At 37.0% G+C, this 72,089-nt stretch overlaps 5 protein-coding genes across 5 annotated transcripts; 4 read left to right on the top strand and 1 right to left on the bottom strand.

Moving 5' to 3' along the window:
* Nucleotides 1-12,812: 12,812 nt before the first annotated feature.
* On the top strand, nt 12,813-16,317 carry fgf3 (fibroblast growth factor 3). Its single transcript, XM_073837515.1, has 3 exons — nt 12,813-13,478; nt 14,627-14,730; nt 15,064-16,317. Exons 1-3 carry the CDS (start codon nt 13,202-13,204, stop codon nt 15,451-15,453), a joined length of 771 nt encoding a protein of 256 aa, XP_073693616.1. The 5' UTR covers nt 12,813-13,201; the 3' UTR covers nt 15,454-16,317.
* Nucleotides 16,318-22,181: 5,864 nt separating this feature from the next.
* fgf4 (fibroblast growth factor 4) lies at nt 22,182-24,995 on the top strand. Its single transcript, XM_073837481.1, has 3 exons — nt 22,182-22,739; nt 23,905-24,008; nt 24,652-24,995. The coding sequence occupies exons 1-3, from the start codon at nt 22,445-22,447 to the stop codon at nt 24,826-24,828; spliced, it is 576 nt and encodes a 191-aa protein (XP_073693582.1). The 5' UTR covers nt 22,182-22,444; the 3' UTR covers nt 24,829-24,995.
* Nucleotides 24,996-43,915: 18,920 nt separating this feature from the next.
* Nucleotides 43,916-46,776, top strand: fgf19 (fibroblast growth factor 19). The gene is made up of 3 exons (XM_073835698.1): nt 43,916-44,117; nt 44,951-45,054; nt 46,450-46,776. The coding sequence occupies exons 1-3, from the start codon at nt 43,916-43,918 to the stop codon at nt 46,774-46,776; spliced, it is 633 nt and encodes a 210-aa protein (XP_073691799.1).
* A 5,611-nt stretch (nt 46,777-52,387) lies between these two features.
* lto1 (LTO1 maturation factor of ABCE1) lies at nt 52,388-55,809 on the top strand. The gene is made up of 5 exons (XM_073837456.1): nt 52,388-52,530; nt 52,680-52,785; nt 53,344-53,414; nt 53,504-53,621; nt 53,743-55,809. Exons 1-5 carry the CDS (start codon nt 52,472-52,474, stop codon nt 53,812-53,814), a joined length of 426 nt encoding a protein of 141 aa, XP_073693557.1. The 5' UTR covers nt 52,388-52,471; the 3' UTR covers nt 53,815-55,809.
* Nucleotides 55,810-62,412: 6,603 nt separating this feature from the next.
* On the bottom strand, nt 62,413-69,767 carry ccnd1 (cyclin D1). Its single transcript, XM_073836847.1, has 5 exons — nt 69,344-69,767; nt 67,782-67,997; nt 67,260-67,419; nt 65,761-65,909; nt 62,413-65,675 (listed from the first exon to the last, which is right to left on the bottom strand). Exons 1-5 carry the CDS (start codon nt 69,539-69,541, stop codon nt 65,520-65,522), a joined length of 879 nt encoding a protein of 292 aa, XP_073692948.1. The 5' UTR covers nt 69,542-69,767; the 3' UTR covers nt 62,413-65,519.
* Nucleotides 69,768-72,089: the final 2,322 nt, after the last annotated feature.

Genomic DNA, 72,089 nt, shown 5'->3' with positions numbered 1-72,089 from the left:
ACGGAGACAAAACCTCTGCTCTGCTGTTGCCCCTCGCTATGTGTCTGCATAGAGTGTATTTAGCATTGCAACAAGTGATTAATGGTTCACAGGGTCTAGGGGGTTTTAATATAAAATGCATTAATGTATGCAGAATGTTGAAGTAAAAAGTACTTTCTAATAATGTACTTTAAGATTTAGGCCTTTAAAAGAGACGTCATGAAAATTTACTTTCGGGTCCCCATTGCATCTACCTACTCAGAAAATGTGAAAAAGGACAACCCAGTAACTTTGTTTTAACTTTCTCTGCAAGCATGTGAAGAACTCAGCCAAACGGATTTCGTTCTCCTACATCCCCTAGATTTCACCATTTTGTTTTTTGCAATTTCTCTCCCAGCTGTTTACTTTCACAGATTTAACCAACATAAACTTGTGAGTATTTGACAGTTTAAGCGCAATAAGACATGAAAGAGAACCTACTTTTGTACTCACATGTCATGCGAAAATCGCTTTCTGTGTGCATGCTTCCGATGTGTGCGCTCACAAAAAAAAACAAAAAAAAAACGTATATCATAAATTTAAACTGATATGGCTTAAGATGCATGATTTCAGTGTGATAGACATGATAAAAAACAATCAGATGTTTTTTTAAACCGAGTATCTGATGTACAAGCTGTAAAGGCACAGCCCTATTCTGAAAAAGGGGGAGGAGAGAAGCAGCTCATTTGCATTTAAAGAGCCATGCATGAAAACAGCGTTTTTCTGCTTTCACTCAAAATAGTCATTTTCAAAATGATATAATAAATTATCTGTGGGGTATTTTGATGTAAAACTTCACAGACACTTCGAAAACCCACTTTTGAGGCCTTTAAAAGTTTTGTTATCAAATGTGTATTCATTTAGGTCAGTGGTTGTTCTTCAGGATCCAAATTATACATTGGATTCCAAACTGGAAACAAACAGTACCAAAACTATAACCATATTTAAGGTAGCTTGTAATATAGTATACACTACCAGTCAATTTTTTTGATTTTTTGAAGATTTGTAATGTTTTCTTGAAAGAAGTCTCTTCTGATAACTAAGCCTGTATTTATTGATAGCAAAAACAGTAAATTTGAATTATTTTTACTATTTAAATAACTGTTTTCTATTTGAAAACATATGAATATTTAAATAAATTACATGAAACGTAATTTACTCATGTGATTTCAAAGCTGAAATTTTAGCATCATTAGTCCAGTCACCAGAAATAATCTAATATATATATATATATATTATTGTAATTATGTTGAACACAGCTGAACAGATTTTTTTCAGGTTAATTTGATGGACAGCTCGAGAGGGACGAAGCCGCCAGAGATGCCGCCGCCCCTAGCACCCCGGTCCAGCGCGGGGAGCGCGTACGGCCGCCGGACTCCGCCCCTTACCTGGACCCTTCCCCATCGGACACTCCCCATCCTCCACGAAACCCTAGCACTCGAGGACACCAGATCCCCCTTTTATTTTGGACACTTTATTTCCCTTTTGGACACTTTTTTTTCATTTTTCTGTTTAATAAAAGCCTCTCCGAGGCCTGACGCCACACCCACTGTGTCTGTCGTATGCTCCTCCCGCCACTATATATATATATACTCCATGCTTTTGAATGGTATCGTGTATATTGTTATAAAAACTTTTTATTTCAGATAAATGCTAATCTTTGGATTGTTCTATTCATCAAAGAATCCTGAAAAAATGTACTCAGCTGTTTAATATATTGATAATAATAATAAAAAATATTTCTTGACCAGCAAATCGGCATATTAGAATAATTTCTGAAGGATCATGTGACACTAAGGACTACAATAATAATGCAAAACATTTAGCTTTGCTAAAAGGAATAAATGACACCTGGTGCCACACTCTAATCAGCTAATTAACCTGCAAAGGCCTTTAAATGGTCTCTCAGTCTAGTTCTGTAGGCTACACAATCATGGGGAAGACTGCTGATTTGACAGTTGTCCAAAAGACAACTACTGACACCTTGCACAAGGAGGGCAAGACACAAAAGGTCATTGCAAAAGAGGCTGGCTGTTCACAGAGCTCTGTGTCCAAGCACATTAATAGAGAGGGGAAGGGAAGGAAAAGATGTGGTAGAAAAAACTGTACAAGCAATAGGAATAACCACACCCTGGAGAGAATTGTGAAACAAAACCCATTCAAAAAAGTGGGGGAGATTCACAAAGAGTGGACTGCAGCTGGAATCAGTGCTTCAAGAACCACTATGCACAGACATATGCAAGACATGGGTTTCTGCTGTCGCATTCCTTGTGTCAAGCCACTCTTGAACAACAGACAGCATCAGGGGCCGGTTCCATAAAACTGTTTTAGACTGGACTTACAAGTTAGTCATCTATTTTTTTTTTTTAAGACGGGTCTTGTAAGCCAGTTGCATACAATCTTAGACTGGTCTAATTTAAGACCAAAAAGTTAGACTGATTACCCCATGGCTAACTTTTCCTTACAATCTATGTTGCCATGGAAACCAGCTGTCAGCTGTGACAGATTTTTAAACAGCGTAGACTTTTGTTTGTCTTGTGCTATGGCAAATTTTAATCTTTGGGTTTATGAACATTTTCAAAGACCGATCAAATCCACTGGAAGTTCTTTCTGAAAAGGAACTGTTTGAAAAACTGAGATTTCCAAGACATGCGATTCCTTGTGTTTTTTATTGTTTGCATTGTAATCGCTAAATTTGTTCATTAAAATCGATTTTGCAGCATTGTACTCCTCCAATATGCAAATATTTTCAGAAAAGGAAAACTGAGACGAGCGCCCACTGTCGGCCATTTTGTTTAAGCTGTTCAGCGTCTTACTTTTCCCACAATGCAGTGCAAATTAGACTGTCTTAACAAAGACAACCATGTACTTATTTTATGCAACAGTCTTTCCCCACTGACTTTAGTTGGTCAGGCTTATTCTTAGACACAGTCTTAAGATAATGGCTATGTTTATGCAACCGGCCCCAGAAGCGTCTCTCCTGGGCTAAAGACAAAAAGGACTGGACTGCTGCTGAGTGGTCCAAAGTTATGTTCTCCGATGAAAGTAAATTTTGCATTTCCTTTGGAAATCAGGGTCCCAGAGTCTGGAGGAAGAGAGTAGAGACACAAAATCCACGTTGCTTGAGGTCCAGTGTAAAGTTTCCAGTCAGTGATGGTTTGGGGTGCCATGTCATCTGCTGGTTTAGAGCACTTCATGCTTCCTGCTGCTGACCAACTTTATGGAGATGCAGATTTCATTTTCCAACAGGTCTTGGCACCTGCACACCATGCCAAAGCTACCAGTACCTGGTTTAAGGACCATGGTATCCCTGTTCTTAATCGGCCAGCAAACTCGCCTGACCTTAACCCCATAGAAAATCTATGGGGTATTATGAGGAGGAAGATGCGATATGCCAGACCCAACAATGCAGAAGAGCTGAAGGCCACTATCAGAGCAACCTGGGCTCTCATAACACCTGAGCAGTGCCACAGATTGATCGACTCCATGCCACGCCGCATTGCTGCAGTAATTCAGGCAAAAGGAGCCCCAACTAAGTATTGAGTGCTGTACATGCTTTTCATGTTCATACTTCATACAGTTGGCCAAGATTTCGAAAAATCCTTTCTTTGTATTGGTCATAAGTAATATTCTAATTTTCTGAGATACTGAATTGGGGTTTTCATTAGTTGTCAGTTATAATCATCAAAATTAAAAGAAATAAACACGAAATATATCAGTCTGTGGAATGAATGTATACATTATACAAGTTTCACTTCTTGAATGGAAGTAGTGAAATGAATCAACTTTTTGAAGATATTCTAATTTTATGACCAGCACCTGTATGTCCAAATAGAAAACAGTTATTTTAAATAATAAAAATATTGCACTGTTTTTGCTATACTTTGCATCAAATAAATCCAGGCTTGGGGAGCATAAAAGACTTTAACATTAACATTAAAAACCTTACTGTTCAAAAACTTTTGACTCATAGTATATCTTGCATACTGGTTTTCAAGGATGAGGGCCTATTTCGCAATGCTAATGCTGATGGGTGAATGTGTGCCAAAATACCATAAAGGCATGTCTATTTAGCATGCCAAGCCTATTTATTTGGCTTCTCTTGCTATACATGTTCATAGATTGCATTAAGCATTGTTTATCCACAATTTCTTCATAACCTTTTTCGAGAAGACCCATGAGTTGTGATCTACCAGTTCCACTGGTTTAGCTGTCATTAGCATGTGATTTGGCAATGCCTCCCACAGTCTATTTGTGAAATACATTTAGACCTTATGGATCAAAGGCTGCTACAACTATTTACCGGTGTCACACGCTGGAGTTTGAACGCTGTGACCGGAAGAGGCCAAGAAATGGGCCAGTGCAAGGTCACAAGTCATTGCTCCACTGCACTCAGACCTGCCAGACTCTTGAAGTCAAGATGTCTAATTACGCTATATGATTAGAGAATAAGGTAGCTTTCAACTAAGTAACATAGCTTACTGAGAGTTGAAACATGCAACATTCTACAACTACTCACAATTAAAGATTTTAATAGTATTATTATTATAGCAAATAGGCGGGGAGAGAGTGTACACCCCCCACATCTGCTGAACGTAAAGCAGTATATCCAGTTTCATGGTCATTACTGAGAGCCACATTCAGTCTGGTTTGCACTGCAGTGTTTCATGATGCCACAATGGATGGAGGAAGAGTGAACAGTCTCGTTTCTTGTTGAGGTTTAGAGGTTGTGTAAAACTGCGATTTGTCACTCATGTGTGGACAGATCTTGGAAACAGATGTGCAAAATTCAACCACCAGTCAATCATTCTTACCACCTCAATCCCCAACAAACACATTCGTCTGAATTTGACCCTTGACGACATGTTACAGTGGCCCAGATTCACTTTGCCCTCTGAGTGAACCAAAGTACTTTGCTTTTAACATCATCACACACTGTAGGCATATAGTATTCAGCTGTACATTGCATAAGCACCTTTCTATGGACATTCAGAATACAATAGCATCAGGTTACAAAAACATGTTGCTCTTCAAATAAACATAGACACTGATCCTTATTTGACAATCATTTTTGATAAATAAAAAGAAAAAAAAGTCAGAATGCGCAAAATGTTAATTATTTTATCAAAATAAGACGGATCATACAAAATGCATGTTGTTTTTAACATAAAAGACATTTACATATAGTTCACAACAGAATAGTTAAATTGATAAAAATTACTCTGTTCAAAAGTTTATATACACTTGCTTCTTAATACTGCGTTATTACCTGAATGATCCACAGCTGTGTTTTTTTTGTTTAGTGATAGTTGTTCACGAGTCCCCTTTTTTCCTCAACAGTTAAACTGCCTGTTGTTCTCCAGAAAATCCTTCAGGTCCCACAGATACTTTGGTTTTTCAGCATTTTTGTGTATTTGAACCCTTTCCAACAATGACTGTATGATTTTGAAATCCATCTTTTCACACTGAAGACAACTGAGGGATTCATATGCAACTATTACAGCAGGTTCAAATGCTACAAAAGGAAAAACAATGCATTAAGAGCCAGGGGGTGAAAACTTTTGAACAGAACAGCAACTAACATGCATGAAGACAAAACAAAACTAAAATTAAAACATTAAAAAAACTGAAGGTCAGTAAATAAAATGTCGTGTGGTGCAACTCCTCAAAAACGATTTGTAACAATTACTTTATATCTTACCTAAAATATATTTTAAAATAATGATCAAGATTTGGTTACAAGGTGCAATGTGGTTTTACGTATTATGTGTGACATGGTTGCACCACCTGACATTATTCAGAGTCATTACATTGAAACCTTTCTGTAAAATAGTATAAAAGTTTTTGAAAGCCATAGTAAAAAAAAAAAGTTTCATGAACAGCAAATTAGCATATTAGAATGATTTCTGAAGGATTATTTTATGACTCTGTTTCAAGGTCAGTATATAAAATGTCTTGTGGTGCAACTCCTCAAAAACGATTTGTAACAATTACTTTATATCTTACATAAAATATATTTTAAAATAACGATCAAGATGTTATTACTTATTACTTGTGACATGGTTACACCACCTGACATTATTCAGAGTCATTTCATCGAAACCTTTCTGTAAAATAGTATAAAAGTTTTAAAAGCCATATAAAATGATATGTTTCTAAGAATTTGGCAATTTTAAAAAAATATTTTCTTGATCTTCTTATTAAATAATACATTTGCATGTTCAAGTAGAACATTTTCGTTCATAACTGTGGGAAAAGCAGATTAACATCTGTTTCGGGTGATCCAATTACAAGTGGTCAGCCGAGACAGATTGTCATTTACACCTGGTATTAACAAGCATCCTAAATGCGTCTCCTGTGACCACTTGTGATCGGACTTCATTGAGGGTTCTCTGATTCCATAACAACATCTTACCATGTCAGTGTGTCAGTGAATGTTAATGTCAGGCATGCCAAAAATGCCCTGTGAAGTGTTGTGCATGTTAAGCCACAACTAACAAGAAGCATAAACATTATGGGGTCTTGGTGTCTTTTAGACCACTGAAAGACATCAGCAAACAATACCATGGTGTTAAGTGCTTTCAAGACAGGATTCTGTCAGCACTCCAATTTCGCACGGGGAGCATGCTCACGCTTTCTGATTAAGCTGGAAAACCACAAGAAATTAGATTAAGTGAAGAGAAATCCATTTTATATGCTTAGTGGCTGTTACTCCCTAGAAGATCTAATGGGACTGGCAACCATTATGAAAACACGGGTTGATCCTGGGGGTGACAGGCGTGTGGTGGCTGCACGTGGCCCTCTTTGGGTCACCGTGGGCTCCGTCATCACCCTTGTGAGACTGCTCACTTATGTTGAATCGTAAATCTAGGGATTGAAGCACATATTTATATCTGTCTCACCATATCAGTGTTTTTCCATGACAACATAACAGTAATCATAAAAAACAAAAAATGTTTACATATAGTCCACAAGAGAAAATAATAGTTGAATTAAAAAAATGACCCTGTTTAAAAGTTTACATACGCTTGATTCTTAATACTGTGTTGGTACTTGAATAATCCAGAGCTGTCTTTTTTTGTTTAGTGATAGTTGTTCATGAGTCCCTTGTTTTTTTCAGCATTTTGTGTATTTGAACAACAATTTCCAACAATGACTGTATGATTTTGAGATCCATCTTTTCACACTGAGGACAACTGAGGGACTCATATGCAACTATTACAGAAGGTTCAAACACTGACTGATGCTTCAGAAGAAAGCACGACGCATTAAAAGCTGGGGGTGAAAACCTTTTGAATTAGAAGATCAGGGTAAATTTAACTTATTTTGTCTCCTGGGAAACATGTAACTATCTTCTGTAACTTCTGAAGGGCAGTACTAAATTAAAAAAATATGATACATAAGCAAAATAAGAAAAATGTTCACATCTTCATTCTGTTCAAAAGTTTATACCCCCGGCTCTTAATGCATTGTGTTTCCTTCTGAAGCATCAGTGAGTGTTTGAACCTTCTGTAATAGTTGCATATGAGTCCCTCAAGTTGCCCTCAGTGTGAAAAGATGATCTCAAAACCATAGTCATACAGAAAAGGGTTAAAATACACAAAAATGCTGAAAAACCAAAGAACCAGTGGGACCTGAAGAAGAGCAGGCAGTTTAACTGCAAACAATCACTAAATTAAAAAAAACAAAAAAAAACCAAAAAACAGCGGTGGATTATTCAGGTAACAACACAGTATTAAGAATCAAGTGTATGTAAACTTTTGAACAGGGTCATTTTTATAAATTCAACTATTATTTTTTTTTGTGGACTATGTAAACGTCTTTTCTTATTCAGGTCAGTGCTAAATGAAAAATAACAAGCGTTTTGTATGATCCCTCTTATGTTGGTAAAATAATTTCAGATCAGATTCTGCAAGGTGTATGTAAACTTTTGACTTTAACTGTTAACACAGAACATTTCTGAATCTTAAATCGAACTGGATTCATTCAGATTCGGACAAAAATGAGAGCATGTAAACATATCTATTGTATGACCAAAAAACCCCACACAGGCATTTTCCAAACTATCTTCTTTTGTGTTCCACAGAATAAAGAAAGTCATACAGGTTTAGAACAGGTTTGAGTAAATGCTGACTGAATTTTCACATTTGGTTGAACTATGCCTTTAACATATATTGTGATAACAGTATGTGTGTGCGCGCGCAAGTATATTTAAGGAGGTATAGAGAAGAACAAAAGGTGTGTGAAAGTAAAAGCTCAGAGAGGGTCCATATAAATGTTGCCATGAAGTTTTGAAAAGGAGAAATGGGAACAATGCAGTTTGCAGCAAACACTCCTCTGCCATCCATCTTTTACACAATCAACATGGCCCTTTCACATGCACTGGCCCCTGCTGGGGACCCCATCCCCTCTGTCAATGGCCTTATATTTAAGGGAAATTAGGTGACATTGAGTTTCAAATGAGTCATCGACAGCTGCTTCGTCACTGTCGGTCTGAGCAGTGTGCTGTTCAGCGGTGGAGTGACATTGTTTTCCTGCTCCACTGGAGAGCGGAACAGAAAGAGAAGGAAGGGACGGTACTGTACCGGAGAGGATTCGGACAATAACTGCACACAAAATCGATCGGTTTTGCCGTTAGCCACAAAAATGTTTGGCGAACATAAAATGTGTCGACTGTTTTCATCGCTCAACGCACTCTCCCCCTCGCACCCTGAGCACTCAGTGTGACAACCATTGATGCCTTATACAGTTACAGGCCACCACAATCATTTTACTGTTGGAAGGTGCAGAGAAATCCACTGTCCTCCCAAAAGGTATTTGAGACCTGCAGCTAAGAATCAAAGGGCTGCACAGGTATAAGGAAGACCTATCTGGTTTCAAGACGAAGTGTGGGAGAGGAATAGAGAGAGAGAGAGAGTGTGAGAGAGAAATTAAAACGGAGGGAGAGGGAGAGCAGGAGAGCAGGAGAGAGAAGTGCTGCTGGCAAATCACTTTGAGCCGTCATTGAGATTTATGAAAAGTGTGTGTCATGAGGTAGATGATCTGTCCCCTGGGAAATGGAATCAGTATTAAGGGTGTTGCATTAAAATCAGTTCAAAGCAAATAAAAGTGTCCTTTGGCATGTTCAACCCTGACAGATAAATTGGGCGTGTCTTGACCACAGAAATCAATCCAACACTTCTGACAACTCGCAGGCTATGAAATGGAAAAGCTGCAATGAGCCGGTACGGCCAGCATTTATAAAACCGTCCCGTAAATCTCCCCTTCCAACGATCTGCTGAAAAGCCGATGGCTGAGGATGTGATGTGGGGTTCTGTTAAGGGCTCCCTGGCAAGAGAATAAGACAAATTCACATCGGCGAGCAGAAATGGTTAACATACTTGTGAAAACGCTTTGTATTAATAGGGTATTTAAAGGGGTTAATGTTTTTTTCCAAACCAACCTGAGGTAATGAGGTATGAGAATAAAGTGGTTGCCAATTTGTTTGCAGTGCGTTGGGACTGTACGGGAGTTCTTTCTGAGCCCCTGACAAGCAGGTGAGATCAAAGTAAACCCGGACAAAAGGGGCTCAACAGTGATTTGTCAGGGGACGAGAGGCATTCCCGTCTGGCTCTAGCCAGGCCCTCAGATCACTAGCGCAAAAAAAAAAGAAGCATGCCATGAGAAAAAGTACAGCAGAAAAGGTTCAGAGGTCAGCTTGATTTGGTCTGGATTGTGGTACCTCCTTTTCTCCAAAGGAGCCAGTATACAAAAAGACTAGTGACTAATAAGCTTCGCTAAATGTCAGGGCGAAAAAAAGAAATCTTAAAAATCAGTTATTGTGTGCAGCGCCAACTGTTCAAAAACATTTTAAACTAGTGTTCTTTTTTTATTGATTAACCAACCAAATAGTTGGTATGTTCAGTACATAGTTAATAAAACAGACAAATAAAAAGTTCAAAACATTGTTTGGAAGCTAAAAGGATTCATCTATGGCATGCTCTAAAGCCCTTTAAGCCCTTTTATGTTTTGCTTGGAAACTTTATTCACCATAAAAATCTTTAGTTATAACATGCTAATTAAATTGAAATGATTCTTTTTTTAGATTTGAAGTATTAAAAACTTAGAACAGTGTGCAGTATGTCATTTTTAAATATTTTTGTTTTTAAAAAACTGCATTTTATATACATAACTGTGCTTTGTCTTTTTAAAAGTTTAAGATTAACACTAGCCAGTGTATTTTTACAACATATGTGACCTTGGACCACAAAACCAGTTTTAAGTAGCACGGGTATATTTGTAGCAAAAGCCAAAAATACATTGTACAGGGTCAAAATTATTGATGTATGTTTTATGCCAAAAATCATTAGGACATTAAGTAAAGATCATGTTCCATGAAGATATTTTGTAAATGTCCTACCATAAATATATAAAAACTTAATTTTGATTTGTAATATGCATTGCTAAGAATTTCATTTGGACAACTTTAAAGGTGATTTTCTATGTATTTTGATTTTTTTGCACGCTCAGATTCTATATTTTCAAATAGTTATATATCGGTCAAATATTCTTATCCTAACAAACTATACAACAAGATGATGTATAAATCTTAATAAAAAAAAAAATACTCTTATGACTGGTTTTGTGGTCCAGGGTCACATATTATCACATGATCTTTAAAATCTGAATTCACATAATTTATTATATAATAATACAGAAGACTGGTGTCTAATACATTTAATTTAGCAGTGACTTGCGTTGTGTGCCATGTGTCTCAAATGTTTATGTAATATTCCCATGTCTGTCTGCAACAAATGTATGCCATAAATTGAACTTATGCCATAAATTAATGTTGAATACAAAGAGTGCCGGCTGCACTGCAGGGTGGGCTGTAACGCTAATAGAAAACACAGACATTTTAAATGTTATGCATTCACTGTGGTAATAGAATTTACTTTATAAAAAACATTATTATGACACACCCTAATTTCAAACATTTGAATTCAAAATGGTAAACATGGATTTATTTATCAGTTGTGGGTATTATTAGATTTAAGCTTATGTACATGTTAGTATCAAATAGAACAAGAGAAACCACTTATTCTGATGATACCAGTTCTATCATGTAACATCTATTTACACACCAAATCCGATTATAATTCACCCCTGTAGCTCATTTGTAATTGGTTAAACTGTTTGCGCTACATCTCATCCAATTTTCCAGCAGTCCCCAATTTCCCTTTGTTTAATTTAAAAAGCAAAGGGTCGCGAAGAAGTTAAAGTGATAAATGAGGGCGTGATAAAGAAAACTACTTTAACATGGTACGATTTAACCGTTCAGCTTCAAAATAATCGGCAACATCCTGAGTGAACTCCCCCTCCTCTCTCTCTCTCTCTCTCTCTCTCTCTCTCTCTCTCTCTCTCTCATACTGATTATTACTGCTGGGCTTTGTGGGCGGCTGTGGGCCGTAATTAAAATACTTCCAGAAAGAAACAGCCGACCACATCAGAAATGCAACCCTCTGTCAGGATCAAACCACATCAAGAGCGTCTCTCTCAGAGATGGTCACCAGAGCGGCTCGTGATGTACATCAGTAGGCTCATATACTCTCCGTCTAGTCTGACACACACCGGGTCTGCAGCGACTAATAAGTTATTAGGAGCAGCTACCTGTTTTAAAACAGTGTGACAAACAGTCGGGGACGCCAAGTGATGTATGGAAGGAGAAGATGAATGAAGGGTGCCTTCCCACGAGGTTTTCTATAGCATGCGCTGGTGTTACGCCAAAGGGCAGGGAGATTTGTAGATGATGGTGCTAATTACGAGAATGGTAACCATAATGCGACCAAGATGGAAGCAATTTAGGCAGAAGTCATTTGCGTGTTACTCTTCCACCCACTAGCAGCACACACCAGGAGCTTGAGTCTAAGTGGCTGTAGGGCTGTAGAGTCGCACTTGCAGTCTGGTTCCTGAGAGAAGATGCATGTCAGCTACCGCAGTTTTAGTTTCCATGGCCTGCTAGATTGATAAACACAAACAGAAACGGCCGTCAAATGTGTTTGAGAGGGAATGGAATATGTTTTCTTTTCTTTTTAATTTCAAAATCAAGAATTTCGGGAAAAGGCACCTGGATTTCTTCTTCTCAAATGGCAGGGAAATGTAGCTGCATGTTTTCTACGGATTGCAATGAATTGGAAAACAGGTTTTTGATCGGTTGAGCATCCTCACAACATGTGCTTTATAGCCTATAAAATATTTTGAATGAATGATTGAAATGTACTACGGAATTATAACGTCCTGTCTACAGAAAGCATTCCGCATCAATGTACTATCGCATTATAAGGGGGTTTGGACGTGCCTGAATCATGATTTGGTTCACATTTAAAAGAATAAAATCGCTGTTAATTATCTAATAAGTAAAACCCATGTTTTATCATGGACTTTTTCCGTTGCAAAAAAGTTTCCGTTCCGTCACTATTATTGATTTATCTAGACTGTTTTGTGTTGTCAGTCACTGTTTTATGAGTCAGAAACATTCCATACATAAATGTGGATCATTGAAAGCCACGTGCGTATGTCTATGAATGTTAACATCACTGTCGAAATGTGCCAACAGGCATGAAAAGAGAATCAATAGCGGCTCTCCCAGAGGCCAGTGTTCATGCTTAAATATAATTTTCGGATCTTTCAAAAGAAGCAAACTCTGCCCTTGGATGTCTCTCTCTTTGTGATGCGGTTTTCCGCTGTAAGCCACCGTGTGTAGTGCTGTGTAATTTTATCCACGCTGCAACCTCTTGGTTCACACAAGACTGATACCTTGCCTCCCCTTTTCCTTTGTATCAATTGGTCGGGGTTCGGGCTATTGTTGCAGGAGGGCTCTTTTATTTCTGTGCACACTGTCGATCAGCGAAATCTCACGATAGGCTCCCTGTGAAACCGACTGGCTGTTTTCTCCTCCTCGGTCAGATACAGTCTGCCTGGAGAGCAGAGTGGAACCCATGAGCACCAACGAAGCGAACCCATGCTGTTGCAACCGAGCCGGCTCTAACAGATGACCGCGACATATTAAAGGACAGAAGGATACAGCAAGTTGTTTTTTTAATGCTCAGTTGACTGGATCCCTCACAAATGATACTTTGATGGGACCCCGTGTGCCAGATCTTTCTATTCCAGCGAGATTTTGCCGACATCCCGCCATGCCACAATGGTTATAATTCTGCTCTTGTTGTTACTGAGCTCTTTGGATCCGAGTTTACAGGAATCTCTGGCTCCGAGGCTGAGCAGGACCCCAAGAGCGCCTTGTGCCAGGGGCCAGGCGTGTGACCCAAGGCAGCGGCGAGATGCTGGCGGACGCGGCGGGGTTTACGAACACCTCGGAGGAGCTCCAAGACGCAGGAAACTTTACTGCGCCACAAAATATCATTTGCAAATTCACCCGAACGGAAAAATAGACGGATCTCTTGATGAAAACAACCCTTTCAGTGAGTAAACCGTTCTCGCGTTTCATATTTGTGAATGTCAATTTCTGTGCAGTATGTTCAGAACTCGTAAGACTTGCGTAATTGTGCAGATGTACACTGGAAAACATGGTGCGCTGAAAATAATGCGCCTTGCGCATTAAATAATTAGCATCGAACAATAATTCATCCTGTCCGCTATTAAATAGACGAATATAAAACATTTTAAGCAGCATTCTTACCACCGTAAAATGAAGATCAAGGTAACACAATTTGTAATTAAAAGCTAAAAAATAAGTTTTAAAAATAAAGCAACGATTTTGAAAAAAATCTATATTCCATTATTTTGTGATTTGTGATTGTGAAATTCCAAATTTTACTTTTATTCTCTAACTTACATCGTAAAGACAGCTCGCTGTCAGACAGCCTACATTACAGTCCTAAATTATCGTTCTTTAAATTACAGCATTCGTTTATCTGTCTTAGTTTTCCAATTAGTCAAATCCGAGTGCCCATGCACAATTACCATATGAAAACAGGATTCAACAGACAGTTTAACATAATGACTTAGACAACGGATGTGTTTATCCAACGTAAAAGGATGATTATTCGAAACAGAAGAATGAGGAGAGCCATTAATCAGTGGAAAAAAGGGATGAATAAACATCCTCTTTAAGAGGCGTTTAGTGTCTGTATATCTAACCTGACAACGTATGTTGGGTAGATTGTGACTCAATCAACGAAAAACTTATGTAGGAATAAAATAACATTTTAAAACTGCATATGCTACAACATTTACAATTAATCTTACTGGAAAACATAAATTCATGTGCCAAATTATTTCATATTAAACGTGGGTTAGATTGTAACGTTAAAGACATAAATCAATTATTTTATTTATAGAAAATAATTTGATATTAATAAATATTTTAGTAAATGAGCTTAATTGTTTAATGTATGCAATAACATTTCCAACAGTTATGTCTTTTTATATAATTAATTAATTATACAAATAATAAAGTAAATACAGGCTATAAGTGAATAAAAATACGATCAATCATGATATGAACTCGACTGACCTTGTATTGAATCCTACAAGTTTTTACGTTATTTTGAAAAGCAATAGTAAATGATTTTCCCAATTTTTAACTAGTGCTCCACTCTTTTTCTAGGTATACTCGAGATCACAGCTGTGGATGTCGGTGTTGTGGCGATCAAGGGCCTGTTTTCGGGAAGATACCTGGCTATGAATGAGAAAGGACGTCTGTATGCTTCAGTAAGTGTTATGTCACGTCGGAAAATCAAGTAGCTGAAATTCGGCTAGCTGTGGGATCAGATAACAAGAAGGGCTATTTGAGGCTATCGCCACATGGTGGTGTTTTTCATGCGGAACGAGTATGCCCACATGCTGCTAGGTTACTGAGAGTTTGATTACTGAGTTTTGTTTCCCTCACTGGGGACCTTGTCACTGAAATTTCTAGTTAGCAGATAACCACATACAAGTTTCAAACTTTTGCCAGGTTACAGGACCAAGTCTTCTAGTTAAAGAAACATCTAAAGTTTCTAGTGTTAAGTGTCTAAGTATTAACATTTATTTTAACCCTTTCAGGAAGTCTTCAACCGAGAGTGTGAGTTTCTGGAGCGCATTCATGAGCTAGGCTACAACACCTACGCATCAAGGCACCATGCTACCACCCAGCCTCCACCAACAGGGTCCGGAGCAGGGGGCGGCAAGCGGCGTGCCAGTTCTAAGAGGCAGTGGTACGTGTCCATCAACGGGAAAGGCCGGCCCAGGAGGGGCTTTAAGACAAGGAGCACGGACAAAGCTTCTCTCTTCCTGCCCCGTGTTCTGGGCAACAAGGACCATGAGATGGTGCGCAAGCTCAGAGAGAGCCAGCGGCACCAGACGGGCTCTCACAGAGCCCCTGTCGGTCGGGCAGAACGCAGAAGGCGACGACACAGGGGCTCCAAGGGCCACAGCAGAAGGGCTGACATTTAAGACTCTCTTGACACAGATGGGAAAGAGATCCAAAGCCACTGAGAATCCAAAGGAGTCAATGGAACAATTTTCTTGGGAGAGGATGATTTTCCTTTTGGGGAACTATGTGGCAAGAAGAGCAGAGAATGAATGAATTTCACATTTAAAGCCCAGCTTCTGAAACACAAAGACAGTCCAAATAGGTTCATGTGACCAAATTTAACACTACTGAAAGTTTTGTCTTTTGCGTTTTTTTCATGTTCACACTTTTTAAAGTCTGCTAAAGACATGTAATTATTGTACATAGCTGTACAGTCATTTACTTTTTTATGTGAGCAAGATAACATAGAGTAAATGTTTGTAATCATAAATTAGGATGTTGTACAAGTGCTTGACAATGCCGACGATGTGTTATGTATTGGACTACGGCTTTATAGGTGGTGTACAGACAAGCACTTTTTCCTTATTGAAGTATAAAGTAGAAAAACAAAGATCCATACACATAAAACAGATGCTTTTTAACTTACATGTGATAGCTACTGTTCTTAAACTGCAATCAGGAGTACTTTGTATATTACTAATGTAATACATATTTATTTTGTTTATATGTTTTTAAGTTATTGATGACATAGTTTCTACACTTCCAAATATCAAAGATTTTCTTCAGAAGAGATTAATAGTTACCATTTTTAGAATAACACTGTTATCTTTGAACTATCGAACAATCCCGTAAGAGTAGACTCTTCAGTTTTCTATTTCTTAATACAAAATTGAGTCTAAATATATGTAATGGCATCAACTCTGAAGCATAGTTTTGATAAATGTCATATGTATTGAACACTGTAAGCTGAGTAATGCATTAAAACGGCATTGTTTGACACTGAAAGCTAAACATCTGGAGGAATGTCACCAATAAATTATATGAAAATATATGTTTTTTTGTTTTGTTAGAGTGGCATTTTGCACAAAGGACTAGAGTGAGTGATATTTTATTTCGTTCCCACCTTATGTATGGAGCTTAATTAAAACTTTGACAGCTAAATTAATGGCAATGGCTGCAGATATATTCACCGCCACTGTGATAGTGATCGCATAGGTATTGAAGTCTCTCAGCGGTCCAGCAAAAACGGACTCCCTCTTGGGACCATCCCCCCTTTCTCCTTAAATGCCGCAAGTGACATCATCTAGAAGAAAATAAAATAAAAAATGAAGCGAGAAAAGCAAAATACGAGCACTTTGGGAAATACCCTGATATTAAATACGATTCTTTTTTATTGTTTTAATACGCACTTACTTTAACAACGTGCTTTGGCGTTTCGCATGAAGAGCGGCTACATTCAAGAACAGAGATCTCTGCTTTTGAAATCTATAGGAGAAAAAAAAGACGTGTTATTCTATACTTCGCAGGTTCGAGAGCTTCCTGGCGGCCACAATGGCATATCTCTGGGGGAACCTGGGAAGCCGTGTCGCTTGAGACATTCTTCTTCCTTTTTCTAAACGACGAGAGCCTGTGATCTGAGAAACAAGGCAATCCCCGATGAAAAAATATAGTCTTAGAAAGTGTAACGCGTTGTATAGTTTGTTATGAATGCCAAACTCTAATATTACTTAACAGGAATGCTGCACTCTAGATAAATGGATCTGTTTGAATGAACCATTGTCTTGCCCTCCTGATAGCTTATTTTTCACAACCCATTCATATATACATAAATGCTTGAGAGGCGAGATCAAAGCAATCCGCGACGTCAAATTTTATATTCTATAATCGCTATATTAATCAGATACCGAAGAGTGCTTTCTTCCCTCACTTAGCTAATGAAAATAAATGATAGCACCAGCTTTATGGTGCGTTTTACAAATATTACAAGTACGAGGTTTGATCTTAAAATTATGGGTAACATAATTCAGATACATTTTTCTAAAAATAAAAGCTGCATTTGGATCCAAAAGTGTTGTATAAACAAACTTTTTTTGAAAAAAATAAATAAAAAGAAATTTAAGTTTCTATTTATGCATCACTGATCCAAATGACCAACTGAAACACCAACTCTACAGCCAGCTCAAGAACTTTCTACAAAGAAAAAAAAGGTTTGCTTATTTAAATATAAATCTGAGGGCCAGAAGACCTTAAGATACAAAAATGGGTTGCAGAAGCTAATGAAATTACAAAAAATCGTTGAACCTGCGTGCAAAGTTTTTCATGCTCTTTGGTCCTAGATCTAACTACCTATTCAGGCACACGACGCCCCTATTAGTTCAGTGGCATATAACAAGTAAACAGAGACCCAGGGGTTAAGGTTCAGCGTCCCGATCGAGCGACTTCTGATGACCTGCCTTCAACAATGATGCGTCTGCCGCCATGTCGAGGGCATATAAGCGCTCATTAACCCTGCTGCCAAAAAAACCATAAGGCCATAAGATCAGGCCGTAGGGTCATCTTGAGATTACACCTCACGTATATAATTTGTAAATAAATAAACAAATATTCCAAAATAATTCAAATGTTTTTAAATCTTTTGATAATTAAATTACCCAACGAGTGCTTTTTAGAAATTACTTTAAGCCGCGCACTAGTGAAAACCGCTCCAATTAAAATCACTGCGATTCAGTCTCATTCTTCTCCGGCCCGAGGGCCTCAAAGGGCTGCTCCTCGTGCCCATCTAATTGGTATCGTCAGGAATTCCTCAAGTATTGACCCAGCGGAGCCTGAGGGGTCTTTGTTCGTACAGACAGGCCTCCTACTGGCCATCTTTGTGGACCTTGTGGAGTTGCTGACCTCTGCACTAACATCACACCATATTGCTTCCAGCTTGACTGCTTTTTTAAGCGATACATTTATTAATGCTGATAGCTTATCCGATAAAATGACACAAAATTAAGAGTGTTAATCTTTAATGTTCAAAATGTTTTGTGGGATATTACTACAAATACTATTATAATAGGTTACATACAAGACTTAGAAACTGCTCTGAGCAAAGTAATGATTGATTTATAATCACAGGCTTTATAGAAGCAGTGAAAATAAATTCCACAAGCACACAGTAAACTTTTCTGTCTTTATTCAATAAAGAGATTTGTAAACTTTATAGCAGGTCCTGTTGTCTGGGGAATATAAATCCTGTTTGAATTAGCCACACTAACACGATGTTTGAAAGGTTAATGCACTGACTCCATCATCTCAGCATCGTCTCACTTAGCATTTAGAAATTCTTCTCTCACTGTATTTCCAAAAGTGTCCTATAGAGGGAAGCACTGACTTCTATCCAGTTGCTGTAAAATCACAGAACCTTATCAGAGGTTTGATAGTGTTGTCCTCGCAAAATGTCCTCTAGAATTTGAAGGGCGGGTTGTCACATGTGTTTGACAGGCCTATCAATGAGTTTTTGAGGTGTGCAGCAATTAAAAGCGATAAACCGTAAAGGTGATTAACTTGTGAAGAGATATTAGAGGAGTCACGGGCCATTTAAACACTAGCTCAGGCTCAGTAAATCCAACACACTATCTACCTTTTTCTAACCGTAAGAGTGGGCGCGGGAGTGGCTTCCGGTCTTATCTGCCAACAGCTATTTTTTTTAGCTATGATATTGCAAATTGGTGTGTCTTGCCATTATTTTAATGTATTACCCTAAATATTATCACAGTGGTTTGTTTACTGCAAGCTGTTATTCTTCTCGTTATTTCCCTATAGCGGACAATGAACCGGAAGTCTCACTCATAGGCTTACTTCCACTTACTACCTCACAGTATCACCAAAAGAACCGTGATTTTTCAAATTCTCAAGTACTGCGACTAATTCTATCTCATATATTACAAACAAGTGAGTTTCTCACGCATGTCATGACACATTTACGCTACTTTTATTTAACAAATATATCTTAAAACGATCTCTTTGATTTAACACCAAACTTTTTAAAGCATTTGACTGAACAAATCGTCTAATTTCCATACACATTTGAGAGGCGGAACTGAGGCGGTTGAGCGCGACTGCAGCACCATGGAGAGCGGCTGAGCGCCCTGTTATTATTAAATTCACTTCATTCCGCTGCTTGTATTCAGAAAGTTGATCCAGCTGTTAGAGACTAGACTAGATAACATGTTTACCATGTGTTAGATGCAGCTAGTTCTATATCAAAGGTATTATGGTCTTCCAAAAGCATGTAAGATGTAATACAATGACTTTCATTTATATAAAGCTTTCATTATGGGTCAACTGCAGACTAAATTATGACAAGCATTGTGTGTGGGTCTAAATATAACCTAAAGACCGTTTGAGGGTTTTGTCATGGTAATTCAGCAGTAGCTATAAAGCATTACACGCCTTTTCGATTTGAGTATCCAAATAGGTAAAAAAAAAAAAAAAAAAAAAACTGCCTGTTTGATCAGTGACTGTCCCGCCAACGTTTATATAAAACCAGCCACACATTCTTAGATCAAATGAACCGCTTGACAAACGACCCATTCCTGTGTGCAGAAGACCCCCCCATCAGCAAGCAACATTTAGTGAACCGTCAGAACGAGGATGGGTGGGATCGCCTAGCTACATGTTAAGCAATTTGGGTAACAGGCTCTGTGTCTAGAAGGTATTCAACTCTCCTTTTTGAAGTGAGGAGATGAGAGTGTTCTGTCTGGAGGAAACGTTGTCATGCGAAACAAAGGCGGGGCAAGCAAGAGTTATGGCAAGGGAACTTTTTGTTTGTTTGGCATAATGATTTGTATAAACAAATCAGTCCCAGAGATGTATTATATATAAACCTATGCATTTTTCAATTAATAAAAACCTTATTTAATTAATGAAGTTTAGGGCGTTTTACCACTCAAAACACAAAGTCATTGGAGTGGATATAACAAATGATCATTTTTGTAGCCTATGAAAATAATTCTATTTTATTGTAGTTTGTGCCTAAAATGGTTAAATGTTATGCAGGAACAAGTCAAAATGTGAAAAATAAAATAAAATAATTACAAATTAAGTAAAAAACTGTCTGGTGCGCCCATGTATTTAGAAATGGTAAAGCTATAACACAATATCTGCAAATAAATGATTTTAGAGCTTACTTTACTTCATGATAAACTCATTTTTAATTGAAAACGGTGGGTAAATACTTTGAACCAACTTCTGCACATGGGATTTTTAAGGGATGCACGGGTGTCCTAACAGAGTAACCACAGGTAGTTCATCAAATTAACAAACACCTGTCTTAATATTGAACATCAAATCTATTGTTTAATTATTTGGAAATGTGAACTTATTTTTGTTTTGCATGAAAATTGTGGTTATGCTTTCATTGATCATGTAACGCGAATATATTCGGTAAAAGTGTCCAAATACTTTTGTGCTGTAGTTGTACTGTCCTTGAAGAGGAACTTGTTTGTTTGTAAACAACAGAATATAAAAGAGTCCTTTTCCTATAAACGGATGTGTAATTAAAACCTCTGAGTAATTTGCTCCAATATAGTAAATACACCCTCAAGTATTCATTCAGCAGTTAAACTGCGCCTGAGCAGTCGGTGTGTTAAAAAAGAGTTCATTCTGGGCGGAATTATTTTTTTCTATCTATTTTTTTCAACTATCCTTACGAAAGCCTCTATCAATAGCAACGCAAATTACAATCTTTTGAGGTTTCAAGTAGGTGTCTTACTTTTATGTTGATAAGTGTTTTCACCATCCCCCATGGTCTTTCCGTTTCACGTCGCATCCTCTACACTAGCAGCAGGGAGCGCGCATTACCCGGGGCCGCGGAGAAAGCTTGACTCACAGTGTGATGTGTCCAGCGGTTTACACGTTCTCCCCCACAATGCTATGACGCACAACATTCACAACTAGACACTCGTAAGAGGTCAGCTACAGCATTGTCAGGCTGAATTATCTAGCAGTCTTTACGCTGTCAGAGGGATGTGCAAAGACTTCACAAATTATGTTATTTTCATAAGTTCTATGCCATTGCGCATACCATTTCGCTATTTTCTTTTTTTCCCCACAGCATTGTTCTTTCGCGGAACAGGGTTACTTTTTTCTTGAATTAGTATTTGCAATTCGTTCGAATTCGACTTTTGTTTTTTTTCCTGTTATTGTTCAGTCATAGAACGGTCTCCTGCCTGACACTGCAGTCTGTTAACGCTGTGATTTCCGATACATCCTCCCATACATAAATTATTTTATTTCTGTCCGATTTTAAAGGAAGCCTACACAAAGACAAAACAACTATATATAAAGCGTATTGTTGAGAGGTTTTGCAAAGTGAATAGTCTACACTAAGGTTTTGTTTTCAAAAAGCTATCGCACTTTCCACCTGCCGCCAAAAAACTTGGGAAAAGAAATGTGGTTGCCGAAGGTAACCATAACAACTACCAAAAAGTAGAACCATTATGTCACTTTATAACACACTCACATATTAAATTATAGGTGCGTCAAAGCTAAAATGCCCGAGATGACCATTAACAAATTAAGCTTCCAAGAATGCCCTGCTAGTCAATCGGACACAGATTTTAGGCATTATTCCCACAGACAACGGCATTACACTGTCAAAGTTAACGAATGTTATTTTATTGTAAGGGCTCGGTTATGACGTTTACCTCTCTCACCCGCACGCGCGCACACACGCGCGCGCTGTAGTCTCACTGCCCACAGCATGGACGTGCGCACATTATAAGGAATCAGTGTGCTCGGAGTGGCGCAGAAGGCTGCTCCGTCATGCACTAGGTAGTGTGTGATGTAATTTCGCTGCAGATATAAATATCGTCGGCAAGGAATAGCATGGCTGAGCGGGGCTAGAATTGACGGTCAACATTTACCAACTTTTTGTGTGTGAAAACAAAACAGCTTGAACACCAGTCTGAAGTGTAGTGTCTTGAGAGGAAACCCACTGAGCGCGACTTCATGCCGCTCACTAGGGTTGACCGTAGCTCTGTCCGTGAGTAAGCTGTTTTGTGCGTCTCTTTGGCTCAAATCTTGAGAAAGTCGGTAGTTTGGTGTCTTCAACATTTCATACGCTCACGTATACCGCTCAGAAGGATGAGTGTCCACTCGGCCCTATTACCAATACTGGTCTTAGGACTTATGACAAGCTCAGTGCGCTGCGCTCCGCTGCCCGGTGGGCAGAACGGACCCGTGGAGCGACGCTGGGAGACCCTCTACTCGCGTTCTCTAGCCCGAATCCCCGGGGAGAAAAGAGATATCAGCCGGGACAGTGATTATCTCACGGGCATTAAAAGACTGCGACGTCTCTACTGCAATGTTGGCATTGGGTTTCATCTCCAAGTATTACCGGACGGTAGAATTACCGGCGTGCACAACGAAAACCGTTACAGTAAGTTTCATCTGTTATTTGAACTTATGCATGCTGGATCGGCTGATGGATTTATATTTGAAACTGTCCACCAAATGAAAATTTGAATGACAGAAAAGAATTAGCTTATAGAATATAGAATAGACGAACACAAACAACGCGCAGTGGCTATCATTTAGCAATAATAATAGTAATAATATAATTTAAGTTTACTCGAATTTAACATCATTCCATGTTTAATAACATCAACAAAGCTTGTTGCAGCGCTTTCATTTACATTGCCCGAATCAAGTCAGGTGTAGTGGTGCACCAGCATCTGGCATCCTGCATTACGCACGCAACAGGTCTCTGTAACCAGAGCAGCACAGGAACCGGGCCAAAATCCCAAGCCTAAAGTTAGGAGCGAGATAAACTCATCCTTTACGGTACATTATCCCCTCACTCACAAAAAATAAAGGTTCTCAATTGATTTTTTTGGTTAAACTTTATCATGAAGAACCATATTGGCTGTATAGGTTCTTAAGTTGCTGCATGCTTCCTTAGAGATTAAAAAGTTATAATTTATCATTTTTTAGATCAGTTTATTTAATTTCACACCGAACTACAGATTTATTGTTTGTGTAAAAATGGTTTAAAGAATTACAAACTAATGTCTGTTCATTCCAAGTGCAATATATGACAGGCGTTCTAAACATCTGTGTTGACGCACTTTATATGTTGCTAAAAACAAACTCAAGTACTGGTTATGTTTGTCAACATTCATCACAGGCTAAACAAACGGTAGTTATTTTAATCGTTAAATGAGAAGCATTATTACAGTGTTTATTACAGTTTTCCTTAGACACTTATGTAATGGCCAAGGATCTGATTAAAAAAATTTGTTTCTAAAACTTGTTAGTTAAAGCTGACAACATTTATGGTGATTCATTGGGAAAGACGTGGTACAAAAAAGCAGAAGTCATTTAAAGAAAAATCTTAGTGGTTTTAAAGAGAAAGAATAGATGCAATACTACATTTGGGAAATCTGAAGAGGCGGAAAGTGTCATTTCCTTCTAAAAGGATGCTCTGGCAACTTAAACGTAAACACGTACAATTTTTAGAAAGGCAGTCATCGTTGGGAGTTGCCAGACAGGGCTAAAGATATAAGCCAAACAAGGTCATTTATTTTCTTTGTTGTGTGTTTCAGGTCTTCTTGAGATATCTCCGGTGGAGAGGGGAGTTGTGACACTGTTTGGCGTCCGGAGCGGGCTATTCGTGGCCATGAACAGCAAAGGGAAGCTTTTCGGATCTGTGAGTATGAAATGATTTACAGCGGGTTTCCGCCTGTGAATGTTCTTATCGGAGCTCGATGACATATCACCCTGTACTTGAGATGTATCCCCTCACCACCGACCTCCCCCCTCCCCGTCCCACAGTCTCCGACAGCGTTACATTGTTGAACTCGGTTGTGGCGTGCTTCCAGTGCCTAGTGGTGTTTTCATTGTGGGACGGACAAACCCAGGAACGGTAGCGCAGTAGATCATTCGGACTACGCATTCCATTCTTAGCATTGCCAGCCAACACATGCACCTACTGTCCTTCCCAGAGTAAAGATGAACTGGCCAAAGAGGACCACCCAAACACCCTACTGCTACCCTCTCCGATTTCTTCTTCACGTACAGATCATCAAGACCCCCCCCCCCCCCCCCCCAAAAAAAAAAAAAAAAAACACGTTTCCATGACCTAGAAATCGCGTCAAAACATTTCTAAAGGCAAAGCTGTTAAAATAAGGTCTGTTTGTTCCATAAAATACCTGTCCAGGTGTTGCACCGTAAAAGAACGTCCTAATATTCTTAAATCAAAATGCTGATGATATAATGATATACCGTATGTTATGGGACGGCCTACTGAAATGCCAATGAAAATAATAATTGCTATTTCCTTTTCATTGCAGGCGCAGTTCACAGATGAATGCAAATTCAAAGAAAACCTCCTTGCAAATAATTACAATGCGTACGAATCGCTGGCACATCCCGGGATGTACATCGGACTAAGTAAGACTGGCAAAACAAAAAAAGGAAATCGAGTATCGACATCCATGACGGTGACACATTTCTTGCCTAGAATTTGAGCTCATCTGGAGGGGCGCAAGGCGGAGAAACGACGATGCACTTTCTACAGAAGTTACATGTGAGGTTAAGTGTATCGTGTCATGTATGTATATATTAGACTATTTATATCTGTTGATTTTATATTCATCACAACGTCCTCTTTCCGAGGTGGAAGACAACAATTAATTTATTTGTTATTTGTTAATTTATCCTCATTGCTGCTACCACGTGTTCATATACAAGTGAAATTCCTACAATGTACATTTTTTGCACTGTTTGTGTTGTTCTAAAGCAACGGTTTTGGAGAGGCAGTCAACGTAGATGGCATATTTGCTTTCTCGCGAATGAAAACAAGGTCTCTAATTTTCAGTCGGTTTGGAGAAAGATATATTTTGCGTCCGCTGAAGATCAACACTGGGAAACCCTATCCCTCGCGGCCTCGTTTTCAATCGCGAAAAATTAAACATGGCGTCTACACTGACTAGAGTTCATTTGCCCTTCGTTAGAAAGAATATGTAAGTCTTAGGTCAAGCCTCCAATCGTTAAGGTGTATCAACCCCCATAGTATTAGCACTGGAGCAATTGTCCAATGTCTGAGCTCCTTTGTGCGGAGCTCGGATCTAAATGAAGCAGTATCGGCTTACTCTAGCTTACTGAAGTTCTACCCCTTCCAATCTGTTTTTAGCTCTGCCGGGGGGTTGAACTTTGAACTTATACGCAGTCAATCTTTGTCACATCTCTAAGGCTCTGGATAGAGAGAAGTAGCTTCTTTAACACACAGACATGAATTTGAAAACTCAAAGGCATTGCAATGCAGATACTGTACCTTGAGCCCCTTTGAAGAGACATATTGTACAGTGGCAAGTTCAAAGTCTTCACTGGGCGTCTGTGGGGAAAGTTAAAGATCAGTATTTTTCTATGGTGGTAACACAGAAACAGAAATTATAGTGTTGTGTGTAAGTGAACAAAGAGTTAAGATAAAAACAACTTCCACAGTGAGTTACGAGGAGGCATATTGCCCACTTTTTTGTCGTTTTTTTTCTACCTCATGCAGTTTCCGACTGACAGCTTCCTACTTTGAAAATCAGCTGACATAGAATGTTTAGTTCTAAGTTGCTCTTCTGAGTCTTCTGAGGCTACTGCTACTCTGTGAAGTTCTGGCGACCATTGCGTCCTAGTTGCGCCTTGTCACGTTTGAGCTATCTTTACCCTGTGATTTACTTTTAGAAAGGATAATCATGTTGGAAATATTTGCAGACAGCTGTTAGACTATACTATATGCTCAAGCAGTAACCCTATATTTTTCTTGATATATTTTGTAAATGTAATATGATGCAAAACTGAGAAGCTGCTTTAAACCTGGTATATGATGTTAGTAAAATAAATATTAAGATATGATGCATTCATGCAGGGATAAACAAGCTTTTCACCTTCAAAAGCATATATTCGAGAGATATTATCTTTAAAAAAGCATTCCTTGTGGCTGCAGGCCTGCAGATACACATAATTGAAAGAAACTAAAAATGTACCTACACTTCTAAAAATAAAGGTGCTTCACGATGCCATAGAAGAACCTTTTTTGTTTAAATGGCTTCATAAAGAACCTTTAACATCTGAAGAACCTTTCTGTTTCACACAAGGTCCTTAAGATTATAGACAGAGATGGTTCTTTAAAGAACCTTTGACAGAATGGTTCTTTGAAGAACCAAAAGTGGTTCCTTTTAAAACCTTTTAAAGCACCTTTATTTTTAAAAGTGTAAAATGGATAGACAGTGGGCTTCAAAAAGCTTTTAAAAACGTGAAAATTAAAGAACAATTTTGAAGCTAAACTAACCGATTGACCTCAAAAGCATGAACACATTCGCATTGTTTTATTTAGTGTAATCTCAAAGCCGTGGTATTTCGAAACTGTGTCCAAAATCTCAATTTGTTTTTTACAAAGCCCTGCCTGGATGTGCACATCAATTAGTTTCACTCGATGACTCTGAGCTACCTGAGCTAATGCTGGAGGAGGGAGGGGTTGTCCGTGTTTCTCTTTTACACAGCTGTGCCAGACCTCTTTCCAAATGGACATGATTTGCATCAGCGTGGATGTTGTTTACAATAGACCGAATGGCCACTGAAGGCAAATTGTTCCTTTGACCCTCACTGCAATGTAGAACTGACACAAAGCATTGGTCTTGATTTGTTTAACCAAAAAATGCAATATCAACAGGCATGACCTAGTAGCCTGCGATTAGCGAAAACAGAGCATCCTCCATCCCATGTCACTCCAATACAATGTATTTAAATGTGTTTATGAAGAGGGATACATGCGGTGTATTGAAATAAACTATATATATGGCTTGTCCATGAACCGCCAGTTGTGTTTGCATCCATGGCAGAGCTCTAGTAAATGGGCTGACGTCTGAGTCCTGTAGTAGTGCGCTCTGAATCCTGTTTTACCAAATATTGTCTGTAGTTTTATACAGGTCTTGTTAAATATTGTGATGTATGTGCTGTGCACATGATGATACCCTAACTTAAATGGAAGTTAATAAATATGTAAATCATACTGGTTTGAGTGTTTTTAATTCTGCCTACAAAAGCACATGAAGGTTCAATGAAGCCGACAGCTGTGATGGCACAAAACACGTAAAACTAGAATATCTCCCAGCATAACTATAGAAAGGGGCCTTTCCCTGGTGAAGCTAAAAATACGCTCACAGACTTGTGTCACTAGACTATGCGGGCCCGCCTGGAGTGCTGTGCCTGATATTTCTACAAGGACAGCGCTGCTAAGACACTCGACTGCTGTTATTTTACTTGCCAAGGCCTAGTTTACAGAATGGGTGGTTTTGCCATCCACAAAGCCAAGCGGTCACTCCTGGGAGTGGAAACCTCTCCTTCACTTCTGTGAACGTTTCCAAAAGGTTCAGAGGAGGACTCCACCGCAGCCCTTCCAGGCATGCGGTTCCATGAAAGGGGACCCCGTTTAAAGTGGTACTGGCCCTTCCTTTTTCCGTGTGCTGACTAATGAGCAGATATGTCAGACTGGCCTTTGTGACGCCACGATTGGCTTTTACACTATAGATCAACTGCCAATGCTATTGTTTTTCATTACAATCCACAAACTGACATTTTATGCAAAGAGAGTTGCATTTCCATGCTGTACTGGCAAGTGTAGGATAACAAAAGGAGACATAAATGACAAAGGACAATCCGCATCTACCCTAACATCCGCTCAGTTGTCTTTTATCTGTAATAAGAAACGTTGATCTATCCTATTATTTATTTATTTGTTTATTTATTTAAACAGTACATTTTATTTTATTTCGAACAGTTAAAAAAGATACTTGCATTCACATTCAACAGGTGAGGGTGGCAAAAAAAGAGAGAGAAAAAATAGAAAAAAAAAAGTTTCAAATGCATTCCAAATTTGGGTTGTAATTCAGGTTGGTTTCTTATAGTTTTGAAAAAAAAAACATTTCTAACATGTTTAAGACAGGTTTAAATTAGGACTGTCAAACGATTAATTGCGATTAATCACATCTGTGTGAGTACTGTGTATTTTTATAATGTATATATAAATACATACACATACACATACATGTGTATATATTTTACAAATATTATGTCTCTATATATTTATATTTATGTATAATTTAAATTATATATACATATTAATATTTTATATACAAATATACAATTTTTCTTAAATATATATTCAAGTGTGTATTAACACTATATTGCCAAAAGTATTGGGACACCCCAATCAAATGAACAGGTTTGACTACTGTAGTAATTTCCATGGGTACAAATCCTAATGTTTTAGCATATAATGATATTCTAGGGGATTTTGATCTTCTAATTTGATAGCAACAGCTTTGACAGGACCCTTTTCTATTCTAACATGAGAATGCCTCTGTGTATAAGGCAAGGTTTAAAAAGAAATGATTGATTCAGTCAGTGTGGAAGAACTTGACTGGTCTGCAGAAAGCCAAGTCCTAATCCCAGCTGAACATCTCTGGAGTGACTTTAAATGTAAACTCATCGCCAAACACCAATGAATTAACTATGGGTATTTTGACACTTCCAAAATGGTTGCAACAGAGATGGAAATACAATTTATAAATACATTGTTTCCATCTTTGTTGCCACAGTTTTGAAAGTGTCTTTCTCTGTTCTAAAGAAGGGGTGTCCCAATATTTTTGCCCATATAGTGCATGCACAAGTCATTGGTGTTTGGTGATGAGTTTTTGGCTCAAGGTCTGCATTTAAAGTCACACCAGAGGTGTTCAGCTAAGATTAGGACTTTGCCTTCTGCAGACCAGTCAAGTTATTCCAGACTGACTGAATCAAGCATTTCTTTTTTAACCTTGCCTTATAAACAAAAGCATTGTCATGTTAAAATTGATAAGGGGGTCCTGTCAAAACTGTTGCTGTAAAATTAGAAGCACCCAATCCCCTAGAATATCATTATATGCTTAAATATTAAGATTTTTACTCATGGAAATTACTAAATTAGTCAAACCTGTTCATTAGAAGGGGGTGTCCCACTACGTTTGGCAATATAGTGTAAATATACACATAATAAATATACACAGTACTCACACATATATTATGCAAACATTATGTTCATTTTTTATTGCGATTAATCACGATTAATCATTTGACAGCCCTAGTTTAAATGTAAAAAATTAAAAAATGTCCTGTGGTATAACAGCTTCCTTACATCCTATATACATGTGTATACATTTTAGTTATTATTTAAAAAAAAACTTTTTTTTTTTTTTTTTAAGTATCAGTATTTTTACAAATACAATGTATTAATTTTTAAATATCATTATCATTTTGGCAAGTCGATCCATGTGACATTTTATACCTGAATTGTGACCCTGGACCACAAAACCAGTCATAATGGTCAATTTTATAAATGAGATTTATACATATAAGCTGAATAAATAAGCTTTCCATTGATGTGTGGTTTGTTAGGATAGAAAAATATGTGACCGATATACAACTATTTGTAAATCTGCAATCGGAGGAAGCAAAAAATCTAAATATTGAGAAAATCGCCTTTAAGTTAAGTTCTAAGCAATGCATATTACCAATCAAAAATTACGTTGATACATTTACAGTAGGTAAATTTACAAAATATCTTCATGGAACATGATCTTTATGTAATATCCTAATGATTTTTGATCCTAATGGAAAAAAATTGATCATTTTGACCCATACAATGTATTTTTGGCTATCGCTACAAATATACCCGTGCTACTTAAGACTGGATTTGTGGTCCAGGGTCACATAAAAAGGTTAGATTATCTAATATTTTAACATATATTTTTCTGAAAGTTGCCTGCATTACATGACTTTGATTTTGTGCACAATTTTCTTTTTAAGTAAGCCTTTTTTATAATGATCACATAAGAACTGTTCATCTTTTTGACTCTCCAAAAATATCAAAACAATCTAATTAAAAGCAAGTTCATACTAGAAGAGGTTTATTCAACTCATTGTGTGTATGGACTACATTTGTAATGTACTTTTGAATAAATGTGACGTCATGCCATTGATCCTTACTTTACAATACACAGTCTGCACTCAGTCTATTCAAATAAACTCACTTTAAAGCAGGACAGGCGAAGTGAGACAGGTGTGGTCACTTAATACACATGTATTCCTGGCCATGAGCTGGGGCTAAATGGAGCCCTATCATTGCTCAGAAGAATGACAACTTTTTGCTCCAATAAACCTAGTCTGCCATGTATGAGGGTTGTAAAGGCCCTCCTAAAAATAGTTTCTCCTCACCGCCTATCTGCGTCAGTTTCATTGTCTGTCAAGCAAATAAACATCCATCCACCTCTCAAGTGCTTCTTCTCCATTAAGTTGTTCGGCCCCAAACCGTCTTGATATCATAACAGGCCTTTCAAGTTCTCGAGAGCACAAAGACTTCACAAGACAGGTCAACGGCTTAACAGCTCACAACAATGTGTTCGCTAACAGAAAGTATATTGAGAGTAATTCACTTGCTGATGCTCTGGCAGCCAGGTGGTGGCTTTAAGCTGAAGGGAGGAGAAGAAAGCAGAGGAGGAAGGTGGAACGAGACACTTTGGCTACTTTGCCATTGTCTGTGGTCATGCGTATGGCCCATCCTTCTGTAAGAACAGAGAGGCTGTGACACATGTAGAGCTCTTCAAGGGCAAGTCAAAACCACGTATGTTACAAATAACACATTCAGTCAATCACAGACAAATACACTAACATTACAAAGTTTGAGGTTGGAAAGATTTTTTTCAAGGTTTGTGAAAGTTTCTTTTTTTTAAAATACATTGAACATAATCTTAGCTTATGATATTAAATATTTAGTAAAAAGAGTAATATTGTAAATTATTATTACATTCTAAAATAACGGTTTTATTCTGGTTTATTTAATTTATTTCTAGATTTTCTGCAGCCATTACTTCACATGATCCTTCAGAAATCATTCTAACATGCTGTTTTAGTGCTCAGAAAAACATTTCTTATTATTATCAATGTTGAAAACAGTTGGGTTGGTAATATTTATTAGAAACTGTGATACCTATCTTTTTCTGGATTTTTTGATTAATAGAAAGTTCAAACTAAAAGCATTTATTTGAAATAGAAATCCTTTGTAACATTATTAAATGTCTCTACTGTCACTTTTGATCAGTTCAATGTGTCTTTGTTGAATAAAAGCATTAGATAGATAGATAGATAGATAGATAGATAGATAGATAGATAGAGAGATAGACAGACAGACAGATAGATAGATAGATAGATAGATAGATAGATAGATAGATAGATAGATAGATAGATAGATAGATAGATAGATAGATTATAAATGTGTTCACTGTCATTTTGATCAGTTTAATACATCTTTAAAAAAGTATTAGACAGATAGACAGACAGACAGACAGATAGATAGATAGATGTCTTCACTGTCATTTTTGATCAGTTTAATACATCTTTAAAAAAGTATTAGATAGATAGACAGATAGATAGATCTTATATCTATTTCTATTTATCTATTTATATATTCATTCATTCATTCATTCATTCATTCATTCATTCATTCATTCATTCATTCATTTATGCCATTTATTTATTTACTTGTATTTAAATTTTTGGTTTGCATATTTGCTAGTAACACATTTCAAAAGACTATTTAATAAATAGAACAGCATTTATTTAAATTAGAAATCTTTTGTAACATTATACAGTACAGACCAAAAGTTTGGACACACCTTCTCATTCAAAGAGTTTTCTTTATTTTCATGACTATGAAAATTGTAGATTCACACTGAAGGCATCAAAACTATGAATTAACACATGTGGAATTATATTTAATTCTATAAAATATTTAATTCTATATATACTATATATACTTCTGCACAACACAACTGATGGTCCCAACCCCATTTATAAGGCAAGAAATCCCACTTATTAAACCTGATAGGGCACACCTGTGAAGTGAAAACCATTTCAGGTGACTACCTCTTGAAGCTCATCAAGAGAATGCCAAAAGTGTGCAAAGCAGTAATCAAAGCAAAAGGTGGCTACTTTGAAGAACCTAGAACATGACATATTTTCAGTTGTTTCACACTTTTTTGTTCTTTCATAGTTTTGATGCCTTCAGTGTGAATCTACAATTTTCATAGTCATGAAAATAAAGAAAACTTTGGTTCAAAGGTGTGTCCAAACTTTTGGTCTGTACTGTACATGTCTTTACTGTCACTTGTGATAAATTTAATGCACCCGTGCTGAATAAAAGTATCAAGTTTCTTAAAACCAAATCTTTGAGTTCTAACTTTTCAACGGTATGGACAGATGGACAGACAGACAGATAATCAATAACAAATAGGCTACATTTCTAATTTTCACTATTTTTTCCCTTTATTTTACTAGCAACACATTTCCTATTTGATGAACAAAAGTTTAAAAGAACTGCATTTATATAGAAATCTTTTGTCTTTTGTACTAATTTTGCTGAATTATTAAGCTTTCATTGAAGTATGGTTTGAACATCTGGAATCTGAGGGTGCAAATTGCAAAAAAATCTAAATATTGAGAAAATCAAAAATAAAGTTCTTAGCAATGCATATTACTAATCAAAAATTAAGTTTTGATATATTTGTGGTAGGAAATGTAGACAATATTTTCATGGAACATGATCTTAATATCTTAATGATTTTTGGCATAAAAGAAAAATAGATCATTTTGACCTGTACAATGTATTTTTGGCTATTGCTGCAAATATACCCTTGCTACTTATGACTGTTTTTGTGGTCCAGGGTCCGATATTATAAATGTCTTTACTGTCACTTTTAAACAATTGAATGTGCCCTTGCTGAATAAAAGTATTAATTTCCTTCAAAAAAAAAAAAAAAAAAAAAATCTTTCTGACCTCAAACCTTTAAATGGTATATAGATAGATAAATGAGGAACCTTTCATACTTTCATTGCACTGTAGAGTCACTTCCAATAAAGGCATATGCCAAATGCATAAACAACACATACAAAATGGCTACAGTGAAACAAGCAACTGGAGGATGGGCTGGTTGAAGCAAATAAGTCATGAAGCAAATAAGACGAATGCAAATTCCCACACCTGGTCTGAGCCACAAGCAACCACATGAATGCATCTGCTCCAACCTCCACTGACAGCGAATCCGTAGACTCCACAATCACTGTTATACCAACACACACCTGCTACCAAACAAACATAAACACAAAGCTTTTCAAAAGTGAACCCACAGGTATACAGCACTTAATAAAAGATAAAACAGATATCTTTCCAATGAAATTTTATAATTATAAACAGAAATAATTTGTAATCGCTATCAGTGCATTTTTCTGCACATGTAAATATCAGCACTTGCGGTTTGTTTTTGCATGTTGCTACAGAGGGAGAGTACAGGGACTCGGATGCCTGAGGCAGTCTGCCTGAGAGTTGTATTTAGATAGGGTGTTTGTGCCTTGTGCCCTCTTTGTAGGGCCAGCTGTAAGTTGTCTGTTTGGGATACTCCAGATGTTTGCCCATAAAGACAAGGCACTTCAAACAGCTGCGAACAACATCCTAACCCCCTTGTACTTCCACCATGTTTAGAGGTGTATGCTGGGGCTTTAGCAGAGGGGAAATGACTCCGACTCTTACCCTGTAATCATGGGGCCGGCTGGCCAGCATGTCGAGGGGGGAGGAGGGAACCTGCCAGTCACTTTCTATTCCGCATCTTCTAGCACTGAGGGGAAGCCCTGAAACTTCATGAAACCTCCAGTTTCTCACCTTTCCCAAGGGAACTTGAACTTGAAACAAGTTGCTCCTGTCTGGGAATATACAGGTGCTTTATATGAAAGCTCAAAAATGAAGGTTCTTCATTGGATCTAAGCAGTGCCTTAGGTTTAGACCCTTTTTTTTTGCCAAGAATTTGTTGGGTAGGTCTTGTTAGAGAGTCAAAAAACAGATTTCACTCAGATATGGCTAGTAAATTTACTAGGAAATTACGAAGAAATAGCAAATACAATGGCATGCGAACGTTTGGAAACCCCTTGCAGAATCTGTGAAAATTAGAATAATTTAGGGGTGGGAAAAAAAATCGATTCACCTAACTATCGCGATTCTTTTTGAAATGATTTAAAGGGGTCATCGGATGCAAAATTAACTTTTACATGTCGTTTGCACATTAATGTGTGTTGGCAGTTTGTGTACACAACCACCCTACAATGATAAAAATCCACCCGGTAGTATTTTTTTTAATCTTTAAAAGTAATATCCCCTTTTTAAAATCAGGTCAATCTCAGCTTCTTGTCGGTGTGACGGCACACCGACAGAGGCCGCTCCCAGAGAGTAGATTGACATGAGCGCCTTACTTTAGACCCGCCCTCATAGAGTTGAAACAGTCCGACTCCGATGGCCATTGTGTGACTCAGGTGCAGACAAGAATGTCTCCGATTGAGCGATTGAGGTGTTCTGTTGTTGGATGTAATAATGAACACAGCAGTCGTCATTTACTGAAGACGCAGAGGAAAACGTTACTTTCGTTTTTAAAAGGAAAACGCCGATCCCAAACGATATGCTCTATGTTCGTGCGAATCGTTCCTGATACAGCTTCACCCACAGCACTCACAGAAGTGAGTATAAAGGTTTTTTTTATGCATCTTTGTGAATGGCCATTCTTAATAATGTGCTTGTTGGCAAGTTTTTGTGGCTAAATGCGGCTAAATGTGGCTAAAGTAAACATTATGGCCCGGTTTCACAGACAGGGTTTAGACGTAAGCCAGGATTAGGCCATAGTTCAATTAGGACATTTAAGTCATTTTTATAAACATGCTTGGAAAAAAACATTACATGTGTGCATCTTGAGACAAAACAAAGGCACTGATATATTTTAAGATCAATCAGTGCAATTTTGTTTCAGTTGAAACAGCTCAGACTTACATTTTAGTCTAGGACTAGGCTTAAAGGTCCACTGAAGTGCCTTGAAACACGCAGCGTTATTCTATGTGGTGACGTACTTTTAACTGAAACAAAAACATATCGCCCAGCCCCGCCCACTAATTTTGAATAGCCAATAGCGTTCCATTTATATCTGCTCCGGCCAGAGCCATTGAGCTCAGTAAAGCCGCATTTGTAAGCTTATGACAGCCACAGACTAATAAATCACCCACAGGTTCAATATGAAACTCTTGCTAAAACGAAATAGTGATCATAATCATGCTGAGGCTGTGTAGTTTAATACATGTCGATCGCACATATGATCTGCTCCGTGTATTGCGTCTCTGTGTAGGGGGCGGGACACTACGGACTCTAGAGAGGATTTGATTGGACAGAACGTTTGATTAGAAACTGAAGTGCACGGTGATATCATCCAAATCCTTGATTCATATTGGCGGAAGTGACGAGACTGTAAGTTTTGAATGCTCATATCTTGTAAACGCAAATTTTGTCATTGTTTTGAAGCACACTAGCTTATAGATAATCTTAAGGCTAATATATTCATACTAAAAGCCAAAAAACTTTAATTTTGATTTCAGGGGGACTTTAAGCCTTGTCTGTGAAACCGGGGGTATGTCTCATAATCCCAAAGAGAGGCGGGGCGAGCAGAGCTCGGTGGCATTTAAAGGGGCCATGTCTTAAAATTAGTTGATTTTTTTTGCAGAGCGGATTTTGACAAGGTAAAAGGCTGTTTTTTTTTTTTACACTACTATTAAGAATTTTTAACCAAAGTATATTATAGACTTTTCATTAAGACCCTAAAGAATCATATGAACTTGTGGAAAATGGGCATCCGATGACCCCTTCAAAAATCGATTGGTTTGCCTCAGAATCTATTTATATTTAATTATTTTACTTTTCCTAAAAGGTGGTGCGGACAAGTTACCGCTTTTATTCCAACAGAGGGCGAAATGCATAAATGGTTTGCACTTTAAGCAGCACCACGCAGACAATTGGCGTATGACATCAAAGTACTGTGAGAGCGATTTGAAAGCATGCAGAGCCATCTACTCTCTCAGGGCTCCAGATGTTTTGCGACCATTTTTTCTGCCGGTGGGACTCATTTTTGTGAGCGGTCGTACTGGTGTGACCACTGCGTTGTTCAAATCATAAGCACTGCCATTTCTGTTGCATATGAGAAACATCTAACGACAAACGAAACGAAAGCGGAACATTTTCGAAACAGTTTATCAGCCTGGACCGCGAAGCAAACAAACTTGTCCGAGCTCAAAACAGCTTTTTTTGGGAGCCAAGTTGATTTTGCGACACTGTTACTGCACAGTGCTGTGAGATCTAGTGAGAATCATTCGAATTCTGCCCAGAAGTCTGTTGTAAACAGTGCTGACTTATCTCAGAAAACCTGAAGTATTAGGCCTAATGCTAACTATAACCATGGTGTTGTGGTAGAAATAATAATACATTATTAATTTCAGGGTTTGTACAACCTTTGAGAGAGAAATTCAAGCACCTTTTTAATATCTTTCCAGCATTTAACATAAGTATTTCCAGCACTTTAAAGCTCTAAAATGATCAAATTTGAATGTTATTTTTAATGGGATGACCAAAATATACTTTGCAGTAAACAAAGTAAAATTTGTTTTGCCGGGAAAACATGACTAAAACGGTTTGCAAAGTAACATAGCACTTTATTTTATTTCAGAAAGTATTTTTTCTACTCTTTCGTTGAATTGCAATACTTGTAGAATTGAAATTCTTATTAAAAAAAATTGCAATACATATGGTATTGGCACCCAAGTATGGTGATAGTATTGAATCAGGAGGTACACTGCCCTCCAAAAGTTTAGAAACGCCCTAGAAAAGTGGGTTTTGGGCAATATTTGCATGAATCCTTTTTAATTTGTCATAATTTTGCACTGATAAGGGAGAACACAAACTACGAAAACATATTTTATTACATAAACAGATTATACATACAAAAAAGTTACATTTTCGATTCATTAAAATATAATCTAGGCATCCAAGCTGTCAGTTTATTCAAACATTGACTTGATATATTACTCCAAGCCTCCTGAAGGATTGCTCAAAGATGATTCACACTATGCTGATATCGTCCAAAACCACACTTTGCCAGGGGAGTTTCCCAACTTTTAGAGGGCAGTGTACTGTATCGTCCTATCCCTAGAATAACTGTAACAAAATAAGAGAGATTTTATTTAGTACTGTCCTAAGTAAGATATTTGACATAAAAGATGTTTACATACAAAAAAAAAAAAAATAGAAAATATTAAAATAACCCCCTTCAAAAGTTTGGGAACCCTTGGTTCTTAATATTGTGTGTGGTTACTTAGATGATCTACGATTGTTTTTTTTTTGTTGTTTTTTTTTTTGTGTTTTTTGGGTTTTTCATGAGTCTCTTGTTTGTTCAGAACAGTTACACTGAGCACTGTTCTTCAGAAAAATCCTCCAGGTTCTGCAGATTCTTCAGTTTTCCAGCATCTTCCGCATATTTGAACTCTTTCCATCAGTGACTGTATGATTTTTAAATACATCTTTTCACACTGAGGACATTTGAAGGACTCAAACACAACTATTAATAAAGGTTAAAATGTTCACTGATGCTCTAGAAGGAAACAAGATGCATTAAGAGCTGGGGGGTGAAACTTTTTGAATTTGAAGATCATGGTAAATTGCACTTAATTTGTCTTCCGTGAAACATGCAAGTATCTTCTGTTGCTTCCGAAGGGCGGTTCTAAATGAAAAAAAAAAAAAAAAAGATATTTCAACAAAATAGGAAAAAATTGGACACCTTCATCCTGTTCAAAAGTTTTCACCCCCTGGCTCTTAATGCATTGTGTTTTCTAGCATAAGTGAATATTTGAACCTTTTTTATTAGTTGTGTTTAAGTCCCTCAATTATTTTCATACATTTCATACATTATAAAATCATACAGTCACTGCTGGAAAGGGTTCAAAAATGCAAAAGATGCTGGAAAACTGAAGAATCTGCAGAGCCTGGAGGATTTTTCTAAAGAACAGTGCTAAGTTTAACTGTTCAGAACAAACCTGCATGAGTTTATTTCCTCTGTAGAGCACAAAATAACTATTTTGAAGATTGCAGGTAACCAAACAGTTTCTGGTCCCCATTGACTCCCATAGTATTTTTTGCATACTATGGAAGTCAATGCGGAGCAGTAACTGTTTCGTTACCAGCATTCTTCCTTCAACACAAGAAAGAAATTAATACAGATTTCGAAGAACTTATGAAAAAATAAATGATGAGAGAATTTTCATTTTTTTGGGTAAACTGTCAATTGTGAAGATTCTAAGTAGAAAGACTAAAATAGTATTTTGCAGTATATGAACCATTATTTGCAGCAAAGATCAACTGAAGAAAAAAAGCACAGTAAAGCTCCCTGAACTTTATAGCTTTAAAGGCCCAGACCTTTGTACAGAACAAGAGCGGAGGATTCCACATGGCTTTAATTAAAGTAACACCAACAAAGTGGGTCATGTTGGCACAACATGGAACAAGAGACACCTAGTCAAAACACACTTTGAGGGCTTCAAAGCGAGTAGTGACTACCTGCATGCAGCACCGGCATACAAATACTTCTAAGGTTTAATCAAACCTGTGTTTCACCAACATAAACAAAACCACCTCAACCAACCCTATATGACCATATAGAGCTCAAGCATGTAATCTAACACTGGAATTAATTGCAAAACATCCTCTGGATTATTAAGAAAACTGAGGATAGACATATAAAGGGCTGCATGAACCATGTTGATATGACTTTGTAAGTCTGTTCTGCACAATGCACTTGAAGCAAAGCATCGCGGTTTCCACAAGAGGGCAACACAAAAGTAGAAATTGTTGTGGCCTCAAAAACACAGCTGCTTTTTACAACACTGAGACTGCCATGGGATGTACATGAAACAAATATGTGACCCTGGACCACAAAACCAGTCTTAAGTCGCTGGGGTATATTTGTAGCAATAGCCAAAAATACATTGCATGGGTCAAAATTTTTGATTTTTCTTTTATGCCAAAAATCATTAGGAAATTAAGTAAAGATCATGTTCCATGAAGATATTTTGTAAAATTCCTACTGTAAATATATCAAAATGTAATTTTTGATTTGTAAAATGCATTGTTAAGAACCTAATTCGGAGAACTTTAAAGGTGATTTTCTCAGTATTTAGATTTTTTTGCACCCTCAGATTCCTGATTTTCAAATAGATGTATCTCGGTCAAATATTGTTCTATCCTAACAAACTATGCATCAATAGAAAGCTTATTTATTGAGCTTTCATATGATGTATAAATCTCAGTTTTGTAAAATTTTACCTTATGACTGGTTTTGTGGTCCAGGGTCACATATGCACTGTTCAACTAACAGATATCAATACATTTCAGATACTAAATTTTACTTGGTGTTTAGGAAGTTGTTGAGTTTATTGAGCTGAAAAGTGGCAAATCGAAATCTTTCTTGTTTTTGTGTTGTCCAGACACAAGGGTATTCATCCCATAAATCCATTACTCAAACATATGAAACTATTTAAATGAACAACTTAAAAAAAAAGTGAAACTGTGTATTTTACATATACATTGGCATCATTAGAGGGAGTTTAATTTGTGATGGCAACACAGTTTTGCTATGGTCATTGCCTCTTGATGCAAAATAATTTAATATCTACTATCATACTATCATGATAATACTACAATTTTTCCAAACTAGTATTAGAAAAGGTCAACCAGTGTACAAAGTTTATAAACATATTGCATATATTTACAGTATGTTTAATAGCACTTGACAACATTTTTCATCTACATAGATCTATGTATTGTAGTAGTGTTACAGACATTTAAACACTTGCGGTTCTTATACACTAACAGTCAAATGTTTTTGAACAGTAAGATTTTTTATGTTTTTAAAAAAAATTCTCTTCTGCTCACCAAGCCTGCATTTATTAGATCCAAAGTACAGCAAAAACAGTAAAGGTTTGAAACATTTTTACTATTTAAAATACCTGTTTTCTATTTTTTTATATTTTAAAAAGTAATTTATTCCTGTGATTTCAAAGCTGAATTTTCAGCATCATTACTCTAGTCTTCAGTGTCACATGATCTTTTAGAAATCTTTGTAATATGCTATTTGCTGTTCAAGAAACATTATTATTAATATTATTATTATTATCAAAATTTAAAACATTTGAGTTTTTTCAAGATCCTTTGATGAATAGAAAGATCTAAAGGTCAGCGTTTATCTTAAATAAAAAAGCTTTTGTAAAAGGGTGGGAACAATATGTATAGAAAATAAAGAAATTAATACTTTTATATAGCAATTAATATAACAATTCTATTCAGCTGATTTCATCATCATAATCATAATAATAATAATAATAATAATAAATGTTTTTTGAGTGGCAAATCAGAATATCAGAATGATATCTTGAAGGCTCATATGACTGGAGTAATGATGCTAAAAATTCAGTTTTGAAATCACGGGAATAAATTAAATTTTAAAATATATTAAATAGAAAACAGTTATTTTAAATAGTAAAAATGTGTAAAAGTTTTTGCTGTACTTTGGATCAAATAAATGCAGGCTTGGTAAATAGAAAAGACTTTAAAAAAAACATTAAAAATCTTGACTGGTACTGTATATTTATTAATTAGATTATTATTGTTAGATTACTTAGAAATTGTAGCTCATTACTGACACAAATTAGACTATAACAAACTAGTTTTTGATTACTTTTAGATTACTTTTGACCTATAACTCGTTTATCACTTTGATTTAAGGCAATATTGAAGCATAGTTATATAAAAATACAAAGAGAGAATAAAGCTATATAAAGTGCATTAAACATTACATTATGTCAGGGTTTATCAAACTGGTGTTTGTGAAGGAATAAATAAATCTGAATATAAAAACAAAATATTTATATAATATATTTGTTTATGCTGTTTGACCTAATTTTTCATTATAGCCACCTGACAAGACAAAACTGGATGACTTTCCAAACAAGAGGAATTAGCGAGAATCAATGATTTATAAATAATTTACTGCCATCCTGTCAATATTAAGTAATTATATAAATAAAAAAGTAGCCGTAGTCTGATTCTAAGCATTTTTAAATATATAGTAGAATCAAGTAAGAAATAAGATTTCGCTTATGTAATCCAGCTTACACAATCAGTATGTTTTGTGGGAATTTATAACAAGGTGCACATTGACTTGTCATTAGAACTGTTATATTATAGGTGAGTTTTCACTTCAATAAAGGGGGCAGTTGAAATGAAGGAGGTCAAACTGTGTTAACCACTGGCAATATGTATTTTACTCTTATGTGCGTCATAAAGCAGCATTGACCCAAAAGTAAACGCTACATGTGATTATCCTTGTTTACTTAACAGGGGATCTCCCCACGTAGCACAAAATACTCCAATGCACAACTTTGCACAAAAATAACATGTTCGCAGCCTCTATTTAAGGGTAATCATATTCTATACAATACGTCTGTCATGATTAAACATCCCTTGTTTGCTTGTTCAGAACAGAGTTGATTAAGAGGCAATGTGGAAGTATTACAAAATACATCCAGACAAGGACCTTTGATCTACTGGGTCTGCATTACATAATCAATTATACATCATTTTCTTGCACAGCTCAATGGGTTTAGTTCGAAATGGTAACTTTCATGAAAATGTGATTGTTAGACAATAGAGAGTGACCAGTGAACGACCCGGTGTGTGAATTACAGAGTTCCTCTGTTTGGGGTGCAGAGGCACCAGAATTTTCTGGAGCAATCTGAATGACAGCATAGGTCAGCATTCAGACTTACATCACTTCCTCTGCACAGTTTTGACAAAAAGCACAAAGCCAAGCTTTTCAAATGAAGTGACATCACTGAATACTTATAATAATGAATACATAAATGTCACACAAATGATGAGATAATGATGGAAATTCTATGGGTAACAAATGCATCATTCATTTATTTTTTACTTGTGAACCTTGACCACAAAACCAGGCGTAAGTAGCTCGGGTGTATTTGTAGCAATAGCCAACGATACATTGTATGGATCAAAATTACAGATTTTTCTTTAATGCCAAAAATCATTAGGATATTAAGTAAAGATCATGTTCCATGAAGATATTTTGCACATTTCCTACCGTAAATATATCAAAAACTTAATTTTTGATTAGTAATATGCATTGCGAACTGTGTTTTATTTATTTATTTATTTATTTATTTATTTTTTGCACCCTCAGGTTCCAGATTTTCAAATAGTTGTATCTCAGCCAAATATTATACCATACAATAATAGAAAGCTTATTTATTCAGCTTATTTCACTTCCTGAGCTTTGTGTGATATGAAGTAAAGGTTTGAAATAAAAGTATATTTTCTATTATTAAGAATGCCTTTTCATTCAGTACATGTCGTTTTTCGACTCTCCTGAGTCATTCAAGTCCAAAAATCTTATGGAGCAACAAAATTGGCAAAAAGCAGCGATTACACAGCGCCATCTAGCGATCAATGCAACGAAGTGGAATTGCAAAAACTCCGCCAAGGCTGTCTGGGAATTTTAAAACACCTTGCAGAGGGATAATATAAGTTATAACATATCTGCAAAGACTTCTAGGCTAAGGCCGTTGATAAAAAAAATAAATAAATAACTAATTCAACGGAAAAGCACATAGGTCATTTTTAGCATTTTCATGAATGGGAATATTTACTTAAAATTACTCTTTAACTTCTCTGTAAATCCAGCGGACTCAGTCATTCACAAAATACAGAGCAAATGTGCTATAGTAGGTTAAGCCTTTTTATTTATTTATTTATTTTTCTTTTCTTATGATCATTCAAGAATACGTTAAAAATACAACAATTATTAGCTTTTTCCCTTCCTGGCTTAAAGTCATATCCTTTGCAATTGTCAGGTGATTATAAAAAAAAAAAAAAAAAAACGCTTATTAAATTATGAAATGAAATTCCGAGAGTAAAAAAATAAAAAAATAAATAAAACGCTGGCTGGCATGAATACTTGGCATGTTGTTTTGTAATAAGCTTGTCTCTAAATAAGTATTTTAAATAAACAATTAACAATTTTAAACAATTTTATTTCAATACCTTTTAATATTTGATCCAGTTTATCATGATTTTTAAGTAACGTTTTAAATTAGTTTGACACTTCTTAAATGTTCCGAACTTACATGAATATGAAACAATGTAGCACGCTAATATAAAATGATCATTTTTCTTTACATCAAACGCAGTTCGAACGTAAGTCTAACGCAGTTTTACTGCGTGCTCCTCGGAATGTCTCTCTTGAAAGCAAGATTATTTTGATATAAAAATGGTGGTATACGCATCTCAGATGAGTTAGAATAAAACAATAACAGAATAAAGTTCGGTCATTTATTCCGTCTTCATGGTGTGTTGGATGTCCAGCGGGGTGTGTTACCCTGTTCCCAGAACTGCCAAAGAGGGGAAATGCTTATCGATTGATCTGATAAGAGGACAATTTAAAGGCCAGTTGCAGGGCTTGCGCCAAAACAGAGCAATACAAAGGCAGAGTGCGCAGGTTTCATATTAGAACAAGACAGCCTATTATTATTACATACAGACAGAATTTAATAATGCTCCTCTTACTCTTTGTCACTCTTTGTGGAAGTAGCATCGGCGTGGAGAGCCTCCCGTTGCCCGACTCTGGTCCACATTTGGCAAATGACTGGGGAGAAGCCGTCCGGCTCCGACATCTGTATGCAGCCAGACACGGTTTACATCTGCAAATAAACACAGACGGGGAAATAAGTGGATCGTACATGCAAAGTTCGGACAGTAAGTGACAGCAGTTCAAATCACTGTCATCTCAAGAGTTTCACGTATGTGAGTCATTGAGAAATGAGATGATACGTTATCAAATCTTTAAAATGCATTTTAAAACACACGTGCTGATTTATTAGAAGTGTTATTTTTATTTATTTATGTTTATTTAATTTGTTAAGCATATGCTATAAATGTCAAGTGGTGTAGGATAGCCTAACCATCAAGTAAAAAAGCACGTGTTTGCACATAATTGAGTCGTTATGTTTTTTTTTATGATTTACGGTTTTCGTTCTGAAAATATTAATAATATTGTTTACATTTTTGATATAATAATAGCCTAATAGTACACGATTGATAAAAGACTACATGTCTTGTAACTGATTCCCAGCGTTTCATTTAAACCTTTTTTTTCTTTACTACAATCTGCAGAGTTACACCACCTAGACATGTTCGACTTTAAACATGAAAAAAGTGGTAATTCCTAAGTCTTAGTCATAGAAAGGGGCTACATAAGTCACACTTTCTTCAAATCGCATTATTAATAAATAATAATAGTAATAATAATAATTAATGTCATGCATATAATGTAAATAATGTCATGCATCATTATATCATTCTGCAACATGCACTATGCTTTTCGCTACTCCGCAATTTTATGCAAATATTAGCATTGCGACTGGAAGTTAAATGTTGACAAGCATCTTCGATTCCTAGCCTATCTTATTCATGTCAAACCTGCGAGCCATTTTCTGACCAAATGCAGATTTTAGAGCTTTTAATTTCATCTCAGAACTAAATACAAGCCTTTATTGCCTTCTATAAAAACCGTGTTTTGTTTCCTAAAGGTTTGGTTGAGATCCGACCGGTGGATACGGGCTGTGTTGCCATAAAAGGGGTTGCAAGCTCCCGATTTCTCTGCATGGACAGAATGGGAAAACTGTATGGATCGGTAGGTTTGACAATCAGATAAAATGTACATTATTATAAAATAGTCTTATATATCTAAATAACCCTATTTGCTGAAAAATTTGCATTTAAGGGTATTTGCAGGTGCACTTTTAAAATTTCATTCTTGGAGCCTGAAAGATTCTGATTCATACAGATATTCTCCAGAGTCAGGGGTGCCGCTAAGGGGGGGAAAGTTAGGACAATTCTAAGGGCCCACGCCCTTTAGGAGCCCCCAGAGATCTGCTTTGGTGTGGTGGGGGGGCCCAACCTAATATTTTGTCATAGGGCCCAAAATTGTGAGCGGCGCCCCCGTCCAGAGTGCATGATTTAGTTTCCTGACCATAAGATAATGTCAATTATTTTAAAAACACTAGAGGTTAGGTAGCCTACTCTTAAAAACTATTTTCTTTATTGGTATAGATGGTTCCTTGAAGAATTTGAACATCTATGGAACTGTTCAAATGCAGAAAAGGTTCTTTATAGTCGAAAAATGTTCTTTAGATATTTAAAATGTTCTTCAAAAATGGTTATTTAAAGACAGTTCACTGAAAGGTTCTTTTGAGAACCAAAAATGGTTCTTCTATGGCATCACTGCAGAAACACCGTTTTGAAACCTTTCTAGAGGTCAACTGAGGTTACAAGTTTGGACATTTTCTAAAACTCTTTTTCGAACCACTTGGATATTACAATAATTTTATTCTTAGAGAGTGGAACTTTGGCACTCTGCCACCAATCATAATAAAACTACACACATAGGTCAGAGATAACCTTGTTTTGCTAAGGTCACCTCACAACGTCCTTTACGACTGCGGAAGTGTAGACAAGCCGATTTCGCCACAGACATCTAGCTTATTGACATTATGTTCTGGTCATGGGTTCATTACTCCTATCTGACGTTATAACCACAAATATTATTTCAGGACAAGATGAGAAACATTCATCATGCATATAATTCAAAAAAAGGAATACGTTTGAGTAAATGTCCTTTGACTAAACTGTCATTCCTTATTAGATATTAAACTAAAATTGAATAGCTGCCAAGGCAATTAAAACAAGTGATCACAAATTTTAAATAGTGCAAATATGACTTGAGACTGCTTGACTGCTCAATTTACTTGACTGATCAGAACAGAATACAAAAAAATGATTCTCACAAAAATTTCCAAATACGCTGATTTGAGTGGTGTCATAGCAGCAACCTTTGCCCATGGCGGGGTATGTTTGCATAGCTAAGACCTCATTGAAAAGAAACAGCAATAACAACCTTGGCCTCTCCGTGTCGTGTGCAAAGAGCAATCAAAAAAGCTTAAAACACATGCAGAGTGGGGTCAACGAGACATCCATATTGTGACTCTTTACATAAATGTGTTTTCATTCTGTTTCTTTTGTTTTGCAGCTCACTTACACAAAGGAGGACTGCTCTTTTTTGGAACGCATCATGCCAGATGGCTACAACATCTACATCTCAAGCAAACATGGAGCCCTTGTGAATTTGGGTGGTGGAAAAAGCAAGTTGCACGGTAATGACGGGACGGCTGCATCCCAGTTCCTGCCCATGGTCAGCACACTTTCTCAGGAACCTACCAACCATCTTTCAGGGGAGCAGCACTTTTCTGTTGACCCTGAACAGGACCAACAGCTGGGCCTTGAAATAGACAGTATGGACCCTTTTGGAAAGATCTCTCAAATTGTGATCCAGAGCCCCAGTTTTAACAAAAGATGAGGAGTGATCAATCACTTGTGGATGTTCTAAGGAAATGACCCAGAGGTCGAGAAACAGAAGACTGTAGAAAATCAGTCCCGCCATGAACCAGAGCATAGGGCAAGACTTTCAGAAAGAGAAAATGCTAGAATGTCCAGTGAAAGCAAACTGCATGCTAGACACAGTCACTGGACAAATGTAGTGTTATAGATTGGAAACAAAAAACAAAATCACTCCAAATGTATTTATTTTTCAATGTATTTGTGATGACCTTGCTTTTCAATTATTGTTTAAAACTTTATAGTTACTAATATAGTATTTGCTAGCTAAACCTAGAATGCACTGTAAAAATGCATATTTTATAGCCTCTGTATTTTTTATTTTTATTTTGAAAGAGGGAATTCTACAATGGTTAAATTATTTTAAAATCCAATTACTATGCTAAATGTGGTTGAATAGTTTGGCTGTGCCCAAAATCTACTGCAAAACAACTTATCAAATAGAAGGGTTTCATTCTTAAATATCAGCAGCAGCATCTGTTCATTTTTAGAATCAATAAAAACTACTCTACTTAAAAATGTATATGTTTTATCCTTGATATTGCTGACTATGTGTCACTTTTACAAAGATTTGTGGGCCCTTGTGTGATGCCCTTGAATAACATAGTCTGCAACATTGATAAGGATAGGATAGGAAAGTTTTTGTAACGTTGTGGCTCCCTCTACTGGCATAGAAATCTAATGGCATTTTGAGATAACGCTGTTAAATATAATTTAAAGTGCCCCAGATTATGCATAGGGCCTATATATACACTGTTGTGGTCAGAATTGTTCGTACCCTTTGTAAATATGTTCAAAAAAGGTTGTGGAAATAAATCTGCATTGTTTATCCATTTGATCTTTTATTTTAAAAATGTACAAAAATCTAACCTTTCTTTGGAAAATAAGAATTTAAAATGGGAAGAAATCTCATAATGCAATAAATGTTTTGCTCTAATACATGTTGGCCACAATTAATGGTACCCTATTCAATACTTTTTGAAACCTCCATTTGCCAAAATAACATCTCATAGTTAAGGAGAGTTTTCTCCTATAATTCCTAATAAGTTTAGAGAACACCAGACAAGAGATCAGAGACCATTCCTTCAATCAGAATCAATCCAGACCCTTCACATTCCCAATTTCATGATGGTGCATCTCTTCAGTTAACCTCACTAATTTTCTATATGGTTCATGTAGAGCTGCACGATTCTGAATAAAATGAGAATCACGATTTTTTTTGCTCAGAATAAAGATCACGATTCTCTCACGATTCTGGAGAACTTTTTTATTTTAAAGATTTACTCCTGAACATTAGGTTATCAAACAACAGTAAAATAGCAGTAAAATAAGACAAAATAATCTTTGCTTTAATGTAAAGAAATATAATGAAAAATAATGTAATAATGTAAAAAAAAATCACCATTAAACATTAAAAAATAAACATACAAAGGTATTATGTCAGAGTAAAGCGATTTAAAGATTCTTAGCTAGAAACACATGCCTATCAACATTTTATGGCTGTCACCACCACTCTGTGGAATGCCCAAGTTTACTTCACCATTTTACAAATAAATCCTAATCTAATCATGACAAACTATATATTGTTGCAAAGGTCTAAGGCTCCTAAATAAATATTTGACTTTTTTTGTGTTACAAATTATGTAGGAAAATAATTTATGACAAGAGTTACATAGATTAATTTATGACAAGAGTGCACCTCAAAAATCTACTTCATAACAGGAGTTCTGACCTTTTTCACAAACAAACTTTCTTGTTGCCTTTTCCCTATTACACTTTAGAAATAATAAGAAATTATATATCAGATGAAAACTTAAAATTTCAAAATTCATCCTTTGGAATGCCATTTTAAAATCAGACATTGCATTAACATGGAAAATGTACATCAAAATCATATTACTAAATGTTCTTGTACGTGGATTATAAAGATTTAAGATTCAATTCTTCATTTTCACGTCTCTGTTCAAAAATGGGAGTAACAGTTAAGGGGTTAATGGATCGTCATGCTCATGGTTCCATTGCTCTGCTGGTCCATAAATCTGGCACGATCAAAGTACTACTCTTTCAATATTCAAAGAGCTATTAGAGACTGAATTTTCCAAGCATGATACAGAGCTATCTATACAACTACACAACGTAGCCCACATACTAATAACAGCCTAGATATTTTATGTAGCTTAATTTTTGGGGAGTCGCTCTCTAAATGCAAATAGCTTTTGAATGCGCGTGCGGGTTTTATTTTTGGTTTCGTTTTACTCTTGGCGGCGCTGAGCGTACATTCTACAATACCAGAGATTACTTTAACAAAACCATTTGAAAGTGATTGGAAACCAACGGGATTTTGAAAAGCGTTTCCCCAGTGGAAATTTCGCCGCTGCGTGAGTTTTCATTTGATGTGAATGAATGCCGCGTTGTACAGTACAGGTCCTTTTCAAAAAATTAGCATATTGTGATAAAGTTCATTATTTTCTGTAATGTACTGATAAACATTAGACTTTCATATATTTTAGATTCATTACACACAACTGAAGTAGTTCAAGCCTTTTATTGTTTTAATATTGATGATTTTGGCATACAGCTCATGAAAACCCCAAATTCCTATCTCAAAAAATTAGCATATCATGAAAAGGTTCTCTAAACGTGCTATTAACCCAATCATCTGAATCAACTAATTAACTCTAAACACCTGCAAAAGATTCCTGAGGCTTTTAAAAACTCCCAGCCTGGTTCATTACTCAAAACCGCAATCATGGGTAAGACTGCCGACCTGACTGCTGTCCAGAAGGCCATCATTGACACCCTCAAGCAAGAGGGTAAGACACAGAAAGAAATTTCTGAACGAATAGGCTGTTCCCAGAGTGCTGTATCAAGGCACCTCAGTGGGAAGTCTGTGGGAAGGAAAAAGTGTGGCAGAAAACGCTGCACAACGAGAAGAGGTGACCGGACCCTGAGGCAGATTGTGGAGAAGGACCGATTCCAGACCTTGGGGGACCTGCGGAAGCAGTGAATTGAGTCTGGAGTAGAAACATCCAGAGCCACCATGTACAGGCGTGTCCAGGAAATGGGCTACAGGTGCCGCATTCCCCAGGTCAAGCCACTTTTGAACCAGAAACAGCGGCAGAAGCGCCTGACCTGGGCTACAGAGAAGCAGCACTGGACTGTTGCTCAGTGGTCCAAAGTACTTTTTTCGGATGAAAGCAAATTTTGCATGTCATTCGGAAATCAAGGTGCCAGAGTCTGGAGGAAGACTGGGGAGAGGGAAATGCCAAAATGCCTGAAGTCCAGTGTCAAGTACCCACAGTCAGTGATGGTCTGGGGTGCCATGTCAGCTGCTGGTGTTGGTCCACTGTGTTTTATCAAGGGCAGGGTCAATGCAGCTAGCTATCAGGAGATTTTGGAGCACTTCATGCTTCCATCTGCTGAAAAGCTTTATGGAGATGAAGATTTCATTTTTCAGCACGACCTGGCACCTGCTCACAGTGCCAAAACCACTGGTAAATGGTTTACTGACCATGGTATTACTGTGCTCAATTGGCCTGCCAACTCTCCTGACCTGAACCCCATAGAGAATCTGTGGGATATTGTGAAGAGAAAGTTGAGAGACGCAAGACCCAACACTCTGGATGAGCTTAAGGCCGCTATCGAAGCATCCTGGGCCTCCATAACACCTCAGCAGTGCCACAGGCTGATTGCCTCCATGCCACGCCGCATTGAAGCAGTCATTTCTGCAAAAGGATTCCCGACCAAGTATTGAGTGCATTGAGATAGGAATTTTGGGTTTTCATGAGCTGTATGCCAAAATCATCAATATTAAAACAATAAAAGGCCTGAACTACTTCAGTTGTGTGTAATGAATCTAAAATATATGAAAGTCTAATGTTTATCAGTACATTACAGAAAATAATGAACTTTATCACAATATGCTAATTTTTTTAAAAGGACCTGTGTATTGAGACAGAGGCGCCATGAATTGAATCTGACAGAATGTGCGCTTAAGATGAAGGTTAAATGGTTAAGTAATGTTGGAGAGAACGGCGAACCTGTCACTGCATCAGCTCACAGCAGTCAGTAATTAGGCTAGCAAAAGTTTTGTAAAATATAAATAAAATATAATTGGCTGAATCGTATAAATGCTGGATTAAGATCGTGAGGGGGGTCGAATCGAGATCGCGATCTTTTAACGATTAATTGTGCAGCTCTATGTTCATGTTAGAGGACTGGCCATGGTAAGACTTGATTCTGTGCCCAGTGACCCATTTTTGTGTTGTTTTTGGATTATTGTCCGGTTGGAAGATCCAAATATGGCTCTTTCGAGCAGATACAGTCAGGTTGGGGGTTTTCTCTGATGTTATTTGATAAATCTATGATGCCACGCATCTAAACAAGATGTCAACATCAAAAATACAGCAGTATTTTTATTGTACACATGGGGTACTTTTTTATCCCGTGTGCATCAAAACCCATCTTGAGTGTTTGCTGCTAAAAAGCTCATTTTTTTCTTCTTAATTAATGCCCTTATGGTGGAAATGCTCTAGCTCTTTTCTTAAAGCCACTTTCCAATTTGTGAAGCTCAGTTATCTTTACCGGCACATCAGAACTACATTCTTTGGTTTTAGTCATTGTGATATATATGTGATATTTATATTTCTGTGAAACAGGAAGCCAATCACCCTGGTGTGCTCAGAATTGTAAATATGAATGGGAATATACTTCAGAGATATTTTACACATAATAATGACACAATATGGGTGTTAATAATTGGGTCCAATGTGTATTTGAGAAAAAACATTTATTTCATAGTGAGATTTTATTTTGAATTGTTTTAGTTCAATAAAAGGTTTGATTTTTGTGAATTTTTTTAATAAAAGATCAAAAGAATTAACAATGCAGATTTATTTTCACAGCCTCCTTTGATCATATTTTCCAAGGGTACCAACAAATTGACAGTTGATGACAAGAAGTAATGTTTGAAAAGCCATGTCAGGTACAGTTTATCACCCAGTTTTAAACATTTTAAGTGAACTATACAAATATATATTATATGTGCTCTAATTATTTTCACAGGTGGTAGATATTTGTCCCATAACCAGTGCATTTACCATGGGACCACACATTGTAACAGTGTTACAACCTTATGGTAACACCATGGATGACCACCTGATTTTCTGAGCCACCTAGCATGCTAGCATGTCCAAAAACATTAATTTGACGTCAAATCAGACTTGTTTTATGATCAAAAAGAATAACTATTTATTTACAATCAATGAGGAGTAAGAAAAACTTACCTGTTTGATTATGTCATCTGAAAACAAGGGCTTGGTCCTTACTGTAAGTTAGCTCTGAGTGTAAATAAAGTTAAAATGAAGCTACGAATCTGTAAATATGATTAAATGGCATGTTCTGTTTTACAATTCAATATAAAATCTTTCTTTCAGTTTGTAACAAATGCGACATCTCACTTTATTTTGATCGAGCATAAACATTTTAGTGATCCTAACGTTAGTTTAGTTTCCCTTCCAGAAGACGGCGCCGTGGTTCGGCCTCCTCAATGTCAACATCAGGCCAACTGGAACGAAGAAGAGCGATTCCGGAACTTAGTCTCCATCAGTAAAGACTTCGGGATAGAAAACCAAATCATTTTTTTTTTTGGTAAAAAAATGGCTTTCGTGTCCAACAGTGATGATTTATTTGACTCCATCATCATGGCCGATGACAGGTAAAATCTGCGTTATTTAGCTATATAACTAATAAACTAATATGTCCGATGAGTTTTTTTCTCAGAGGTTCAGTGCGTGTATAGTTCAGTGACCTCACTGTAAATGTTTCTGTATTAAAGTTCAAAGTTTAAAAATCTCTTTTGCTTAGGTTTCATGATGAAGGGTATCAGGAAGGGTTTGAGGAGGGAACTCGACAGGGAACCATCGAGGGGAGAAATCACGGGCTGCTACACGGAGCCAAACTCGGTGCAGAGGTGAAATACACTGATACACGCATAATGATGCAGTTTATTTAGATTAAAGTCTTTCCACACTAGCAATAAATGTCTTCACAGGTTTTCTTTTAGTTGGTTGAAATTTATAATGATTGTGCTTGAATAATGTGAGTAGCCTTCTGGAAAAGCCGTGTCAGGTGTTTGCTGTTGTGTTATCGCAATGACTGAATTCTGGGGCCTCACGTCTGAACATGCATTTGACACGAATGAAAGCATTGTTATGCCTTAATCCATGTAAAAGATTTTAAAGCCACAATATGTACGATTTTTTTTTATTATTAAAATATCCCAAAACCACAAGAACAGTGTTAGATATTTTGCTGACTTTTGTACTTGTATTATCCCAAAGATTTTCCAAGAATGTTTAAATCCAGGGAAATAAGCAATTTTAACTAGTGAAATAGACCGTGTTCTTATCGTTAAATATATACAGTTTTATAAATTACACTTTTAATTATAAAGTTTACTTTTTGTAAGCTATTGAAACCGTTTTGGAAAATGCATTAAACACCTGATTGTCCATTTCTGTGTTTTCAGGTTTCTTTTTATTATGGATTTGCCCTTGCATGGAAACATCTCCTTCAAAACAGTAGTGATGTTAAAGCAAGGTATGTACATGTATGTATAAACACTGCTTTTCCTCAGGAATCAACAGTTAGATTATTGATCTCACTGCTGAATGTCTCTCTTCTTCTAGAAAAAGGCTGAAAGCTATGGAATCTTTGATAGCATTGATCCAGAACTTCCCATATGAGGACCCTCATTATGAGAAACTTCAAGAGGACATGGAAAGGGTGCGTGCCAAGTTTAGACAGGTAATGTCATCAAATGTGTTCCACTGTCTCTTTGTTAGAATGCAAACTGACTGTTTCTAATAGGTTGTTTTAACTGTTAATCATCCAAATAATATCTGCCTAACACATCTCACCTCTACAGGTGTGCTCTTTACTAAACGTGGCATCAGACTTTAAAGAATATGTGAGTGGATCAACAGCAATGTCCTTCTGAGATGACAGGAGTCTTACAACAGCCATGGCAAACTCAGAGTCCCTCCGAGGCCTCCTGTGAGCACACCATGATGATCTTCTGCAGACAGGCAGTCCTGATGAAGGGGTTTGTGGTCTTCATGTGCAGTTTGTATACGAGTGGACCACTATCACTCTCACTGGATACAGAATTCTGGAACAGTTCTTTGTATTGAATTCCAGAAAACACAGAGTGGAAAAGTTTGAGTGGAATTCTTAGAGTTCTTCAGAGTTTTAAAGTGAGATAAACAGGGCTGAAATAGCAATGGCAATGATTTTAGTACACAAGACAAATCAAAATCACTGTCTTCATCTTCAAGAATTTTTTAATGGACAAAAGTATTTTTATAGACAAAGCTGTTTAAAAAGAAGACCATAAACACCATCTTGTGGTGAAACTGGGGGATGGTTCTTGTCGTTTGGTGGCACCGCCTGCTGGTGAACTGCAAGAACTGCAGAATTGTTACTTCTGACATTAAAATCAATTAAAACCAATAATAAAATTAATATAAGCAGCACAGACAGTTTTGCAAGAAATGTTTTACAAGTTTTGACTCCTAAAATGCTTTATTGGTGAGTCTATGTTTATAATAAAAGACATTTCAGATGAAAATAAATTATGAACATACATTACGATAATTTGTAGCAGTGTCAATAATGATCTGTATAATTGTTATTAATAATAATAATGATAATAACTATGATTTTTCTAATTATTATTATGAATAATAATAATACTTATTGTGCTGATGTTAGTTTATTAGGTAAAGATGTCATTTTTTGAAGATCATATGTGACCCTGGACCACAAAACCAGTCTTAAGTAGCACAGGTATAATTGTAGCAATAGCCAAAAATACACCGTATGGGTCAAAATTGTTGATTTTTCTTTTATGCCAAAAATCATTAGGATATTAAGTTAAGATCATGTTCCATGACGATATTTTGTGAATTTCTTACCGTAAAAATATCAAAACTTCATTTGGACAACTTTAAAGGCGATCAATATTATATTCTCGATTTTTTTGCCAATTTGGCCAAATATTGTCTTATCCTAACAAACCATACACCAATCGAGCTTATTTATTCAAATTTCATTTGATGCATAAATCTCAATTAAAAAAAAAAATTACCCTAATGACAGGTTTTGTGGTCCAGAGCTGGTGGATTAGAATAATTTGACATTAAACATCTGCCATTTGCAGAAATCCCAGTTACCTTTAGTTAGTCTTAGTTAACCAGCCCTGAATCCTCAAAAATTCCTCTGCTGGGTTCCTCAGTGCTATTTCACGGGTGGTCAGCAGAGTCTCCTGACAGATAGTTTTCCTCCCCTCTCCTGGGCCCAGAATGGGGACAGTTGCTGTGGCCGCAACAATGCTGTGGTGGGGCCCGTGCGAGAGGCCAGGGGGCTGCGCGACGCACTCTGGTTTTGTTCTGCTCCCCTCACACTTGAAGTCTGAGGTGCAGATCAGAATTCAGGCAGACAGGAGTTGGCAGGATATTAGAGGGTGTTTCTAGAGATGGCAGCTGGTCTACGCTGTGGGCAGCAGCAGGTAAACACTAGGCCCGTTGGCGGCACCTTCTGAGCCCTGACAGATAAAACCTTGCTCTTCCCTGAAGACCTCCAGTCAGCCGCTACATCAGTTATTTTGTGCTGGTGGAGTTATACAAGGCTTGGTTTAGGCATTAATTGGATGCCAGAACTACAAATATTTTACAATAAAGGACAATGAATATCACTGCATTGGAAAATAACTAGAAATGAGTTAAAAACAACATCAAACCAAGTTCCATTTGCAAACAAATGATGCTAGAACTTTTCTCTAAACTGACTTTGAGTCACTTTTGCTTTAAAACAAGTTGCGTTGAAGTGATTTTAGAGGATGTACAATATTGAGTGAGTTCACTCAGCTGTAGTTCATCACACAAAATATAATCATGTAATGTTCCCCCTTCACTGTAAAAAGTTTTCACCAGAAGTTCAGCAGCTGCCTTAAAATTTTAAGTTAAATCAGCTTAAAACTACAAGTCATTTTAACTTATTACAATAAAAATGAGTTGATTTAACTTTAACTTAAATTTTTAAGGCAGCTGCTAAACTTAAGTTTTTTTTTACAGTGTTGTCATCCAAGATGTTCATGACTTTCTTTCTTCAGTCGTAAGGAAATTAAGTTTTTTTGAGTAAAACATTTCAGGATTTTTCTCCATATAATGGACTTCTATGGTGTGCCCGAGTTTAAACTTCCAAAATGCAGTTTAAATGCAGCTTCAAATGGCTCTAAACGATCACAGCCAAGGAAAGAAGGGTCTAATCTAGCAAAACCATGGGTTATTTTCTAAAGAAAATTACAATTGATATACTTTTTAACCTCAAATGCTCGTCTTGTCTAGCTCGGCAAGACAAGTGTTTGAAATTAAAAAGTATATAAGTTGTAAATGTTTTGAGAAAATAACCCATCGTTTCACTAGATAAGACACTTCTTCCTCGGCTGGGATCGTTTAGAGCCATTTGAAGCTGCATTTAAACTGCATTTTGGAAGTTCAAACTCAGGCACCATAGAAGTCCATTATATGGAGAAAAATCCTGAAATGTTTTCCTCAAAAAACACAATTTCTTTACGACTGAAGAAAGAAAGACATGGACATCTTGGATGACAAGGGGGTGAGTACATTATCTGTAAATTGTTGTTCTGAAAGTGAACTACTCCTATTTTCTTATCCAAGTCATTCATTCAGGTTTGGAATGACATGAGTTTTTAAGTGTGGTATTCAAATACTTTTGGAGCCACTGTATATTATATTCAAGTGGTAGTATCATTAAAAAATGAGAATTCTGTCATTCACTCGTCTTCTGTCATTCCAAACACATGTACAATAAAATATATTTTAGGATTGATACAAAACTAGATCTTATTGACTTTCATTTCTCATTTAAATTTATTGTTTTCTTTAAAAGAAAGTCAATCACACAGGTTTAGATCGACATGAGGACGAGTAAATGATGAAAATGTTCATTTTTGGGTGAACTCTCCATGTAACATTGTGTTTATTCAATTCCATGAGTGACAGTAGAGTCAGGTGTTTCTTTATCATTCGTATGAGCCATAAATGATACATCATCTTCCTCAGATATTGTGTGTGTGAGTGAGAGAGCGAGGGGGAGACTAATTCCAAATGCAGAACAGAAGAACATGAACTTGGGGGGTGTAAGACAGAGGGCTGAGTCTGTGAAAGAGAGTTAGAGGAGCAATGTTTCTTTGGTTTCCTTTCAGTTGTGGAACAGAGTGGATGGGGCCAGCGAAAGGGAGGGAGGCCGAGAAAATGAAGCAGGACGCTGGAAGGTTTCAGAAAATGTTCAGGAATTTCAGGAGCAGGTGGCGAGTGGTGACATGAAAGGAGGACGTGACAAATGCAACCGACGGGCACTTGAAAAAAAAAGGCCTCAAGTTGAATGGTGGCATAGTATCTCCCTTTTTTGCCTTGGTGCCTCATACCCCCCACTTTTTCCCTCACACACACACACAAGCTCCAATCTCAGCATTGAGCTGCTCGCTTCCTCGCATGGTTCATGATGTGGATGATAAATGCGCAATTCCTATTCACAGCACAGACAAGAAAGGTTCAGCCACTTCACTCAGATGAAGGGGTGGGGAGGGCAGCATGTGGCCATGAGGGAGGCTGGTTGAGTTTTGGCTATGGTCATATACTGTATACGCTGATATTACATTTCAGTTCTAATGTAATGATCTCAACTGATGACCTGCATCTTCGTGGTGTATTTATGTAACACCGAACAGAGCAGTTGTAGTCCTGGAGTATGATCATCTGTCTTGAAACTAAATTTAAAAAATGTGAATGAAATATTTGTCAACATAATCAATTTTGCAAAAGTAGTAGGATCTCTTCCACCTGGAAATATCTATTGGTAATAATTTTCAGAATAAAAATAATTGAAAAAGAACTTAATATTTCATCTTTATTAGTAGTATAGTTATTTCAATTACCAACAGCTGTATTCACCCTGTTTGGGCTTAAAGGGACAGTTCACCCTCATGTCAGTCCAAACCTGGATGCTTCTATCTTCTTGTATCTCAGTGTTGTTTTTTTTTTTTTTTTTTTTGTAAGTAAGTAAATGTTGTCAGAATGTTTATTTTTCAATGATCTATTCCTTTAAGCCATACTAGATACAGTTGAGGTCAAAGTTTACATACACCTTGCAGAATCTGCAAGATCATACAATTGCATTTTATTTTTTGTTTAGTACTACTGACCTGAATGAGACATTTCACAAAATGGACGTTTACGTATAGTCCACAAAAGAAAATAATAGTTTAATTTATAAAAATTACTTTGTTCAAAAGTTTACATACTGTTAATTCTTAATACTGTGTTGTTACATGAATGATCCACAGCTGTTTTTTTTTCTTGTTTAGTGATAGTTAATGAGTCCCTTGTTTGTCCTGAACTGCCTGTTGTTCTTCAGAAAAACCTTCAGTTTTTTTTTTTTTTTTTTTTTTTAGCGTTTTTGTGTATTTGAAGCCTTTCTAACAATGACACACTGAGGAATCAAACTTTTTAAATTTTGAAGATCAGGCTAAATTTAACTTATTTTGTCTTCTGGGAAACATGTCAGTATCTTCTGTAGCTTCTGAAGGGCAGCGCTAAATGAAAAAAATGTGATATCTGTTCAAAAGTTTATACCCCTCTTAATGTATATTTTTTCTTCTGAAGCATCAGTGAGCGTCTTAACCTTCTGTAATAGTTGCAAATGAGTCCCTCAGTTGTCCTCAGTGTGGAAAGATGGATCTCAAAATCATACAGTCATTGTTGGAAAGGGTTCAAATACACAACAGTGCTGAAAAACTAAAGAATTTATGTGACCTGAAGTATTTTTCTGTAGAACTGCAGGCAGTTTAACTGTTCAGGACAAACAATTGACTCTTAAACAAAACAAAACAGCTGTGGATCATTCAGGTAACAACACAGTAAGAATCAAGCGTATGTAAACTTTTGAACAGGGTCATTTTCATAAATTAAACTATTATTTCCTTTTCCTTTTTCCTTTTCCATTTCCTTTGTTGACTATATGTAAATGTCTTTCAAGTGAAATATCTTATTCAGCTCGGTACTAAATAAAAAAGTGACATACATTTTGCATGATCCCTCTTATTTTGGTAATACAGTTAACATCTTGCAGATTATGTATGTAAACTTATGACCTCAACTGTATAAGAATGACATCTTATTAGAAAAATCAAACCATGACATTTATTGTAGAGAAAGACAGCCAGAGCACGCTTTTACAGTAAAACATTTCACATATAGAAATTTGTTAGGTTTCAAATTAACAATAATGAAGACAAAAAAATTATTTGACACTTTGGCTATATCTGAAATCGCATACTGCCCTACTAAATTGTAACAGTACATGAACAGAGTACTATGTCTGAATTCACAGTATTCATAAAACAGTAGGAAAAACATCTTCAGATGAACTGCTATTCCAAGCGAGTTTCTAAAGTGCATGTCCAATGGACGCTTTACTATCCCATCAAGCTAAGGGAGAGGATTTGTGAATGGCAGTAAAATGATGCAATTGATCCTGGTAGGTCACATAATAATGACAATATGCTGAATGTAGTAAGTCTGGATTTCATTCATACCACATTAAAACCATATCGAATATATATATATATATATATTTCTAATGGCCTCAAAGTAATTACTTTTTCAAAAGAAGTACCTACTCAGGTAGTATGTGATTTTGGATGCAGCCATAGTGGTTGTCAAAATGTTCAAACGTGCATAGTTAAAGGGATAGTTCAAAAAATTCTGTCATTAATTACTTGCACTCATGTCGTTGCAAACCCATAAGATCTTCGTTCATCTTCAGAACACAAATTAAGATATTTTTAATGAAATCCGAGAGCTTTCTGACCCTCCATAGATAGCAAGAGTCCTACCACGGTCAAGGCACAGAAACTTAGTAAGGACATCATTAAAATGCTCCATGTGACAAAAAGTCACATTCTCGTAGCTTCATAAAATTACTATTGAACTGCAGATATCACATGGACTTTTTGTCGATATTCCTGGTACCCTTCTGGGTCTTAAACGTGTCTTTGGACGATCTGAGAGCTCTCGGATTTTATTAAAAGTATCTTCATTTGTGTTCCAAAGATGAACAAAGGTCTTAGGGTTTTGGAATAACATAAGGGTGAGTAATTAATGACAGAATTCATTTTTGGGTGAACTATCCCTTTAATATGATTAAATATATCTGTGGTTAATCTGCTATGGACACCTGAGTGAGCTTGAGGATATCTTGAATAGAATCTGAATTCGGAGTCACTACTCTAATTTCTGCCATATAAAGATATGGTGAAAATGGTAATTGTAAAGCCTTAGTGTAGCTCAAACAATAGAGCATGGCACTAGTAACGCCAAGGTCAGGGCTTTAGTTCCCAGGGAAAGTAAGAACTAATAAAATGTATACCTTGAATTTAGTGTACACTTTAAAAAATAAAGGTGCTTTTAAAAGTTCTTCACAGCGATGCCATAGAAGAAAAGATACAGTTCTTTAAAGAACTGTATCTTTCTTACCTTTTTATAATCTGAAGAAAGGTTCTTCAGTGGTTAAAGGTTCTTTATGGAACCATTTAAACAAAAAGGGTTCTTATTTGGCATCGTGAAGCACCTTTATTTTTAAGAGTGTAGGTTGCTTTGGACATAAGTGTCTGCCGAATGCATGAATGTAAGAGTTGCATGCTAGTGCATGTTTCAAAATTTAGACAGTTTAGCTCCAGTCTAGCCGACCAGATGTTTGCTGTAATCCTGAAGACCCAAATTACCTGGATTGAGTGTGTTTAATTAGGTTTAAAGCAAAATTCTTCAGAACCTTGGCCCTCCAGGAGCTGTATTCGACACATCTTCTAAAATCACATTGACACCAGTTGGTTAAGGCTAGTTCAAAAGAAAAGTTAGCTCTGACAATCTTTAGGTTCTCTCAAAGATTTGTCATAAGCTTCCAAATACTTTTTGGGACCCCTGTATGAATTCTGCATCATGTTTATGCTTGCCTCAAAAGTCTACTTACTTTGATTCAAAGCACATTGCACTCTTAAAAAAAAAAAGGTGCTTTAAAGGGTTCTTCAAGAGATGCCATAGAAGAACCATTTTTGTCTGAAGAACCCTCTTTCACACAAAGAAAGGTTCTTCAGATGTTAAAGGCTCTTTATGAAACCATTTAGACAAAAAACGTTCTTCTATGCTATCGTGAAGCACCTTTGTTTTTAAGAGTGTACTTATTTCTGTTTTTAGAGTGTACTTAATTCTATTTTAATGTAATATCTTAAAGAGAAGTTCACTTCCAGAACAAAAGTTTACAGATAATTTACGCAATTATGCAGATAATTTAAAACGTTTCGGGACTACTATGGTACCCCGAGTTTGAACTTCTAAAACACAGTTTAAAAGCAGCTTCAAAGGGCTCTAGACGATCCCAGCCGAAGAAGGAGGGTCTTTTTATATACTTTTTAACCTCAAACACTCGTCTTGTCTATCTCTGCGTCAACTCTGTATATTCTGGTTCATGACAGTTAGGTTAGGTCAAAAAACTCCCATCTCATGTTCTCCTCCAACTTCAAAATCATCCTAAATCGCTGTTTTGCCCTTTTTATGTAAAAATCCTGAAATGTTTTCCTCAAAAAACTTAATTTCTTTACAACTGAAGAAAGAAAGACATGAACATCTTTGATGACAAGGGGGTGAGTAAATTATCTGTAAATTTTTGTTCTGAAAGTGAACTTTTCTTTTAAATGTCTTGCTCAAAAGTAGAATGGTAATAGTTTGTGGATCATCCCTCAGAGAGTTTAAAAAGTTAACTTCAACTATCAAGACCTACATTACTGATGATATGCACTTTTCACATGTGAACAGTGTGCAGTTTTTGTATGTCAGATCTTGGAAAGGCAAACCTTCGAGAGGTAGCACTTTAGCCTTTGGAACAGTGTGTATGAGGGAAGCAATGTTGCTCCTTTCTCCGAAACCGCAGACACTGAGATGCAAAAAGCCAAAGACACAGTATTATCTCAAACCTCAGTCAGTAGCGAAGGTGCGTGAAATAGTCCAAGTTCTTTCTATCTTGCAGTCTCCTGACTGATGCCTGCTGGCCTGTCTGCAGTGTGTTTCAAAACAGAACATCAAAGACTGTCTGTTGGGGATGCCAGATAATACTTTGACAATAAAAGAAGGGTATCACCTGCTTGATACATGAGAGAACAGCGTTTATTTACTCAACAGACCAATCCTTTCTCACCTCAGCAAGGTTCAACATTCACTTCCTCTGAAAATGTGTTTAATTTTAGAGTCTGTTTTAGCTGTACACATCAGGAATTTCCTGCTTAATTCATATTTTAGTGAATCTAAAAGTTTTGAAGCAAAACAAGAAAGCCTATTTTCAGCTGCTCGCACCAATTGCTGATTTATTTCATGTTTTATGCATTTCATTCTATAGTTTCATATGAAATAATGCATTTTTTTAAAAAAAAACAATAAAAATACAAATCACGCAAGACAAGTGGTTTTCGAAGCTCAAGTTTTATTCTAGTTAACCTCATGTCTAAGATGGGTCAGCAAGATTGTGCATTTCAGACCAGTGACCGGTTTGTGAACAATAAAAAACAAAAATCAAACCATGACATTGTATTTCAGGATCAACACATTTTGATCCGTTGGAATGAATACCATATTGAACTAAAAGACACTACAGGTTTGTTTACAACAGAATTGAGACGTAAGGCCAAGCTTTTGTCGTGTGGGGATGGGAGGATGCAGTCAGTCATTTCTCAGTTTCCCCTAAACACATTCAAGAGAAAAGCTCGGGACCTCGGCAGTCTCTTTTCCTCGATTGCATGACAGTCTCGTGTGTTTTGTGAATCGCACCGGTATACATGCTAGTTTTCATCATTCAGTTGAATTTCCGTTTCCACCTTGAGGTAAAATAGATTCCTGATACTACAGAGGATAATATATCTGTGTCCCCTGGGTCCTGGATCACCTCTCAACGTCATTCCTAGCTTATCGCCGCATCTCTTTCAGCAAATCATTTCTAGACTCAATGCAAACATATAGCAGCACCATGTCAAAGACTAAAGGGAGTGAAAGTACCCAACCAACAAGCAACCAAGTAAAGAATCCCATGAGTACTGAATAGACGGATCCTTACAAGGATACAAATTTGATGGGTTTATGCGAAAAAAGATGAAGGGAAACATCACTGCTGATTGTAGCTGCGTCGCATTTATTAAGACAACGACTTGATGTGGACGTGCCAGGTCTCTTGTATTCAGAACAAGACAGGCAGCCACTTATACATGAAAATCTGCACCGTGTTAAATTACTACAAGACAAAACTATGGCTTTGTAAGTACACATGGCAGTCACAAACGGTGTCATTTTTCAAATAAAAGCTTCATAAACTCATCAAGATGGGCTTAAGTGGGTATATAGTCTCCTTTAATGAAACAGCTAAAAAACTCCAAAGAGTTTATGGCACCAATTCCATTCAATGTGCTTTCTACTCGCTCGCATCAGGACCCAGTAGGATGATGATTAACATGTCATTTGCATTTTACAACAGGACTAACAGGCACGGTATAAACCGAAAAACAATAAAATAAAATAAAATAACATAAAAATAGCACTAAAGAAAAATCCCAGACTAAATCACAACTGTAGTTTGAGGTATTGTGGGTATAACAGGAACATTTGACTATTTTTTCGTCTGCTTTTTTGTTGTTTTTTGTTTTTTGTCTTTTTTTTTGTATATTTCTTTGTTTTGGGAATAGCATAGCGTAGAAATCACATTAACAAAAATTGATCACATAAGAAAAAAAAAAAAAGAAAAAAAAAAAAAACTACCAAAAGAACCAAAGTTGTCAATAATATCATAATTTTCTATGAGAAAATTAAAACCTATTACATGGCATTGTATTGACATTTCATATAAACAAAACCAAAAATAGCAGCAAAACAAGACAAGAGAAAGAAGCATGTCTTTTTCTTTTTTGTTGTTTTCCATTTGAAAGTTTCATACTTGCTGGAAATCCCTCCATAGCAGCTAAATATGAGGAGTGTCTTCTCCCAGGTTCTCCTCTTAATTTATTCCTCACGGTACAAACGTCTCAGTTCTGCTTTAACTCTTTGATGTCCAGCCATCACCCTTTTTTGCCTCCCTCTGCCCTCTCTAACACCTCCTCATCTTCCTCCCCGTCCAGAGATCCACAAGACAAGCTGACATCTCTGGGTTTGTGCAAAATCTACTTGAAGCCACAACTTTTGTTTTAACAATAACTAGACCAGAGTACGTCAACTCGGAAAAAATACTTTAACTATGGTGTCACGAGTTAGCAACTAGCGGGTCATTATACATACTTCAAACATAGGTACACTTGGGCATTCGTGCATACTGGCCTTAAGAGGGGAACTGAAAAAATAAATAGTTCTTAATCTTTGATTTTTAACATCATAGTGTTTCTAGCGCTCCACGTGCGTCCCGCGGGGTTGCACCTTAAACGTTCCCAAGCATCCATCCGTTCTGCCAGGAGCAAATATCTTCTCAATGTCCCCCTCTTCTCCTTTCTCTCTTACAGACCACTAACACCATAGATAAAGAGACCTGCTCCGTCAACCCTTCCTCCATTCCATGTCTTCCCCCCATTGTTTTAACAACTGGATTTCTTTCTTTTTCTTTTTTTGTCTAAAAGTCAGCCTTAAACGACGGACTGAAAGTGCTTTTTTTCTTTTTTAAATGGAATGGTTTTAGATAATACATGAATCTACACAAAAAGCAGACTGTGGACTGCGCTGCGAGCTTAGCCGGGGAGCAGGTACAACGTAAGCTTATTGTGTCATGGCAGTGACGACGATATACATTAATGGCAGTGAAGGCAACGATTCGAAGAAATGTTTCCGTCTGGCCTCAAATTACAACCTCAGCCCCTGGCAATCCACAGCCTTCTAGATCATAACAAAAATACATGCGTAAAAAATATACTAAGGTTACATAAACCATTTTGGAAGAGAAGAGAATCTTGTTAGGGAATCTGTCTAGGAATTATAATAAAGTGACTAAAGGCATAGCAAGCGGGGATATATTTACACGGCTAGACTGCAGAAAAAGCAGGGAGCGCTCATAGCAAGTGTAACAAGGTACTATCTATGAGAGAAAGAAATCAAACATACAAATACCGTCTCTTCTCTTTCAAAAATAGTTTTCGACACACTTGAAATAAAAATACCCAACGACACGTCGGGGCAATTCACAACTACTGTTGTCGTTTATACAATTTCAAAATCCTAGATAACATATACCATTTTTCGCTCGTTTAATTTTTGACTTAGGACATAGAGGGGGGCCATAGGACAGGATTGAGATTTCCATTCATTCCCTGTCTTCCACCGGTGGTCCTGGCCGGCGATAGCCCAATCGTCAAAACCACAGGGGATGCCGCTCAGCGGTCAACAGTTACGGCGCGCTGAGGGGCAAGTTGTCGAGGTATTGGTCGGATGGTGGGGTGCAGGTGGGAGCCCGTTTTCCATTAGTCCCATGAAGCCTTTGGCCAAAGCCCATACCCAACAGAAACAAAGACGAAGAGATTCATCGCACACAAGATGAATAGCGATCCGTTCAGATATTAATGTCTCTGACGTCTGTGGGAGTGCAAGAGAGGTCCACGTCCTCCTCCACTCTTTTGGTCTCTGTGGAGATGTTGTGCTGCTGAGCTTGTCTGAGACTAGATTCCAGCAGGGACTCGATCTGTTCCTGACACGATCGCAGACAGTCCTTTAAAGAGAAAATAGAGAGATTAGCAACAATGACAAAGGAAAGCAACATTTTTGGAATGATATACATTCGGTGGAACACTTACAGGGTCGCTTCTGATGACTTGTGAGAGGAAGTTGGTGAGGTTCTGGGACGAGAGGCAACTGTCGGTGCTTTTCAGGTACAACCCCTGCACTGCTGCAGCAACGCTGCCAGCTGCAATCATGGATGGAGGGCTTGCGATGAAGTTGACATCTGAAAAAAAATAACATAAAACAAACAGATCTTGGTTAGAACTGATGAGAAATACTGGATAAGAAGCTATAGGGTTGCGACTGAGCTCATAATTAAGCATGGCATGACTAAACTATAATGACAGCAGCGTTGGTAGGGGACAGTCCGTGACATTTGGGGCCCGACACCATTCTGCGGCAGGGCTCAAAGCCTTTGGGGGGAGGTAGAGGACTTTGCTGTAGGTCCTGAGCCAGCTACCCCCTACTGCAGCCCTCTTATTTCCAAAACGTCCCATAAATCATGCTTCTATGTGCACGTTAACTCTAAAAAGGTCTTAGGGTTTTTAAGATATTACCATCTCCTACTAGAAAACACAGGCCTAGGACTTCCTCAAAATGGCTCTGGTGCGTTCATAATCTCACACGAACAATAAGCAGAGCTTATAAATCAATGCCGCCTCTTTCCCTTATATTCTCACTTTGCGCTGCGCCCACACATGGTGAACAGAGAAATACAACCGCCTTTCTTATAGGAAGTCATCTAGCATTGCTAGCTCAGAGACGAGAGGGCAATTGTCAAGACAAATTGAGCATAAAGGCACGGGAGCCTTCACCCCAGCCCATTCATTTCATTCACCAGCGCCCACCCCCTTCCCAGTATCCGTCCAACCACACTCTCCCTGGCTGAGATCCCAGGCTACTTCCCAAAGAAATGCAGGTCATAAACATAAAAGGGGAGCGAGCTGCGGTGATACCCACCATGTAAATGGAGGGACAAAAAGAGTGGGGAATATACAGGAGTAGTTCCTTCCTGAAGCATTGCTGTCTTATTCTGGCAGGTGATAAACTGACTGCTTTAGGTTGCGCGACAATGAGGTGCATGAGCAAAAACAACACAAAAAAGTGGATTTGCAGCCTAACATGCTCTCACTTAGAGACCTGGACATCAAGTCTAGGCTTTGGAAAATATCAAGTTACAAAGCCCTTTTCACAAGAAAAAATGTCAGAAAACAGCTTCCTCTTATTGGTTCACAGGCACTGCGTGCATAGCAGTGGTGTCGTGAAGCAGGCAGGGCTTCTCAGGAGCCGTGGTGCAGTCACAGCAATCACCACAAAAGGAAACAGACTTCCTCTCTTGCAGAGCCTCACACTGGTTTACAATAACTGCGAGTGAGGAATTAGGACAAGCGAGATGGTTCTTTCCATTGCAATAAAGAAGTCCGCCTGATAGCAAAGTACTGGGTGAGGTAAGGGGAGGTTCTTCGATGCGTGTTCGTAAAAAAGTGCTCAAAACTTTTGCTTGGTCAGCAATATTTATGAATATGAATCAAAATGAGCAAAGTAAACCTGAACACAAACAGTAAAAAAATACCTGTTGCACAGAGGGCCACAAACGTCTGGGCGTGCTTGCGCAGTATCTGCTTGGAGCTCTGATGTATAGGCAGTTTGGCGAGGAAGTGTTCAATGAAATCATGTGGTGTCACTGAGGCCAGATCCCACTTGAGTTTATTTAGCGCCAGGAGTTCCATTTGCTGAGGGAGATATAAAAAGGCCCAAGTTTACATAAAGGCGCATTTTCCACATACGATTTTACACTCTTTGACCGCTAGATGGAGATGTCGATTAATTGCACAGTCAAGGAAAGGCCTACATTCAATTAACGGACACATGAAAAGCACTAAAAAGTTTGTAACATGTGCGTTTATATTTACGTCTGAGGGTGGCTTTATATTTGCAGAGCAATGCAATTATCTGGTTAAGATTTTTAATCCAAAACTTTGACATACACACCTTCGAGCAAAATGACATTACTTGCATGACTTTAATTGACTTAAGTGATTTGATATAAGAAAGCAATATTAAGCTGTATAATTATGAAGTGTTGAATTATTACCAATAATTCGCCGGGACGGACGGAGTTGTCCGTGTATATGCACAGCTTCTCTGCTGTTAGTGGCACAGTCTCTTTCATCTTAGAGGCCAAAAACATACAAGTTGCTCCTAACAGCTGTAGCCTGGTCTTTTTGGTGGGCTCCACAGATAAAAATCTGTCCAGGTAGTTCATAGCCAACGGAAAAACTTCCTCTTCGCATTTCTGTTCTTCGCACACCTTTAAAAAAAAAAAAAGAAAGTACATATAATAAAATAAATATTTCGTAGAATTGGCTGTTTTTTTCTCTAAATATGTGGGAAGAATCGAAAGATTTTGCTAAACACGAATTAAATAAACGAAGTGAAATAATTTTTTTGCTATGCTTTGATCTTATGGAAACCCCACGTGTTTAGCATCTGCTGAGTCTGCGTTTGCACTGCAAAGGGTTAAATTAGAAAAGAGACTCGTGCGAATGCTAAAAAGAGTACTTAATCAGTTAGTTAACACATATTAAAAGTATTCGACAAAGTATAAATATTGCAATTTGCTGCTGATGCTAGCGGTCGTTGCTTTCCGAAGCAAAAAGGTGGCGTCCAAGCTAGGTTCAGGAAACAATTTTCTAGTTCGTCATCTTTTCAAAAAATATTTAAAAATATACGAAAATTGTTTCGCTCGACTTAAAACACATGTAAATGTAGGGTAACTCATGCTTTATTGGATGAAAGCAAAATCGTTCGAATTCAGTGACAAAAACGATGCTAAATGAATTGAATTCTAAAGCCTCAACATACAAAGACGAGCATGCGACATTTAGGAGAAGCGGGTGTTTCAAAAATTAATATAAATTATTCCAAAGCATTAAATCTAATGTTAAACATCTGTAAATCCAAATCATTCGATGGGAAATATAATCCGACCGTTTATATTACGATGTTGAATTTAGAAGTATTAAAAATATTATATTTTTAGACCGTCGTGCAGGAGGTATATGGGAAACTGAAACAAAACTTTTAAGACACAAATATTACGTTTTCTCGCAAAAATGAGCTTTAAATTATAACTGTGATTTAAAGGACAACTAGTAAGCGCCTTTACGCAAGTGATGTCAATAATATTTCCATTTTAGAATTTAGAGATATAAAAAACTTAAGCAAACGACAACAAAGATGGCGTATAATAGGCTACTGGCACGAGTGAGAATGCATACGTGTACATTGGTATAAAATTGAAATAAAATCCAAATGCATTTATATTGTCTTTAGATTAATAAGAAACGAAACATATGAATGGGGAAAAATAAGCGATTTAAATAAAAATGCGCTAGCGGAAACGACGGAAAACCTCCAGCTCTAGGATTAATATTACTTTCGTAATAAAACATTTTTTTCGCAAAAAATAATTGTCGGACAGCATATTTCCGTGTGATACTTCTGGGATGGATAGCATTGCTGAAGAACTCAACTTACATTTAAACATATTTACATTTATTAAACAGTTCTTGGGGTCCAAAGAGCAAGAGCAGAATCATCATGAGGCAAACTTGTGTAGCTAGTACAAAAAGACAACTATTATCCAAAACAAACCTCGAGCATCCATGTGGCGACGATTTTTCTCATTTTAGGCACAATTTCTTTCTGAACACACTTGAAATAATTTGGTGATGGAAGATAGTTTTCCTCTGCTTTGAGCATTGTCTGTAAAACTCGGTCATTCAACAGGTTGCTATCTTGGTAAGCTCTTCTAATGGTATCCACTTCACAGCAAAACAACTGGTGTTCCATGTCTTCAGTGGTGCCCGAGGTTTAGCGGTGACAAAAAGTAAGAAAGCTGGATCTCGTGTCGGACACTGGTCCCGTGGATGCTTTGCTGCCTCTGCTGAACCCTCTAAAACTCTCGCTGCAGCTCCGCTTGACAAAACTCCCCTATGACGTGACTGTTGTTAAGGGAAGATCAAAGCAGCAGCGAGCCTGTGAGAGAGCGCGAGGGGAGTGCGAGAGGCTGTCTGCTCAGGGCGGAGGATCAATCTTAAAGAACTATCTTTTCTCGAGTTCGGGCTCCTTCCTTTAGCAGTATGGAAATAGGAGGTCCTATGCCGGGTGACGAGTGACCAAGGAGAATCGGTGGGGGGCAGGCTAGGGTGGGGGTGCAGGGGGCAGGCTGCTAGTGTTGTGGGTATCGGGGGTGGAAAGACGGGGTAAAAGGGTCTGAAGATGTGTATTGGTTAAGTATTGGTAGGGGGCAGTATAATAGCCCAAATCAAGGTGCCCACTGTCGCATTAAGAAACTCAGCTGCCTTCTCTCAGTGTAACTACGGCGCACAGGACCCAAAGTTTTATTCTTGGTAAATTCAAAGTCTACGTTAACACCTTTATACTGTGTACTGTGGCACAACTTTATGAAGTTTTATGAAGTCATTCATGCATAAACATGCATGTTGTTTCCGTGTATGTGAGACGAATGTGTGGTCTGGGTTAAAAAAAAGTAAACTTTTTTGGGTTACCCTAAAAGAAGGAAGCACAAATGATCCTAAACCAATGAACGAGAACGCCTGTTGCCAGGCAGAACTGCGGCACTACAGCTTTCATCTGAAAATTCCTTGTGCGGATGTATAATGTACAAAATATTGTAAGAAATCTCACGAGAATATTTTATACTTAGCCTTATAATAAACGCAGTTCCTGAAATTTCAATAAAATGTTTATAAGCAATATAGTTTATATCAGCAGACTATTATATATTTCAGAAAATACAGAAAATAATAAACATTATTCTGCTTTTTAAAGAGTACTAGCTTGTCTTTGGAGTTTAAACAGACCATCTGCACATTGCGCTAACAACACAAATTGTTTGATAGAGTTTGATCAAATAGGGGCGCTCTCACTTTAAAGACCTCACTGCCTCACTGCTGTAGCTTCAGGATGAATTGAAGCTTTACAAATTCCACACATTCCACTCTCAGTACCGTAAAACAAGTAATTTGGTTGTACCAGAAACTTTAGAGTTGAGAGAGAAACTAGCAAAACTAAAGCAACCAGTTCTTTATAATACACAGTTTTCTTTTTTATTTCATTATATTGCATATTACCGACACACTTAATACGTTAATATCAGTTCTTTTAATACAAATAAACGTTAGTTCACTTTGTGCTCTGTGAGATCAAACGCTACTTAGATCTTTATTACTATATTATATTTTGATAATTAAGACTATTTTAAGCGTGCATGTCCAGAATATGCATCAGAGTGGAAATATAAACTTAATACGTACATTGCATGTTTATACAAAAACAAAGTGACCTTTTCCATTATCACAGTGAACAAAGTAAATACTCTTTCAAAAAAACAAAAACAAACTGGTCGAATTTATTACACGTGGCTATAATAATAATTAATTCTAATAATAATGATAATAAAGAATCTGTTATATCACAATAATTCTAAAATTCTAAATAAAGAAAATTCTAAAAACACCCTTTTTTCATAAGACAAGACTTTTGGGATCGACCTATTATTAATAATTGTCAGAAGCTGTTTTAGTAAAGTTTCTATTGTAAATAGACAGTAAATAATTTACTGATAGCTTTCCTGGGCTACAAAAGTGTTGCTAACAATGAATGACCGACCATGTGAGTTTTTACATGTACTTCTACTGCTGTAAATACGGCAAGCGAGTAGGAAGTTGTAGTGCTGCGGTCCAATCGGAAATCGCTCTTTTCTTGTCTTAGCTGCAGACGGTGCATGTACATTTCAAGTTCGATTTTACTCTTAAAGAGTAGATAACAAAATAGTAAAACGTTTCTAAACTGATAAGATGTTTATTGTGGATTACTGATGCCGTTTTCAAGGTATTGCTAGTGACTGAAACGATCACAATACTAACAGCAAGAACACTGAACATTTTTTTCTTCCACCTCATAGAAAACAATGCTGTCGGTTCGGAGAAAATTAAAGTAATCTGATTATAGAGTATGATAGTGAGCTTCTAGAACCATTTAAGCATGTTTTGGTGGCCAACTTGTTAAACTAGCAATGAATGCAAGCTATACTGCATTTTTAAGTTTCAGGTTTCCTATAGGCATGGAAGCCTGGAAATAAAAGGGAATATATAATTTAGGCCTGAAAAAATGATTGAAATTAATAGATATTAATCTTAAAAAGTCAGTTTAATAGGTTTTATACTTTTATAGTTTGCCTCTTTTAGATTAGGTTAAATATATGACCCTAGACCACAAAACCAGCAATAAGGATCTTTTTTTATTATTATTATTTAGATTTATACATCATCTGAAAGCTGACTAAATAAGCTTTCCATTGATGTATGTTTGTTAG

Source organism: Garra rufa, chromosome 3, assembly GCF_049309525.1.
Source record: "Garra rufa chromosome 3, GarRuf1.0, whole genome shotgun sequence".
Classification (NCBI taxonomy): Eukaryota; Metazoa; Chordata; class Actinopteri; order Cypriniformes; family Cyprinidae; genus Garra; species Garra rufa.
This window is presented reverse-complemented; position numbering and strand designations above follow the sequence as displayed.

Coding starts and splice junctions, on each gene's coding strand:
- fgf3 (XM_073837515.1), top strand. CDS start 13,202: ATGGTTATAATTCTGCTCTTGTTGTTACTGAGCTCTTTGGATCCGAGT. Junction 13,479..14,626: donor TGATGAAAACAACCCTTTCA/GTGAGTAAACCG, acceptor CTCTTTTTCTAG/GTATACTCGAGATCACAGCT. Junction 14,731..15,063: donor AAGGACGTCTGTATGCTTCA/GTAAGTGTTATG, acceptor TAACCCTTTCAG/GAAGTCTTCAACCGAGAGTG.
- lto1 (XM_073837456.1), top strand. CDS start 52,472: ATGGCTTTCGTGTCCAACAGTGATGATTTATTTGACTCCATCATCATG. Junction 52,531..52,679: donor ATCATCATGGCCGATGACAG/GTAAAATCTGCG, acceptor TCTTTTGCTTAG/GTTTCATGATGAAGGGTATC. Junction 52,786..53,343: donor GAGCCAAACTCGGTGCAGAG/GTGAAATACACT, acceptor CTGTGTTTTCAG/GTTTCTTTTTATTATGGATT.
- fgf19 (XM_073835698.1), top strand. CDS start 43,916: ATGCTCCTCTTACTCTTTGTCACTCTTTGTGGAAGTAGCATCGGCGTG. Junction 44,118..44,950: donor GTACATGCAAAGTTCGGACA/GTAAGTGACAGC, acceptor TGTTTCCTAAAG/GTTTGGTTGAGATCCGACCG. Junction 45,055..46,449: donor TGGGAAAACTGTATGGATCG/GTAGGTTTGACA, acceptor TTTGTTTTGCAG/CTCACTTACACAAAGGAGGA.
- ccnd1 (XM_073836847.1), bottom strand. CDS start 69,541: ATGGAACACCAGTTGTTTTGCTGTGAAGTGGATACCATTAGAAGAGCT. Junction 65,910..67,259: donor TGTGGCCCTCTGTGCAACAG/GTATTTTTTTAC, acceptor ATTTTTTTTCAG/ATGTCAACTTCATCGCAAGC. Junction 65,676..65,760: donor AAGTCATCAGAAGCGACCCT/GTAAGTGTTCCA, acceptor TTCTCTTTAAAG/GACTGTCTGCGATCGTGTCA.
- fgf4 (XM_073837481.1), top strand. CDS start 22,445: ATGAGTGTCCACTCGGCCCTATTACCAATACTGGTCTTAGGACTTATG. Junction 22,740..23,904: donor GCACAACGAAAACCGTTACA/GTAAGTTTCATC, acceptor TGTGTGTTTCAG/GTCTTCTTGAGATATCTCCG. Junction 24,009..24,651: donor AAGGGAAGCTTTTCGGATCT/GTGAGTATGAAA, acceptor TTTTCATTGCAG/GCGCAGTTCACAGATGAATG.